At 34.1% G+C, this 67813-nt stretch overlaps 12 protein-coding genes and 2 long non-coding RNA genes across 21 annotated transcripts; 8 read left to right on the forward strand and 6 right to left on the reverse strand.

Moving 5' to 3' along the window:
- Positions 1-77: 77 nt before the first annotated feature.
- Positions 78-2692, reverse strand: LOC122535003 (protein transport protein Sec61 subunit alpha). Its single transcript, XM_043666146.1, has 8 exons — positions 2497-2692; positions 2227-2294; positions 1976-2041; positions 1685-1895; positions 1342-1599; positions 1100-1266; positions 631-1020; positions 78-545 (listed from the first exon to the last, which is right to left on the reverse strand). Exons 1-8 carry the CDS (start codon positions 2501-2503, stop codon positions 282-284), a joined length of 1431 nt encoding a protein of 476 aa, XP_043522081.1. The 5' UTR covers positions 2504-2692; the 3' UTR covers positions 78-281.
- Positions 2693-4173: 1481 nt separating this feature from the next.
- On the forward strand, positions 4174-6060 carry LOC122535005 (regucalcin-like). The gene is made up of 6 exons (XM_043666149.1): positions 4174-4327; positions 4656-4834; positions 4948-5157; positions 5254-5466; positions 5547-5659; positions 5740-6060. Exons 1-6 carry the CDS (start codon positions 4263-4265, stop codon positions 5968-5970), a joined length of 1011 nt encoding a protein of 336 aa, XP_043522084.1. The 5' UTR covers positions 4174-4262; the 3' UTR covers positions 5971-6060.
- LOC122535010 lies at positions 5833-6206 on the reverse strand. The gene is made up of 2 exons (XR_006308044.1): positions 6103-6206; positions 5833-5964 (listed from the first exon to the last, which is right to left on the reverse strand). It is a non-coding gene; the product is annotated as an uncharacterized LOC122535010 (long non-coding RNA).
- Positions 6207-6303: 97 nt separating this feature from the next.
- LOC122535006 (regucalcin-like) lies at positions 6304-8360 on the forward strand. 2 transcript variants are annotated; one of them, XM_043666150.1, is made up of 6 exons: positions 6304-6394; positions 6690-6851; positions 6957-7166; positions 7282-7494; positions 7579-7691; positions 7791-8360. In XM_043666150.1, the coding sequence occupies exons 2-6, from the start codon at positions 6692-6694 to the stop codon at positions 8031-8033; spliced, it is 939 nt and encodes a 312-aa protein (XP_043522085.1). In that variant the 5' UTR covers positions 6304-6394; positions 6690-6691; the 3' UTR covers positions 8034-8360. The 2 variants fall into 2 exon arrangements, with proteins under 2 accessions (XP_043522085.1, XP_043522086.1); XM_043666151.1 differs by having other exon boundaries at positions 6335-6383; positions 6680-6851.
- A 442-nt stretch (positions 8361-8802) lies between these two features.
- On the reverse strand, positions 8803-20560 carry LOC122535001 (calcineurin-binding protein cabin-1-like). Its single transcript, XM_043666142.1, has 13 exons — positions 20371-20560; positions 18462-19981; positions 18224-18388; positions 17973-18161; positions 17757-17900; positions 17475-17655; positions 16021-17405; positions 15569-15944; positions 14069-15493; positions 11990-12153; positions 11587-11854; positions 11360-11509; positions 8803-11280 (listed from the first exon to the last, which is right to left on the reverse strand). The coding sequence occupies exons 1-13, from the start codon at positions 20452-20454 to the stop codon at positions 9601-9603; spliced, it is 7731 nt and encodes a 2576-aa protein (XP_043522077.1). The 5' UTR covers positions 20455-20560; the 3' UTR covers positions 8803-9600.
- LOC122535004 (probable uridine nucleosidase 2) lies at positions 12339-14276 on the forward strand. Of its 2 annotated transcripts, XM_043666147.1 has the most exons (6): positions 12339-12432; positions 12701-12739; positions 12860-13049; positions 13115-13295; positions 13370-13620; positions 13695-14276. In XM_043666147.1, exons 1-6 carry the CDS (start codon positions 12362-12364, stop codon positions 14004-14006), a joined length of 1044 nt encoding a protein of 347 aa, XP_043522082.1. In that variant the 5' UTR covers positions 12339-12361; the 3' UTR covers positions 14007-14276. The 2 variants fall into 2 exon arrangements, with proteins under 2 accessions (XP_043522082.1, XP_043522083.1); XM_043666148.1 differs by lacking the exon at positions 12701-12739 and having other exon boundaries at positions 12351-12432.
- Positions 20561-20796: 236 nt separating the features above from the next.
- Positions 20797-23969, forward strand: LOC122535009. Of its 3 annotated transcripts, XM_043666154.1 has the most exons (5): positions 20797-21087; positions 21918-22052; positions 22154-22242; positions 22336-22673; positions 23771-23969. In XM_043666154.1, exons 1-4 carry the CDS (start codon positions 21072-21074, stop codon positions 22447-22449), a joined length of 354 nt encoding a protein of 117 aa, XP_043522089.1. In that variant the 5' UTR covers positions 20797-21071; the 3' UTR covers positions 22450-22673; positions 23771-23969. The 3 variants fall into 3 exon arrangements, with proteins under 3 accessions (XP_043522089.1, XP_043522090.1, XP_043522088.1); XM_043666155.1 differs by lacking the exon at positions 20797-21087 and having other exon boundaries at positions 21565-22052; positions 22336-22390; XM_043666153.1 differs by lacking the exon at positions 20797-21087 and having other exon boundaries at positions 21572-22052.
- On the reverse strand, positions 22271-27840 carry LOC122535002 (nuclear pore complex protein Nup160 homolog). 2 transcript variants are annotated; one of them, XM_043666144.1, is made up of 10 exons: positions 27628-27840; positions 27085-27398; positions 26882-27011; positions 26276-26802; positions 24743-26199; positions 23961-24643; positions 23190-23887; positions 22875-23105; positions 22690-22793; positions 22271-22510 (listed from the first exon to the last, which is right to left on the reverse strand). In XM_043666144.1, exons 1-9 carry the CDS (start codon positions 27710-27712, stop codon positions 22692-22694), a joined length of 4227 nt encoding a protein of 1408 aa, XP_043522079.1. In that variant the 5' UTR covers positions 27713-27840; the 3' UTR covers positions 22271-22510; positions 22690-22691. The 2 variants fall into 2 exon arrangements, with proteins under 2 accessions (XP_043522079.1, XP_043522080.1); XM_043666145.1 differs by lacking the exon at positions 27628-27840 and having other exon boundaries at positions 27085-27130; positions 27226-27312.
- Positions 27841-27867: 27 nt separating this feature from the next.
- LOC122535008 (solute carrier family 35 member E3-like) lies at positions 27868-29506 on the forward strand. The gene is made up of 5 exons (XM_043666152.1): positions 27868-28632; positions 28740-28892; positions 28976-29058; positions 29140-29278; positions 29343-29506. Exons 1-5 carry the CDS (start codon positions 28141-28143, stop codon positions 29409-29411), a joined length of 936 nt encoding a protein of 311 aa, XP_043522087.1. The 5' UTR covers positions 27868-28140; the 3' UTR covers positions 29412-29506.
- Positions 29507-30042: 536 nt separating this feature from the next.
- LOC122534988 (ruvB-like 1) lies at positions 30043-31934 on the forward strand. The gene is made up of 3 exons (XM_043666116.1): positions 30043-30342; positions 30565-31240; positions 31317-31934. The coding sequence occupies exons 1-3, from the start codon at positions 30202-30204 to the stop codon at positions 31868-31870; spliced, it is 1371 nt and encodes a 456-aa protein (XP_043522051.1). The 5' UTR covers positions 30043-30201; the 3' UTR covers positions 31871-31934.
- A 208-nt stretch (positions 31935-32142) lies between these two features.
- Positions 32143-36597, forward strand: LOC122534987 (glycine dehydrogenase (decarboxylating), mitochondrial). Its single transcript, XM_043666115.1, has 10 exons — positions 32143-32422; positions 32487-32565; positions 33033-33168; positions 33230-33620; positions 33700-34220; positions 34287-34566; positions 34871-35520; positions 35583-36046; positions 36130-36275; positions 36344-36597. Exons 1-10 carry the CDS (start codon positions 32219-32221, stop codon positions 36449-36451), a joined length of 2979 nt encoding a protein of 992 aa, XP_043522050.1. The 5' UTR covers positions 32143-32218; the 3' UTR covers positions 36452-36597.
- LOC122534989 (HMG box-containing protein 4) lies at positions 36415-39344 on the reverse strand. 3 transcript variants are annotated; one of them, XM_043666118.1, is made up of 5 exons: positions 39081-39344; positions 37837-38366; positions 37701-37776; positions 37425-37610; positions 36415-37150 (listed from the first exon to the last, which is right to left on the reverse strand). In XM_043666118.1, the coding sequence occupies exons 1-5, from the start codon at positions 39199-39201 to the stop codon at positions 36738-36740; spliced, it is 1326 nt and encodes a 441-aa protein (XP_043522053.1). In that variant the 5' UTR covers positions 39202-39344; the 3' UTR covers positions 36415-36737. The 3 variants fall into 3 exon arrangements, with proteins under 3 accessions (XP_043522053.1, XP_043522054.1, XP_043522052.1); XM_043666119.1 differs by having other exon boundaries at positions 36415-37081; positions 37837-38372; XM_043666117.1 differs by having other exon boundaries at positions 37837-38372.
- Positions 39329-41143, forward strand: LOC122534992. Its single transcript, XR_006308038.1, has 2 exons — positions 39329-39362; positions 40976-41143. It is a non-coding gene; the product is annotated as an uncharacterized LOC122534992 (long non-coding RNA).
- Positions 39536-40716, reverse strand: LOC122534991 (U3 small nucleolar ribonucleoprotein protein IMP4). Its single transcript, XM_043666120.1, has one exon. The coding sequence runs from the start codon at positions 40536-40538 to the stop codon at positions 39603-39605; it is 936 nt and encodes a 311-aa protein (XP_043522055.1). The 5' UTR covers positions 40539-40716; the 3' UTR covers positions 39536-39602.
- Positions 41144-67813: the final 26670 nt, after the last annotated feature.

A 67813-nucleotide genomic window follows, 5' to 3' on the forward strand; every position in this document is an offset into this window, starting at 1 on the left:
AAAAAAAAAAAATTAAATTTTTAAAAAAAAAAAAAAAAAAAAAAAAGAAAAAAGAATTTTCAAAGGAAAAAAGGCTATCATGTAATATATATGTATTTATACATGTGATCCTCTTAACGGCAAACAGGGAATAAAAATGTGCGATTTGATTCGTATTGAAGACCTTCCATTACTCCATCGAGTAATCAACACTATTCAACGTCGAGTGGACTTATTTCACAATAAATTATTATTCAGTCAGAATTAAAAAAGTTCACTTTTAAAGTCTATGTAAATTGAGTTTAGAAAAGTAGCGTACTCATTCCACCCATTTCACTTTGTTCTTTAACGAAGATCTCAAAGTACTGGTATATGATCGTGACAGCGAGTAAAATACCAGTACCTGAACCGATTGCACCAAGGAAATCGGCCAGTACAGACAGAGCACCGATACACAATCCACCAAATGCTGCCGCGGTCGGAATATATCTATTTAATTCGTGAATCATAGAATTGTCCCTGTGGCCTCTCATTACCATTTGTTGCTCCTTCAACTGTTTTGCGACCTGCAGAACAATTTTAGATTTAATCACGATATGAAATCTATTAAAAATAAAAACAAAAAAAGAAAGAAATAACACAAGTTCTTACGGCTTTTGCTGAGCTACCAGAAACCTCGATCCACGTTTTCGAAAAGAAAGCACAAGAACCAAGCATGAAAAGAATGTAAAGAATAGCGTGGATGGGATCTTGAAGTATATGGCCTACAGATTCTGGCGGTGACAAATAGTAACACAATCCACCAACAGGATAAGATCGTGCTGGACCACCACCGCCAATATCGGACCACACTCCCAACAAATTCACAATAATGTTTCCTTGAAACTTGACAGCCAGCATTTGTGAAATAACATATAAATTCGACACCAACGCAGACTGAAGAATGATGGGAATGTTGCTCGTGTAGAATAGTTTAATAGGATAGCTGCTATACTGCCCTCTGTACCTGGCAGATTTGATTGGCAAGTCAACACGGAAACCCTACAAATAAAAACATCATTATAATTTTAATCAACACTTTTTGTGTATATCCCAAATTAAAATAGTTCCACTGTAGTACTTGGAAGTAAATCACAATGGCAAACACTAGGATAGTTGCAAGTAAATTCATAAGATTGGGAAGGTTTTGTCTGTAGAACGCTTCACGAAGAGCTCGAACTTTGTCCTGTCTCGTAGCGAGCAAATGAAACAATGCGATTACTGCACCCTCGAATTCTGTGCCGCGCCCTGATGACGTTGAAACAAAGATGTCGTTATAATTATAAAGTTCAGAAATGTGGAGGAGTATAAACAAAATCGTACCAGTGTTAACTGTAGCTGGAGAAAACGCTTTCCATACGATTGTCTCACAAATGTTTGTAGCAATGAAGAGAGAGATTCCGCTTCCTAATCCGTATCCTTTTTGGAGCAATTCATCCAACAATAATACTATTAATCCAGCAACGAACAACTGAATAATAATTAATAAACAAACGCCAGCTCCAATCTCTGTCGGATCGCCGTACATTCCAGTCATTACATATACAATTGCTTGACCAACAGTGATAACCATTCCAAATACTGCAAAAGAAAACCAAGAACAAGTTACACGTTATGACTTAAAAACATACAAAATTACTTTCAAAACAGTTTGTAATTTCTTTACATTTTTGAGCGCCATTGAAAAGAGCTCTATCCTTTGGAGTATCGCCAACTTCAATTATTTTCGTACCACTCAATAGTTGCATGATCAAACCAGACGTGACAATGGGAGAAATTCCCAGTTCCATAAGAGTTCCTCTATTTGATGCAAGAATTACTCGAATCCAATAGAAAGGATCGGCACTGTCTGAAGACATAATTCCAAACAGAGGAATCTGCAGGTGCAATATGCAATTTATTAGATTTGCAAAAGTTTGACGAAACGTGACTCGGCGCTTGTAAACAAAACCCTTACCTGACAACATACTAAAAAGATAAATAGAGTAATCGCAGTCCATAGTACCTTCTCTCGAAACTGAATCTACAAAAATATTTGAACGTTTAAATCGCTGTTTAAAGTGTAAAGAAATCTTCAAGTAGAATTGAATTCGACAGATACATCAACAGAGAGATCTTTTGTAGATCACAAACAATAGTAATTACGTTAACGAGTGTGCAATATTGTAAATACAAAACAAAAGAATGATCAACTGAATACAGACTTACCTTACGTTCCGGCTTCTCTATTTCCGGAAGTATACTGCAAAACGGCTTTATCACCTCTAGGAATTTGACTGAAAAACACACAGTGGAAAGTTAATTCTCGCGTCGGCGAAATCGCTCGATCAAAAATATGGAACGTTAAAGATTCAGCCGGACGAGCAATATGTTGCGAAGGAAAGGAAATCGAGAGGTTACGGTCCTCGTCGATTCACATTGACTATAATCCTAAATAAAAGACTTTCGAGACTTTTTGTCTGGAAGCGGCGTACTTACATCCCATCTCGAATCCGAGGTGTAACTATTCTAAAGGGTCACGGTGCTACGACGTCTTTTCACTTACTCTCGAGTCAACAATGCCGCAAAGACACTAGATTAAAACGAGAACCCGAGGAAAACTCGGCTGCGTATGCCCGATTGGCAAGTCGTAGCGAGTCGTGCGTGGCTCTCCTCGTCGACACGTATCAATATACTACTGTCACGTGACCTGATGATGTTGGCCGGCACGAGGGAGAAATTCCTGAAAGCAATGCCAGCTGGCGCTACAATCGAATTAAATATGGCGCCACAGTTCTACCTTACCGACTGGACGGTGACGGTGCGGTGACGCTGACAAAAAGAAAATGAAGGAAAATCAAATGGCAGGAAAAATCAAAGGAAATAAGAAAATGAAATAAATCTACGGAGAGATCTAGTAGAAAATGCATGCATGAGAGTTAGATAAAATTATATTCTGCTTGTGGTTATTATTACCTAAAACAAGTACAAACAAACGCGCACATGTGCTTCTTAAAATGCTTTTTAAAATTCTTCAATGTATGTACATATGTCTGTTGAATCCCGACATGCGTATGATACTAATTCACGTAGCAAATTAAAAGTAGCATTAAGAATAGCAAATTAACAGTTGTAAAATTTTGTAAAAAAATTTGCAAATAAATAAATATTACGACACAAAAATGGATTTTATACAAAAATTATTGTTTTACAAAACAGAAATTCAATTGGAGATTCAAACATATGGGAGAACGTGTTAGAACTGAATGAAAAATTGAAATTGAAACTAAAAAGAAAAATGAGAAATTAATATAAATGACCAAAAAATGTATATTTAAAAAAATTTGAAACTATTTATCATACAAATAATTTGCATTCAAGATAACTTATATCGACTAATGTTCCTTTAAATAATATATCATTTCGAACTATAATTTATTTTCGAACTGTAATTTATTTTCTCTTCTATCGATAATACGTGATTTGCATAAATTTGCACTGGTGAATTGTGCAACAATATGCGGTTTTAAAATCAAGCAAGATCAGATTTAAAAAAATTTAAATTATTAATTGTATTTCTATATAACGAGCGCACTTGCTGTAGAAATACTTTTATATCTTTATAATCTGAAACAATCTTAAACATCTTTATATAATACATATATATATATATATATATATATATATATATAATTTATTATTTATATATATTATAAATAAATTTATTTATTTATTTATGAAAATATAAAAATTATTATTTTAAAACCATAACAGTTCAAAAAAAGTACATATTTCATAGGACGTACATATAAAAAAAATTTTATAAAACATACAAATAAAAATAGAAGTACTTACACAAAAATACATAATTCAAATTTATATTTTCTGCCTAACTGAGCATCGTATACATTTGTAACAGAACATTAATTTTTAAGTGAAATTACATTGTAATTTATAATTATTTTGTTATGAAGAAAATAAATAATATTAGTAATAAATATTCAAGCAAATCCATGCATACACATGTAAATTGTCACATGCCCATGTAACAGCAATATCAATCTTGTTTTTTAGTATTTTATCTTAATATATTTTTAGTATATTATCTTTTAGCACCGACGAGACTAGTATACATATTCTAAATGATCTATTGCATATTTTACAGATACCAGCGGGTTCAGTGAAGTACTATATAAACAGCAGGTGAGGTACCACTTGGTATTACTTGTTATTTTTCCTTGGTTGTTAACATTGTCTCATATACAATGAAAAATATTGTTTGTAACGTTTTACTTCTCGCATTGTACCTTGGTTTCTTCGTTCACGACGGGTAAGTGAAAGGATCTCCGAATTCATAATCCATATGTTCTTTACACATAAGCTCTCATAGCATAAACAAATGGCTTCTCTCAATCATAATCAATCAATCGATCAATCGATCAATCGATCATTTGCTTTTAAACAAAAATATACCAACACTATCAACTATATGTTATATATGCAAATATATAAAATAGTAAAATTGTAAAAATTACGCGAATAAAAATATTCTCTGATACTGTGAAATGTATCATAATTACAGAATCGATCAATCAAAGAAGCTTCTTAATGAAAATTACTGTTTCGTATCATTTGAAATATTCATTTTCTTTTTATAGAGAAACTTTTGTATTGCCGGGATTTGAACCAACTGTTAAGCCAGTAATTGGCAAATTTATACATAGTGAAAGTCCTCATTGGGATGTTTTTTCGCAAACACTCTCTTTTGTTGATGTAACAGCACAAAAAGTATGTACATATCATACTGTAATGAAAGAACTTATCTGCGCAGTTGTAGGTAATTAACAAAATACAATATACATATTTAGGACAAAATACATATTTAAATCAATTAGTAAAAAATAATCTTTCCTGTCATAAATTAATATTCATTTGCTAATGAATGATTAGAAAATGGACCAGTCGGATTTGCTGTTCCTGTTAGAAACCAACCTGGCAAGTTTATAGCTGGTAGTGCTAATGATATCGTTCTAGTTCATATGCCTAATGAAGCAGGTACCACAAAAATAAATACTAGAACACTTATTGCTGTTGATGTAAAAGCCAATGGTACTAGGTGGAATGACGCAAAAGCAGATTTTTCAGGAAGATTGTGGGGTGGTTAGTTAAAAATGATCAATCAACTAGAATAAAATGCTAATTTATTATGTGTCATACTATATAATTGTATTACATGTTTCATATGTATTTTTACAGGAATGATAGGACCAGAAGTAAATGGGACTGTCGCTCGTAACGAAGCAGCTTTCTATCGTATTGATTCTGATTTGTTTATACAGAAAGAATTATCAAATGTTACTAATAGCAATGGACTAGTTTGGAATCTCCAACAAGATACATTATATTATATCGATTCTGGTACAGGCTATGTAGCAGCATTTGATTTTGACTCCACCAGTGGAACTATATGTATGAAATATTTTGCAATATATTAGACATAAAGTTTAAAACTCATGTTGAACATAATTCATGAACGTAATTCATTTCAGCTAACAAAAGAATCGTATTTGATCTCGCACAAACTGACTACTCTGGAATACTTGATGGTATGACTATAGATACAAATGAAAATCTATGGATAGCTTTATACAATGGAGGTGGTGTAAGTATCTTTGTAAGATTTTTAAATGTCATTAAATGTTATTCAATGTTATTTTAAATAATATCAATATGTTATAATAGGTACTCAATGTTGATTCTCAAACTGGTGAAGTTATACAATTTGTGACACTTCCTGTATCAAAAGTAACTAGTTGCACGTTTGGAGGACTTTTCTTAGATACGTTGTACGTAACAACAAGCAGCCGTGATTTAAGTGAAGAGGAACTTGAAGATCAACCACTTGCTGGTTTTGTTCTTTCTGTAGAAAACTTAGGAGTACATGGTGTTCTTCCAAATTCATTCAATCTATAAATAATTTTTTCATACTGAATGTCCTTATGCATAATCATTGTGCACAAATAATATAAAAAAAAAGAAAGCAATAAAGAAAATTAAATAAAACTTCTTTTTTTCATTTTTTTATTTTTCAAACTTTTAAAATACCTTTTCACTATTATTGATAAACAACTCAGTTACATCATATTGCGTCACAATATTTAATTTTTGTATTGTTCATCCCACTTTTCATCAAATATTATTTTTCATTGTATTATTATTTTTAATAAATCTTATTTATTGTTTCACGATAACCTTATCATCTTCTCTATCATATGTACGCATTGAAATTAATAAACTACTGCGCCATCTAATCGATTATTGTGATATATAAAGAGGAATTCGTTCAAAATCATTGAACGTAGTAAGCTGTAAAGCTCAACGTTTACCGGAAGTTTAGGTGAGTTTTACCATATATAGTGATAGTGGCTTCATATATACATAAACATATATATATAATATATACATATATATATATATATATATATATATGAGATATTGCTTACATCGGTACTTATTATACGTAAGTAATAGCGTATTATTGAATTAAATACTATCTATATATTATATAAGTGAACGCCTGAGCAAGTATCTCATAAATATTTGTATTTTTTTCGTATTTTGTATTTTTAATACACTATATGCATGTAATTATATAATACATAAACTATATGCAATTATTTATTAAATTAAAGAAATGTCGGAAGTAACCATCGAACCACTCATTGGACCATATGGTCTCGGTGAAGGGCCTCATTGGGACTGTACTTCTCAAAAATTATACTTCGTCGATATATTTGCCCAGAAAATATTCAAATTTGATCCTGCAACAGGTGGTCTTACTTTCACTTTTATAGGTAGGTTAATTTCTGTAGATAAGTGATTAAATATTTTTCTAATTAATATCTTTTTTCTAATTAATTTTTCTAATAATATTCCTTGTAAATATATCTCTTTATTAGAAAATGGACCAGTTGGATTTGTTATTCCTGTAGAAGGCAGCACTAACAAATTTGTTGCTGGATGTGGTATAGATTTAGTGGTTCTTTCTTGGGACAGTGAAAAAACTCTTGCAAACTGTACAGCTCAAATATTGGCTTCTGCAGACTGTAATAGAACAGAGATTAGATTTAATGATGGGAAAGCAGATTCTTCTGGAAGATTATGGGCTGGTTGGTTAATATATAAATATAATCGGGATATAAATATAAATTATTTTATATGAAAGTATATTACTTACATGATGTATAAATTCTTATAATGTAATTTTGTTTTTGTTTTTTTTAGGAACAATGGGTTTTGAGAAGAATGGAGTTTTCCCACCTAATCTGGGATCCCTTTATTCTATGAGTAATGATCATGTATTGAATAAACAAGTATCTCCTGTATCCATAAGTAATGGATTAGCCTGGAATCCTGATAATAATACACTTTATTATATTGATTCACTCACCTATCAAGTTTGGGCATATAATTACAATTCTGAGACAGGAACCATATGTAAGAAATTTACAATGTATTTCATATGATACAATATGCATCATGTTAAATAAAATTTTACAATTTTAAATTTTTATTTGATAGCAAATAAGAAGATTGTGTTTGATCTTCAAAAAAATGATATTTCTGGAATACCAGATGGCATGACAATAGATACAAATGGAAATCTTTGGGTTGCAGTGTATAGTGGAGGCAGTGTAAGTATTATTACATTACTATAGTGAGTCATAATTATTATGAAATACATTATAGAGGAAATAATTGACATTTATTTTCTAAAAACATTTAATATTTAGGTTCTCAACATAAATCCGAAAACGGGAGAATTGTTGCGCTCAATTAAATTTAATGATGCCAAGAACATAACTAGTGTTGCCTTTGGTGGTCCTAATTTGGATATTTTATATGTAACATCAGCAAGCATGGGATTGGATGAAAATCAGTTGAAGAAGCAACCACATGCTGGTTACTTATTTGCCGTCAAAGGTTTAGGTGTCCGTGGTTTTCCTTCAAATAATGTTAAACTATCAAAATATTAAACTATTACATAAATTAACATAGATATACATAAGATATAAATATTTAAAGTATTGTACAAATATATAAAACATGTTTTTAATATTAAATTACTAGCATGATAAATGGCAAAATTTGTAAATTATATATATAAAAGTTGCAAAAAGTTGCAAGAAAAAAATAGTTTGAATTTTTTATTTTGTAGAAATAATCAATACCATATGTATGTATATGTACATGCAGAGTGTATTTCTCAAAGAAGTTTGAGAAAAACTTCAGAAACATATAGTCATATACTCATCAAAATAAGATCTCTTTTAAAAAGATCTCAATAAATATGAATTCGAAAATCATTACTTTCCGTTATAAGTTATGAGTTACGAAATTTTTTACTATTACGAATTTTAAATAAGCTTGTTACGAAATAGCAGTATCTATTCCGTATTTATCGAAAATCTATTTAAAGAAAAAAATAATAGTAGTATTATGTAAATAAACATATAATGTCATTCATATTTATTAGAACTTTTTTACTTATTTCGATGAATATTACATGTTCTTAAAGATTTCTCACTTTTTTTGTACACTCTATATATATATGTATATGTTATATACAGGATCCATATATAATAATTTTCTTGAAAATAAAACTTTAAATAAAAAAATTTTATTCTACATTTTTTTTTATTTTTGTAAAAATAATTAACTTCTTGTTAATTATTTTCTTCTGTCACATCTCGAATTATCTAAATGCATGTAAATATACATAATAAATTTTTAAACTCTATCTTCTCGAAAAACGAAGCCTCGAACTAAAAAATTTTATTCTATATTTTTTCTTATTTTATCATAAAGAATCGTAAATCGCACCCGCTTTTACATGTTATTTGGCCGGATTCTGCATATACATACATATATACTTTTTTTTTAAATGAAAAAACATGTTTTGCTAACATTTAATTACACTTGCCTACTCTTTTTTTTTTACATACAAAGAAAATTGTATTGATTAATGAATGTACATAGTAGAAAAATAATATATCGTTTTATTAATATGCAAAAACGTTTCCCTGGAATTGTTGTGAAATTATATTCGTCATTGTGTTACTATTTCAATTGTTACCAGAACTTCGTGAAAAGTAGTGATATTCAAGCATTGTCATCCTGAGGCTTGTGTCATCCTAACTTGTGAAAAGTTAAATTTTCACTACTTCGTTCTTGGGATACAACTTCTTGGATATATGTATACTTTATGGAAAAATTCCATCTCAAATATTTTCATACTTTAGAATACGTCTATTATTATCTATTTTCACGTGTGATAATTAAACCGTTCATTAGGCACGGAAGTGAGAAGGCTAGCGAACTATTTCAGTCGTTCTTTGTGGAAATAAAATTGTACGCTGCAAAAGCGTTAGAAAATATTATTCGCATGATTGTGTATCTTATTATTTACACACCACGACCATCGTAAATTGCGGATGACAAATTGCATTCAGTATGAACAATACATCAATGAACGAAACTCCATAACAGAACGTAAAATTTATGAAAAAGATGAAATATCAACAATGTTTTCGTGGTGGGGTTTCAATCGTCCAGTGTTATAATCTCAACACTATCGTTCATGGACTTTTCCCCTTTCTTGTTAGAAATACTACCCGACTTTCCTCTCGGTAGATCGTACATATTTTTGCAATCTGACGATCTCAGAGATTCCGACACTTTTTGAGGAAGTACACTCACACCCGAGGACAAATTTTTCGTGTATTCCATGGTGGATTTCATTTGTTGACATTTCTGTTGAGGTATAATTTCTAAATGCGAATGCTGCTTCAATTGGGAAAGCATTGAGAATGCTTCTACTGAATTCCCTTGAGAATATGAACTTTGCAAGGAGTTTGAGATATCCATCGATGCTGGTTTAGTTTTCGATGATTTCTTGTAGTGCGAGTACTTTGTACTTGGACCTTTCAAGTTAGGTTGAGAATTCACCGGGCTTACAGAGATACCACTCAATTCTGGTGGTATATAAGGTGATTGCGCCATCGTCGAATTTCCAGGTATCGCGTTCAATATATTCGACAAGTTGCCGGGCAACGCGGACATTGTTTTAGTTGGTTTTGTTTTTCTAATTACGTTTTGCACACTTGTCTGCGAATATGATCTTTGCGAATTCTTCTTCGACAACAGTTTATGTTGCAACGAAGTCCCTGAATGAGAAGTTGGTACATTCATGGATAACGTTTGCTTCATGATTGACGAACTTATCGCTGCGTGTGCAGCTTGCGGAACGACTGATGGGTTTGTAGTCGTAGTATTACTTTTTAAAGGAGAATGCGACAAGGAAGGATTGTGCGCTGGTTGAGGCTCAGTCAATGACTTTGACACTCGAATTTGAGGAGCGCTTATTTGTTTTGGGGGACTAGTTTTAACGTGTGTTTGAATAATTGATGGCTTCAAGAGAGACACTTGCGTAGTTGGTGGTTGTAAGATAGGCTTTGGTGGCTGTGATATCTGCAGAGATTTTGGAAGTTGAACTGGCAAAGACTCACTCTGTGGACTTTGTTTCGATGGCTTACTTTTAGACGATGCTGTATTCACTGGGGTTATTGATATACTAGGTCTGTCTTTAGTTATTGATGTAGTAGTGGTAGTCTTCGTCATGGCTGCTTGTTGATACATAGGCGTAGAACGTGCAGTCGTTGCTGTAGAATTACTTAGACTTAGTAGCTGTTGCACCGTCAAATTGTTCAAATTGCCTAAATTGCTCATAGTGGGAACAACATTCATACTAGAGCTAGAAGTGCTCATTGTCGGTACACTGTTAATATTAGTTGCTGTAGCAATAGTGTTAGCCAATCCACTGGTCAAATTTGACAAAGAAGAGAGATTGTTTTGGTATTGCCTCAAAATATCTTGATAATTACCCATCTGATTCAAGTAATTCATTGCTGTTAAAGGATCCATTATACTATTTCCTAAACTGCTTGTTAATAAAGCGGATAATATATTTGGATCGACCAACGGATGCATAAAATAGGGATTCATCAAGGAACGATTTCCTGATGCACCCATGTAATTTGCGAAAGTAGCTTTCGCGTTGAATTGATTCATTGCGTTACTGCTTTGCTGCATGGCTTGTAGATATTTATTCACATTGGGTGGACGTCCTCTTGGTCGGCCAGTGGATGTTAGATTTCTGTATGTTTTCCGGCTTTGAGAAGATTGCGGCGATGTGGAAGTAACTTGAGGTTGGGATGTGATCACCTGTACAAAAATAAAATTTACATTTATGTTGACATGTTCTTATTTAATATAAATCTATAAACAGAACTGTAGATTTTACTGGAGTTGGAGACGTAGCTTGAGGCTGAGATGTCTGACCCTCAGTGGGGGGCTTGTCAAAACTGGAGAAGAACTTGCTTAATACTTTTCGATTGTAATTATAATCATTGCAATACTTTGTGGCAATTTCCAAAACGTTTCCTTCCAAATTCTATCAAGGAAACAATGTTAGATATTAAACAAAGTAACTGCATAAAGGATATGTTCTATACGGAAACGTTAACTTACTTTATTACCGATATACGTTTTATATGTATCGACTAGCAAGGAAGCAAGTGTTTGTATAGTTTGTTCTTTAGTCTGAAAGCTTTTCAAAGCTCTTTGATAAACCCAATATGTGTCAAGAAGTACTTGAGTTCTTTCATCTGCATTTGCGCTGGATGCAACATCAGAAGTACTCGTTCCCATTAATTGCACTTTAGTTCTAAGAGATTGTAAACAAAGAGTCAATGCTTGGCGAAACAACTGCTCCCTTTCTGAATCCCGTAAATATTTCCTAGAAAAGTAACATAATTTTATGAATTTAAAGTATTTTGCTGACAAGCAAATAAGCTAAAGCACGATTGAGTAAGTTCGATGGTTGGAAAGTGCATCAAAAGTAAAATATATCTTTCTTTTATTTAAAGTGTACTTGTCTGATTCTGGTATTTTTCCAAGTTGCACGCTCAATTGCATCAACATTCGGCCATCGTTTGTTTCTTTAAGTACTTGCATTAATAATGTTACGCAACGGGACATGTGAAATGCGAAACTTCCTGGTCTATCAACTTCTCTATTTGGTATGTGCCATACGCCCTGAAAAGATAAGTAACAATTATCTCATATACATTAAGATAAATATAGTTGAGCAAGTCAGGCGAGATAACAGTTAAGTATAAAAGCGACTTAATTCAGTGGTATTGATGCAAAAATTAAATAGATATGTCTTTTCATATTATTGCCTTCTACAGTTATTGTGTTCACTTCATACAGGTAAATTCTTCTTTGCTTAGAAAAAAAAAGGATGAAAAAACGCGTGTTCTGTTGCAATCTTTTTGTTGCAATCTCATTTTGTTTGATGTTGTATGGTATCAGGTAAAAAATTAACAAGTTACTTATATATAGAGAAGTCATAAAAGTTTGATCAGAAGCTAAAATTTACATCGAGATTGAAAAATATCAATTTGAGACATTCTGAGGAACATGAGAAACAAAATACCATCCAAGATTGATGTCAATTTGGAATTGTTTTCTTCTGCTTTTTCTATAGATATGTTATCCTTAATAATTTCAAATTAATTTAGAGTTTTAATGAAAGATTACAAGTCAATATCATATGGTAATTCATAAATGACTTTTGCAGTTTAATTATAAGGTACGAAGTAGATGCAAACAATGCTAGGTATGGCTACATTAATGATGTCATCACTTAAGGCTTTAATTTACGACTTCGCTATATTAGCTCTGTTAACTATATGTAAAGTTTAAATACAAAGCAATTGTCTATTAAAATTGTTTTAAGGCCTGCTAATGCTTTGAAAAAAAAAATTATAATAGACACGGATGCTGGAGCAGATGATGCAGTAGCTATATTTTTAATTCTTAAATCTGAAAACGATATTTTAGCAATTACTTGTTCTTATGGAAACACATATGTGAAAAATGCAGTCACTAATGTACTTAAAATTTTAACTGTTGCTAACAGAAGTGATGTAAGTACATTACAACTCTTATTTGAACTCTTATTTGAAACATTATATATTAGAATATTTTCCAGATATCTGTCTACAAAGGAGCAGAGAAAGCATTAATAAATGAATATAATGAATACACGGAGGATAATTATTTTGGTTGCGATGGTCTAGGAGACTTCAATTTTACAGAAGAGATTATTGCTGAAGTAGACAAAACTAAACATGCAGCTGTAGCTCTTGTAGATTTAGTGAAACAATATCCACGTGAATAATTAATTGAATTATTTAATGTGATAAATTGAAGACTTTATAATTATTATGTTTATTGCGTTCTATAGATCAAATAACTTTATTAAGCATTGGCCCATCAACAAACGTTGCTACAGCAATTGCATTGGAACCTTCATTTTTGAAATATTTAAAGAATCACATTATACTAGGTTCTAGCGTTTCTGGAATTGGTAATATTTCACCTAATGTTGAATTCAATTTCTACCAAGATCCAGAAGCTAATTATATGATACTGCATAAGAATACTACAAACATTTTATTCCCATGGGAAACGGCAATCAACAGCCACATATCCCTGGTAATTATTTAAGAAAATATAATGGAAACGATATTTATATGAAATGGCATAAAATAACAATAATTTTTGAACAGGATTGGCGTAAAAATATACTGGGGAGGATAAATTCTTCTATCGTGAATTTTTTAAACAAAGCCGAGCGAAAGAGTTTAACAAAGTCTGATTCATGGAGTGTCTCAGATGCAATGGCTGCTGCAGTGATGCTACAGCCACAACTTGTAACAAAATCGATAATAACAAATGTGAGTCCTGTAATGGATGGATTTGCAAGAGGTTCGGTACTTGTGGACTATGCTAATTTAACCAACAGGTCAAAAAACACAGAAATTATACAATCAATTGATACGGTTGCTTTTCAACAACTAGTATTGGAAAAATTATCTTGAGCGAACATACATATTTTACATATAAATGTAAAAAAAGAAGGAAACGTATGAGAAATACTTACATTGAAAAAATTAGTACTTTTCCTATCAGCAAATAGACCTTGAAAATTTTCACCTCGATAAAATTGACAATTATAGCTATCCAACAAAATATTCCTGCATTTTATTATGTCCTTAGCAGTCTTATTGTTGAAGAAGAAATGCGACAATCTGTAAAATGATTTGTAATGTTCTGGAAATCTTAAAATACATTGTTCTAGACCAGCTAAACAGTATGCTATTAAAGTTGCAACTTGTTCCTCAGTCATGTTTTCTTCTTTCTGCACGAAATCCGAGTCTTCTTTCTTTTTCTCGCTTTCACTTTCACCAGAATCGCTATCAGTGTCACTTGAACTATCACTATCAGAACTATCATCACTGCTGCTTGACTCGTCGCTACTACTGGAGCTAGAATTATTCGTTTCGGTCGTTGTCGTGGTTGTTTGCGTGGTTGTTGTACTTTCTTGTGAACCTCTCCTACTTAGAGTCACCTCTTCCTTAGAGGAACTTGCAAGTTTCTTTTTATCCGGATGTTTATCTTTCATTTCTTTATTATTCAATTGCAAATCTTCGTTTTGTAGCCACTTTCCTTCAAATTTTCTTGTATCTTCATCTTCAGGTGAAGATTGTCGCGTTTCCTGGCTAATCTCCATCGCTTGTTTCATCAAAGCATCCATTAAATCTTGAACGTTTTCTGATTTCTCTTCATTTTCGAACGCAGTGCCAATTTTTAAAGACGTTAACGAACCTTTTTTACTGTCTTCCAACTTTTCATGCACTTTCGTTTTTTCAATAGTTTTTTTTATTTTTTTCCTTTGTGACTTTGATTCGTTACTTTCATCGCTCGATAATACCATAATGTCATCATTCTTCTCTTTTTGCGAAACCATATCACAAACTTTCGTGATTACATCATCTATTAAAGCTACAACATCTTGCATTAATTGCAAATGAGATACATTACCTAATTTTATCTTCTTCACATTATCTTGTGGTAATTCTACGAGAGATCTTTTGCGTGTTTCGGTCTTTCCTTGTTCCGTGCGTTGGTTCGTTTCAAATCCTTTATTTGTTCTGTCTACGATTTCAATTTCTTCAATGCTGTTTGAACGCCGACCAATCATAACAACATTTCTGTCCACTTCGGTTGTAAATTCCATCTCGCCTCCATTTTTATTACTTGCGGAATGACTTTCTTCTTTAATCTTTTCGCTTAATTTCGAAGTGTACTTTACAAAAGGTCCCTTGGCACATTTCTCAAGGTGATATTGAAGCAGCTGTCCCAAAGATTTCTTCACAGGTTTTCCTTCATGCTGTTCAAGATATTTTAATATACTTGCATGAATTCGATAATGTACTTCTAACGCCTCAACTGAAAGAGGTTGCGGACATTTATGACTTATTCTACGTGGATATTGTGCATTATTGTTATACAGTAATTCACTAGCCTGTAATTAAATATAAACAAAATTAGAATATATATCGCCTGTATCTAACTGCATACAGATTTGAATAACGAATACCTTCGAATAATGTTCTAAATATACAGGAGGATCTTGATTTTTCTTCTCGGCTACTTTGCCGAGCATATATTGATACAGCCATCTTTCATCATGCGGTATTGTTCCATCTTTGGTGCCAATAAATAAACGAGCGCATGACTGAAAACACTGATACGCGATTTCTAACATTTCTTCTTTTCTAGTTTCCAAGACTTCAAATCGTTCCATGCTTAACGTGTCTGTCTCTTGTTTCAGCAATCGTGAACAAAATGAATGTACAACATACGCGAAAGTTCCGTATTCAGTCCAAATAATATGATTACAGGAATCCAACTCGACAGCGTGTCGATAACTGGACTGAGTTAATTTCGCTTTTGCTAGAAGCCTGTCTTCGTTACTAAATATAAAATAAATAACCAACATTAGTAACTTGTCTTATATTATATTAATAAATAACTTGAGTTAGTACTTACATTGGTTTATACTTATTTAACCATGTATCTATTACAGTGCCTGACGACATTGCTAATCCAGTCCAAGAACTCAATCTTGTTGGATGGAAACACAAATCCAATAAATAATATCGAATAGCTGTGTTCCATTTACAATTTTTGAAATAAAAATCTGCCAACAAATAATAAATAGTGGACATGGAATGCGGCAGAGGCTTCTTGACGGTCGGCATCGTCTCTCGTTCACTCATTATATAAGCCATCATTTCATCGATCACTTGATTCGGATCACTTTCTGGAGGGATCAACTTTATTATACGTTTAAACAGATCTTCTGTGTCCGCACTAATTGTTAAAGATTTAGGTGACTGAAATTCTGGTACTTGCTTGGGTTTATAGAAATTGAACAATAATTGTGCTCCTTCCCAAGTCACTTTCATTTGTGGCACTCCGTGTTCTTCTATATGCTTCGGCCGACATTTGTTTACTTTATTATAATGACCATATAGACAATAAAATATTTGCTCCAAATACTTTGAAACTTTACACTTTATGCTGGAAAACTGAGGTGTTTCCAGCTTTGGGATAACTAAATTTAAAGTAAAAAACAAGAGCTTTGCTTCGTTGTAGCAACACCACGAGTGTCTTCCCATAAAATCATGAGCAATAAATAAAATCATGATTGATGCTGGAACACCTTCGTCCTCATCGTCTGATTCAGAATAATTAGAGCTATGCTTATTTTTGTACGACGATTCAGCCTTTGCTCTCTCTTTATCCTCTTTATATTGTAAAACGTAATGCAATATGATCCAAGGTAAGACAGTCTCAAGTGGCATCTCTACCGTAGTTTCCGATACATCTAGTTGATTGCAAACAATATGAACCAAATTTTGTACTAATCTTGAAAGACGTGTTTCCGGTAAATATTTTACAACAAAAGTGCTCACTTCAATCGTACAGGTTTCTAGTTTTTCAAGTGCCATTAAAATAGAGCTCGTCCATTTCTTTTGTTCTACATCATCAGTAGCGTTTAAATAATTTTGCCACGCTTCGTTAAGGCAAGCTTCCGCCCATACGTAACATTCTTCGTATTGTTGTAGCTGCCATAAACTATCTAATAACATGGATAATTGTTGTACTCTATCAACGATATTATCATTTACGGATAAAAATTTATTTCCTTGTTTTGCGAATTTAAACGTATCTTGTAATATGTAGGCTAACTCAGCGTATTTTTTCTCGTCATACAGATTTTGTATTTCTCCTAATTTTTGTCCTCTTTGAATAGATTTAAGTTTCTTCTCTACTATTTTAATACTGATTTTAGAATTATATTTACAGTTAGGCAGTTTCAAACAAACGACTTTGTTTTGTTTCTCCAATTCTTGCATGTGGTTTAGTAACTAAAAAATAACTTCCGATAAGAGATAAATTAGAAAACATCTCTCTATGCTGAAATTAAAATAACTTACCAATTCTAAAGTCTCAATAACGATATCTGTGTCTCCTTGGCACAAAAAGATATTAGCTTTGAGCCACAAAACCCTTAATAATATATAAACATTTTCTTCATTTAAAATATCCCTTCTGACGCTTGTAAAAATTATATGTCCTAGTTCCTCAGATGGCAATCCTGTCCCAAGTTTATCTAATCTAAAATAGACAATGGAATTTCTTAATTGTTTTTTTTAATTGAAGCATAATAGAAGCATTATAAAGCATAGTAAAGCATAATAGAACAGAATAAATCGTACGTTGAAAAAGGTATTATATCTGGTTTATTGCTCAGCCATTTATCTGTATGAAGTTCACCAAATAATAGAGTCATTTCAGTATCTAATTTTAATATATCATCACTTGTATCTTCTTCAAATGGCGATGGATGTGGAATATGCTCCCTGTAAAATAGCAGAAATGTATTTTATTGCCTGAAATATATTTATAGAAATATTCATATTTATTTATTGTACCTCATGAATGTATATGCTTGCAAATATATTTCTAATATTCCTTTAGACCATTCTTGGTTCCATTTTGTGCATAAAAATTCTGTATATTTTGCTATAATTATCATTAAATTACTTTTACCACTGTATTCATTAATAAACATATTTACATCGACTACCTCAGATTCTGTACCGAAATAATTTTGTTTTTGACTGTAGAAAAAAAATTAATTACTGCAAAAACTTGTATATTTGTAAAATTGTTAAATACCTACCTTGTTTCAGGACTTGGTGATTTTGAACTTTCAGAACTTTTAACTGTTTCCATAGTATTGCTATTGTTTTCTTGATTAGCAAACAATTGATACAAGTCCATTGTATCCATAGAATCATCCATATTTTTAGAAGGGTCATCTTTGGTTAATTTTACTGTATCTGGTCTGAAATATTACATACAAATTATACAATATCAATTATAAGTTACATAAGTATCAAAGTAATTTAAATGCATACAATAATGTACTAGGAAATATTCTTCTAAGAGTCTCTTCTAATTGCACATCATCTCTTTCAGCTTCTCTTCTATTTGAACTTCTTACTCTTGCCGAACGTCTCATGCTGTTACAACTCCAAGCCCATTGTTGCAGAAAGCACAGAGCACTTCTTCTCCTTTTCTTCACCTTTTGTACTTCTTCCTTTCCTTCACTCTTTTCATTTAATTTTTCTTCAGCTTTACATTGTGTTTTGTCTTCTTTCTTTAAACTTTTATCATCATTGGATTTGTTACTCTCTTTATCACTAATATTATCATTTTGTGCTTCATTTACACCATCATCTATTATTTTTTCCAATTGTAATTTATCTCCATTTTCATCTACTTCAAAGTTTGGTTCATCTGAATCATTTTTTGCCTGACTTTGTTCTTCAAACTGTGCATCTATATCTGATATTCTTAAAGGATCTTCATCTTCTATTATTTGTACATCACTGAAACATGACTTTTTATCATCTTCCATTTCGATTTCCATTGCAGATTCACCACATGGATTGTCATCGGATGTTTCAAATGGAGAATTCACATCATCTATTTCCATTGATTTTCCAATTTCATTTTCATTCTTTGTCATGACACTTTGCAATACTTCTTGATCGGTATTAACATCATTATTTTCCTCAGTATCTCCCTCAATATGTGTTTTAAGTGTTTCCTCAGACTGATGAACAATTAAATTAATCCTACTAACAAAACTTAAATTATTTTCTGTGATGTATCTGTGCATATCCAATAAACATTCTCCTAAATCTAACCAAGTGTAATTCTTTATAGCCTTCCTCAGCGTTAGATCTGACAATGGTTTTGGACAGAATTCTATCCTGCACGTTTCTGCCCATCTTGTAGCAATATCTTTTGCTTCTGCTATTAATTTATCTCCTACTAAATGATCATACTGAGTGCATAAGGGAGGATCTAGCTGCCAGTTGCTATTGTATAATTTATAGCATTCTTCAAGGCATGGAATGTCCTTAAATATCTTATCACGGAAAGCTAAACCTTTTGTATAATTGGGATCACGCTCTAACGCCATAGAAATGTACAAAAGACAATTCATATGGTCCGGAACTGCGTATAAGGCAGTTATTATATTATCTAAACATGGCCAGTGATTTGCATTGCATTTTAAACCTTGCTTAAACGATGAGCATGCTAATTCTAAATTTGAAATTTTCATAGCTAAAGTGCCTATTCTGTACCACAGCGTCACATCTGTATCATCTAAATTAGCTGCTTCCCAGTAATTTTCTATGGCCTCGTCGTAGTTTCCCAATGTAGCTTGTATGGCGCCAATATTTTTAAAACAAGAATATTTCAATGACAACATTGGCCTAGATCTACCATCTGGTATCTCAGGTTTTTCAACCTCATCCAGCAACTCAGTTTCTAAAAGATCTTTAAAAATACCCAGTGCATCTTCTTGTTTATTTTCTTTTAACAACACTAAAGCCCTGTTATACTCTGTAAGAGCTATTTGTTCCTGAAACAGACGTAATTTTTCTCATTTCAATGAAGCATATGTCATTAATAATGAACAGTCAGTTCGATTCCTTTTGAAAAGCAAAAATTCCAGAAATGCAAACCCAAAAGTTTACACGAATTTCACGTAACCATATGAAGTAAATAACGCGTTTTTCGATTATTGAATGATCCGTACAACAAAATGATTCTGAATAAAAAAAAAAATCAATTATGATTGATCAGAACAGATCACTGTAGAGGTACACAGCGGAAATAGTGTCTGTGATTTCACAATAGGCAACTTTACACAAAATTCGTATATTCAGGCATCAGGCAAATTTTAATAACTGACAAGTTTGTAGGTTAGATATTCGGAGGAAATTAAAAGTTAACACCACCGACACATACTTGAGCTTCTTTCGTGATACTCGGCACATCTTCCTCTTCACTCTCTTCACTAGATTCCTCGTTCAATGCCGATATTTTTATCATTTTCAGCACTTTCCAGAAAAATTGGGACTTACGTATAAAATATCAACAAATCAACCGGTTTTTTTCAATCCCGCCATGCTACTAGCGCACAATTTATAGTTGTGTATAGTGTATATGCGTGTGTACATACATATATTTATATAGGGTGTCAAAAAAATACACGTTTGTTTCCTACATTCGCAAAAAATGTAATCTAGTGTAAACACGTGTGCATTGTCACACGTTTAAGTAAAATTATTCATTATACACTCTATACGTACATTATCTTGAGACGCGAGAGATAATTTGATGCACGCACAGTGGTGTCTATCCTCATTTTATACTAATAATGTAGCTGTTTCATTTCACTGATTTATTTAACATTTAACATTTTGCTATCGTATTAGTTTCTTTTTCTATTTTTCTATTCACTCACGCAATCATTTTTTGTTCTTCTTAATTATTGTTAGAATTAGAATTGTTCGTCCTTTCCTTACGATTAGAAAGTGTAATTAAAATGTACACGGTTTTCTTGCGCAAAACGGGAGATTGATTTTGAAAAAACTAAACTCGGCAATTCTTACAAAGGGGACTGAATGATCATAAGTTCGTTGAACTGTTATATTTAACATGTGATAATGTTTATGATTTGGGGTAAGTATTGTTAATACATTTTATTGTACGCATCCGTTTATAAGTTAATAAATTTAATTATTACAGACTTATGCGTGGCGTATAAAACAATACTAAAAAGAAAAACTAAACTTAAGATATCTTAACTTATGCACGAATATATACACGCTGTTAATACATATATATAAAAATATTGGACATCTGTAAACTAGTGTTTTTCATGTGTTTGATAACAAAACTTATCGAAAAATTTAACGTAAAAAAATATTCTACAAAAAAAAAAAGAAAAGAAAACACCAGTTTATATAAATTTAGCTACATTATTTTAAACATGTTATTGTTATAACATTGTTATATTTTATAACATGTTGAATGAATTTTCATTATAAATTATATAAAAACATTTTATTTTATGATGAACAGCTATCATAACAGTTAGTATAAATTCGTATTTACTTTACTATGTACTTTAATAAAATCGCAGAATATGGCAACAAATTAAATCCAAAAAGAAAACTATGAGACAGATATTATTAGAATAACAAATGGGATAAAATACAATCAATCATTCTTACAAATATTAATTTTATAGAAATAGGTTTGAAGATATCATTAGTGATTCTTTTGTCCCCCCCCCCCCCTTCCCCCCAGATGTATCCTAACAAAATCTAAAATGTACAATAATTATTATCGTTGGCACTCGTATGTTATAGTATAAATAATGATAATTTTTACTGACGCGAAATAGTTGTATAAAACCAAAGCTGCTTTCTTAATTAAATTTACATTAACCATTTGAGCACGTGAAAATAGTGATTACAAATCTGTTATGACAAGTATGTACATTGTAGGAAATTGGTTCGCAAGTGGAGTACAATCTGTAAACACACAAAGCCTCCTTGATTCAGTGATTGTAACAAATACGAGCATCATAAGGAGAATTCGTAAACCACCTTACGAAGTACGCAAAACTCATTGGCGTAATGGTGAGATATCCCGATAGAAACGACTTCCGATACTACTGTAACTTGACAGTCTTGAGAGATTCAATTTTGCTTCATAACAAGTCATTATTAATTCTCTTTAGATCCCGAAATACAGAGACATTATTGGGCAGCATCTCTTCTTCTACCTGTCGGAACAATTTTTGTTCTTGCACTAATAATTTTTTTAATGGTAATATCTTACAGGTCTTTTTTTTATATGTTTGCAAATAAAACAATTAATCGCCATAAATTTACAATGACGATTAATCTCCGATAATTTCAGGTATTGTTCAAAAGATGTCCACAGATGATCGCCGCGATTGTCGCATCAATTCTTGGTATTATTATTATATTTATGGCGCTGATGTCAGTTATCCATGCCCCAATTTACGTTTAACATTCTCTGCCATTGTTATTATAAAACATGTGACGTAACGTTTTATCTTTTATACATTTTCCTAAAATATTACAAATAAAGACTGATGTGAAAATTGCTGTATTATCAGTGCAATTACACGCACGCACGCACATATTGGATATTTTTATAATATGTATATTTTTTACAACAGAGAAACAAAGTATAACTTTATCGACCAACTCTTCTATATGATTTCCACTAATGTAATGCTTTACTTACTATTAGCGAATCTTGCTACTCGATTTCATTTGAATCATATCCTTCGACACCCTTATCACTTTCTGTTCATAGTTATTTAATGCTTCTTGCAATCTCTGATAGCTCTAAAAATCAGCATTAATGAATTTCCATTAATACTTCTATAGAAAGATTATATTTACATAAGAACATCATAAATTACATACCTCAGAAAAGATAGGATTTTCACTAACTTCTTTCAATTCGTATAATAACACTTCTAAAGTATTGAGCGGTAGCCAAACTGCTGGAGTTACGGACGTTAAGTGCGTTTTAAGACCAAAATTTTCTTTACCTTTACCCAGAACAGCATTGATGTATTCAATTCCTAACTCGCTAGCTTCTAATATTCTACCAGTATTTAACATAAGACGAAGAAGTTCTGCAGCGTTTCGTTTCTATAATATATAACAAGTTATCATTCATTAATAATATAATTTTATATTAATCAATTGATATTAACAATGAGTTTTTGAATTTACCTTGTATGACATTAATAACCATTGAGGTATGAAAGCTCCTTCTTGAAGTAATTTCCGAGCCACTGCTTTATGCAACTCACTGCATCTATCATTTTCGTGTTTTAACGTTAAATATTCTAACAATCTCCAAGCAGTGTTCGTGACATTTGTATTAGATAAACCAATATCAAATATATCATTTTGAATGAGCCAGTCCCATGCATTTGGATCTTCTCCTCGGCTCAACCGTATACACTGTGAAGTAAGGCTTTCGAGCACGGAACTTTTATTAACTTTAAATTCATCACATAAATGCAACGCTGTCGTGTACAATCCAATAGTCGGTAGAATGATAATAAGCTCCGAAGGTCCGGCATGCGAAACAACATGTAATTCCGAATTTATCTTTGATATCTTCAATCTCGCATCCACAATATAATATTCTCTTTTTATGTCATTTAACTCGAGAACTTCAATTTGCTTCTTTATTATATAATGCAAAGCATCTTCATTACCGGTACTTCTTGTTTGTACTTCATAATCCATTTCTTCTAAATAGTTCTGATCGATTACAGGCCTGACGATCCATCTATATTTTTCAGAGACAAGATGCAACGCGTTGATACACGCTAACAAGCACTGAGCTTGCCTTGATACAATTGCAACGGATTGCGATTCTTGGCTCAAACGCATAGCTTGCTCGTACATGACTGATGCAGCTACAAAAAGAAAAATAAATTACCTTCTAAAATATCTTTAATCGTTGATTACGTAATAAGTTAAAGTTAGTACCTTTTCGCATATTCCCTTTATTTATATGAAAGCTATATAAAAAATTGTAGTAATTATTTTCCATGAGATCTACACTTCTGGCTCTACCTTCTACTATCCTTTCCAAATCTTCGTACATATCAACGTATGGAAATGAAATTAAATCTATTAATTTCTTTCGTTCAAAAAGAGTTACTACTAATTGTCTTAAACAATCTACTCTACGTGCAACATCTGGATTCGAATTCAAGCAATTGTAAGCTTTGATATGGTGACCCAGGTTCAGGTGTTGCATAAATACTATTGAGTGAAGTGTTGGCAAATTAGGATCGTCCTTATCAGCCATTAATATAGCTGTTTCGGCGAGTTCTATGATACAGTCGGAAGCATTATGTTCCTCGAATAATTTGATAACTTTTAGATAATACTGAACTAACGAACTATTCTCGGATAGTATGCTGGATTCGAGTAGGGCATCAGTTAAAAATTCGTCCGTTAAAATTCCTCTGGAAGCTCGAAGAAAATGGTCGCAAGCTTTCTGTGCTTCTCCCATTTCAAGTAATGCGACCGCCAATATAAATTTCCTCGATGCACTGTTCCATTCGCACCATGTATTCAGAAGTCTTACGTATTCTTGGACCAACAAAAACTGACAACTGGACAATAGCCATTCAGGGAAAATGAAATTTCCTGATCTCGGCCAACTGATATTTTTCAATTAAGAAAATATATTGCAAAAATTTAAAAATTTAAAAAAGAAACATATACATGATAAATAAATCGATAGTTTCATAAAAGGATACATGAGTTGCGCAATGAAAGTAATATGTGTTAACATGCCATAATGCCAAGGAATTAATGTAGTTGCATTTAAGTTTGTATGAGCCATCAAATTGTGAGCATGTTTCGCACCACTGCTTTGTATGAATAATTCTAATAACGATAAAGATCGATGTTGCTTGAATCCTATGTTTGCTCTCGAATCAACGAGCTTCAATAATGTTAGACGCTGAACACTGGAGTCTAATAGAGATTGTACAGGCATTGGTAATGCTGTGGATTCACATATCCACGTTACAACGTAATAAGCCTGCATTAACACTACTGTCTTGGGTGCTAGCGATGACTTTATGGAATGCAAAGATCGTGAATCAAATAACTCAGGTCGTAGCAGTATCATCTGTTGCAAGATCGATAAATTCCTGCAGATTGCAAACCTCAATTGCGTTATTTGCGCTACACTTTTGGAAATTCCCGAGATACCCAAGTGGCTACCGAAGAAGTGATTTATATTGACTAACAGTTTCGAGGCATCATGATCATCATTTAGATCTAATTTGTTTGGTTGACCAAGATCGTATGTTAATGTTTCCAACAACATTGCCATAGCGCTCGATATATCTCTGACGTTTGATAATCTATGACAACTAGGATGATGCATGATGAAATTACTAATCGGTTCTTCCGATTCTAACATTAGCTTTGATAACAAATCGTCAATAATGATATCTGGACTTTTCAAATGATACAATTCCCTTTTTATTGTTGTTTTAGTTTCTTCGGATAATTGTTCCTCTAATAAAACCAATGCTGACATTAAAGTAATAAGATCTTGACATATATCCTCATCTTGCGATAAAACTGGCGTTGTCTTGAATCGTGATGTGTATGATTTTTCATTACAAAACATTAAATATTCCAAAGCTTCCATTGGTCTCAAAAGTGAGAAGCATGACTTTTTAAGTAGAACTACCCCATAAACGCTTGGCAATAGCAATAATCCCACTGGCCTGGTGCTGTTGGCATGATATTGTATGACGCAAGAATAAAATTTTGACCAACAACGATTTGCAATTTCTAAATAATCTTCGTCCATCAGTTCGTAATCCATAATTTCAGCCTGTATCTCAACTTCCACCGCAATACATACACGTTCTTTTAATTCAGCAGCGGAAAGAATTTGATCTTCCATATAATTGGATCTTCGGTATATGTTCAACGCTTTTGTTATATCTGTCAAAGAAAATTGTCCAGGTTGAAAAATGTAATTGATGTATGCTTGTCTCGGATCAGTATCAGCATCGCTAAGAATATAGTCTCTATCCGGTGTTTGCTCTAGAACTGCAGCTTCCCATTCAGAGTTAACACGCGCACCGGTCAATGATAATTGAGCATGTGTTACTTCAACTGTATCCATATCAGTAGTTCTCCAGACAGCCCATAATCGAGTAGTAGTAAAGAAAAAATCAACTAAATGTTGCTGCAAAGATTAATACATGTAAGTCATTTCAAGTGATAATTAGTAATTAATACGGATAAATGCAAATAATACATACATCTTGTGCAAACTTGGTACATACTCTAACAAATTTAAACATGCCATTCTCCTGAATCGGTTTTAAAATGCTAAATTCACATCTGGTATTGAATTTTAAAAAAATTCCTAAATATAACTCATTATTAGGGCCTAATGTTTTTCGTAAAATATGGCCTTGTGCACCTTGAGATGCAACGCGATTATCTATCGCTGTATCAGTTACAGCCACGCATTGAGTTTTATTGCAAGACCACATCCGAATATTACCTTCACGGCACAAAGCAAACAGATATGTATCATTTTCACAACTATGTATAGTTAATGACATAGCCACATGAGCTTCAGAACTACGTCCTCTGAAAGCGGTTGCGATACCACTAAGAAATCTTGGCACTATTGAATCTTGTTTTAATTCACTGGTGTGCACAAGACCAGTTTTAGTGTCTAGTCTTAAGAGAAGTATAGTTCCAGAATTATAAGCAAGAGCAAATAGTGCTTCTTGTAATGGAATGAACCATGATGCAGCTGCGTGAGGAACTGGAGAATCTATATATAAAAAGACAAAAATTAAAATACAATACATAAATATCGCATTTAAAAATAAATTTTGTAAAAAATTACTAACTTGTAGTTCCTGCATTCGTAATTACATGAAACATGTGAGGATCTTCTTTAGTTTTTTTTACAGTTTGTGCAGAAACTTCACTAAATATTGATTGTATACCTAAATCTTTGTATGTACTTAAAGAGTGTTCCTATAAAATAATAATTCATTCATTTAATATTTACAATCATACGACATATATTTAGCTTCTAAAAATTACTTACATTTTTATGTATTCTTTCAGGATGAGGAAATGATAATTTATGAACACTAGAAACAGTTGCTATTAATATAATGACTGAATTAACTGTTTCATGTATAGAAATACCGTCCAAAATGGGTGTATCTGTAAATTTATATCTTACTCTGCAGTTGGCTAAGTTGATATCTAAACTGTGTTCAACCAACTCAAGTACATCATGACAAATACGCCAATAAATAAATCTATTCCGTGTAAAATATTTTGAGCCATCATTATATGAATAGCCTCCAGCTCTCTCTGGAACCTTTATGTCCTGCAAAGTACTCTGACTTCCACCTGCAAAATAACATAATTAAAATTCAGATAGCGTGTAACTATTTTTTATTTGAAAAGTAAGGTTAGAAATCTCAGATAGTGAGATTTAAAGTGTAATGTTGTCGAATCGACAGACATTTTTGTAAATGAGAAATAATTCTTTGGCATGCAGCAAAAAACAGTTAATTTTAAATTGTTTCTGAAAGAATAATTTCATTTATCCGGTGAAAGTAAGGTTATGATCACTTACCCGTGTTCAACGTGATTTCGTGCCATTTTTCTGGTACTGTTTGATCAGGCACAACTTCCCTGTATCCTAATGGGAATTCTTCCATTTTTTAATTCGTTTACGAAACAACTATTATGTCAGTTTAACTTTTAAATCATATTACACTGTTGCTTAAAATTTTAGCGGGCATCGAGCATCGATGTCACGCTTCACGCTTCGCGCTTTACTTTGCCGCCGTCGACTTTACCTTCTGTTGTTAATTTGCATAATTCAGTGTCCCCCTCGCCACATAACACGATGATATTGTATTCTACGAAAACCGCGAATAAAACGATACTCGTAAAGAATAAGTATAAATGAAAACGAAAAAAGGAAAAAAAAGAAAAATTAACGAAATGAATACGAATGTGATGGCTTTGATCAAATTTAACGTTACGAAAATTAAAATATACAAGTCATTGTTGCAGACAATATAACCTGCAACAGCTAGGTCAATCATTGTACATTAATAGCACAAACAGTGAAGAAAGAGGGATGAATAAAAAACTTATCACGGCATTCTATTTGATATTGAATGTATTCTTTTCCATTGTAATTGTATTACTGAATAAATGGCTCTACGTTCACATTGGCTTTCCAAACATTACATTGTCTATGATACACTTTGTTATTACTTTCATTGGATTGATAATTTGTGAAAAATTCGATGTTTTCTGCATAAAAGATATCGCGATCAAAGAGATGTTTTTTATCGCCATGGCGTTCTGCGGATTCGTTGTACTGACAAATTTAAGTTTAGCTCATAACACTGTCGGGACTTATCAAGTAGCTAAAATGTTGACTACACCCTGTGTGATAATAATGCAAATGATAGTTTATAATAAACACTTTAGCATACTTGTTAAATTGACGTTGATTCCTATTATACTAGGAGTAGTAATTAACTTTTATTACGATATACAATTCAATATTATTGGAACGGTATATGCAACTATGGGAGTACTTGTAACATCTTTATACCAAGTGGTACGGCTTGTACTTCTTGTGGAGCACTCCAACTAAATTTTTTAAATTCAATTGAATTTGAGCTTAAGTGCTGTAATAAAATTTTAAAAGAATTTTGATGTTTTTAGATGGTAAATATAAAACAAAAAGAGTTTCAAATGGATCCAATGCAGTTGTTGTATTATCAAGCGCCTCTGTCTGCTGTTATGTTATTTTTTATAGTGCCATTTTTAGAGCCTATAGAACAAACATTTGCAAGAAGCTGGTCTCTAATAGACATAGTACGTTAAAGGACATTTATTGAATTGTAATTGCAAAGGAAAAGAATGAAAAAGAGATTACTGAATGTTCTTTCATTTTGTAGGCCATGGTTATACTGTCAGGTATAGTAGCATTCTTTGTTAACTTAACTTCCTATTGGATTATAGGAAAAACATCTCCATTAACGTATCCTTTCTTATCTGTTTTCATTAAAAAATATTTTTTAATATTATTCTATGTCTTCTTATTCCTTATCATTATAATCAGTTACAATATGGTAGGACATTCCAAGTTCTGCCTATTGCTTTTAGGCGGTTCATTAATTTTCCATGAAACACTGGCTATAAATCAAGTAATCGGTATAACTTTAACCCTGGTTGGAATTATTTTGTATGCTCATGTTAAGGTGAGTACAATAAATATGCATGATATTAAAAAACTTTCATTTATAAATGAAATTTTCATTTCAGATGAAGGATACTCAGGTGGTAGTACCAGATTGCGAAGATAAAGAGAGAAAACCATTGCATAAAGTATAGTTTTGTATGACTACTTATTACTACTATTATTACTATTTGTTTATTGATCATGTAATTTGATAGAAATTAAATTACTTTATTGTATTTGCTATTTATTTTCTTTGATACTTTTTATTTGAATTATTCTAAACAAATAAAATATATTTTTTTGAAAGAAAAGGAAGTTGAAAAAAAAAAGAGTACATTGAAGAAAATTCCAAAAAACAGGTCAAAGTCACACCTAGGGCCTTTGTTTCAGTGGAGGAACACAACTCAATGTTGTCACAAATTAATGGGAACTTTTAAATGATATGAGACCTTGTTCAAGTAATTCTGCCAGGTGTATCGGACCCGTTAGTATACGCTTTATAACGTCTTTATATAGAAACTATCCATTCATATAAGTACTTTGGAGAAAATAATTTCTGCATGAGACATCTATTGTTGGAAAAGCGAATTACTCATGAACTTCAGTATACGTACATACTAACATAGGCTAATATGTTACTATACCACTGACTTACTAATATGTTACTTATAACAGTATTTATTGTATATTTCATGATTTTTTTTATTCATTTCATGAATTTCTAACTCATTTAATTAGCAATTAGATTAAAATGAACTTGAAAATTTTAGAGGAAAGATTCGATTTTCGCGGTATTTTGAATTTTGATTTCTCCATGTGCCGGCTCCCGAAACTTCGTTCCCATGACGATTTGACATAGCGGGGATAGAAGTTGTATCAATCAAACATTTATGCACCGTGTTTATTACGGTAATAAGATATTTCTCTTGTATCTGAAGCACTATGAAGATCGAAGAGGTAAAAAGTACCGCAAAGACTCAAAGAATATCAGCTCATACACACATAAAAGGATTAGGTCTTGACGAGAATGGAGTAGCGATACAAGCTGCAGCAGGTCTTGTCGGCCAAGAAATGGCTCGTGAGGTTAGAATTACACATCAATGAGTAAGACACTAATAAAGATTATGATGATGATCCAACATTCTTCGATTGAAATAAACATTCATCTGCCAGTACTAACTGTTCGTCATAAATATCAGATGATTTCTTCCATTCAAAACTTTATTTTGAAGTAACACTAATTTTGAAGTAATATAATAATATTTAATATTTTGTAAAAAAGATTTATCACCCTGTATGTTTCAGGCAGCTGGGGTAGTGGTTGACATGATAAAATCGAAGAAAATGGCTGGTAGGGCAGTGCTATTAGCTGGTCCCCCAGGCACTGGAAAAACAGCGATTGCATTAGCTATCGCACAAGAGTTGGGTAATAAAGTGCCATTTTGTCCCATGGTAGGTTCGGAAGTCTATAGCTCTGAAATAAAAAAGACAGAAGTTTTGATGGAAAACTTCAGAAGAGCTATTGGTCTCAGAATCAAAGAGACTAAGGAAGTGTACGAGGGAGAAGTTACAGAACTAACGCCAGTTGAAACAGAAAATCCTATGGGTGGATATGGAAAGACAGTGTCGCACGTGGTAATTGGATTGAAAACCGCTAAAGGCACAAAGCAATTGAAATTGGATCCCTCTATATATGAGTCTTTGCAAAAAGAGAAGGTAGAGACAGGAGATGTGATTTACATTGAGGCAAATAATGGTGCTGTAAAGAGGCAGGGTAGGAGCGATAATTTTGCTACTGAATTTGATTTGGAAGCAGAAGAGTATGTTCCATTACCTAAAGGTGATGTGCATAAAAAGAAGGAAGTCATTCAGGATGTAACGTTACATGATCTAGACGTTGCTAACGCTAAACCACAAGGTGGTCAAGATATTATGTCTATGATGGGTCAGTTAATGAAACCTAAGAAAACAGAAATTACAGGTAAGATTTGAAATTATTTGAAATATCTCTCTATTTTTATTTGGAATTAAATGTGGATTAAAATTGTATGTTACAGATAAATTGCGCAAAGAAATAAATAAAGTTGTGAATAAGTATATTGATCAAGGTATTGCGGAATTAGTACCAGGAGTGTTATTTATAGATGAGGTACACATGTTAGACATAGAGACGTTTACGTATCTTCATCGTGCGCTAGAAAGCGCAATTGCGCCGATTGTTATCTTTGCAACGAATCGAGGTCGTTGCATAATCAGAGGAACAGAAGATATCGTGTCACCACATGGAATTCCTCTCGATCTTTTAGATAGGTTGTTAATTATACGAACGCTTCCTTATTCTAGATCGGAAATAGAGCAAATAGTTAAATTAAGAGCCACGACGGAAGGGTTGCAAATCGAAGATGAAGCTCTGTCAGCTCTTGGTGAATTAGGTACAAAAACAACGCTTAGATATGTGGTGCAACTTTTAACTCCTGCGTCGTTAACGGCTAAAGTAAACGAAAGGACAATAATTAAAAAAGAAGACGTCGAAGAAGTGGGATCATTGTTCTTAGATGCAAAGTCATCCGCTAAAATTCTTACACAAAATAAAGATAAATTTATGAAATGATTGTATTCGATTATAGACTATTACTTACTATTCTAAATAAAGTTTAATTTGTACGAGAAACAAACAGTAACTGTTTTAATGGAACCTTACTCGTTTGAATAAATTGTAAACACATGTAACACACACGCGTACAAAGGTAATTTCCCAATATTGTTTAAGATATTTTACAACTTAGGGTTACAAAAGATCAAGCTGTAATCAGGAGTTATGACATCACAAGATGATACGTCCTAGGGTATAAAGCCTCTGTTTACTTTAATAAACTCTTTAGTTTCCTGAAATCTATCAACTATAGCGTAATTCTAGTATTAGAAGAGTATTTGAGTATTTTGTACTTTATACTTCACAATGTTATATATTTCTGGGCTAACGAAGTATACAAGATTGTTGAATAGACATAATATATTCCAACACGCGCGTAAATTAACGTTGAGTAATTTACGAAAAGAAAAATTTGATAAACTTTTTCTGCAGAAAGATGAATTTCAAATAAGACATATCGGTCCTCGACAGTATGAGCAGTTGGAAATGTTAGAAACCATTGGGTTCAAGGTAGTATTTTAATTTGACAACAAGATTATTTTGAAGTAGTCAATTCGTTCAATTAATTCGACAGAATTTAGAGGAATTAACAAACGCTGCCGTCCCAGAAAAAATTCTTTACAAGGAAGAATTGAAGATCGAGCAACCAGTCAGTAAGTAAAATGTGTAGCTTATTTGAAAAGATACACACACTAAAGTAAAAAGAAAAACAACACTGCATGAGAAAGCGTGCAGTCACGCGATTGTAGATATGAAACACGTGCAAACTGATAACCCTGTGATACTGAAACAAACGTAGTGAAGTGTAATAAACATTCTTGAAATATATTCATACAAATTTCAGACAATAAACATTTTAAATGCATGGATTAATTATGTAAAAAAATGGAATAATTTCTCCTGTTAAAAATCCATCAATTTTATTATTTTTCTTAAATAAAATGATCTTTTATTGTGAGAAGAGCATATCTCGGGTCAGGGGTCAGTCTCGTGTAGTTAGATTAGCATTCACGTGATTTTCTAAAGCCGAAAACTAATAGCAACACTTTCGTTTAAGATTTCAAATCTATTTCAATATTTTGACTCACAGATTTCACGTAAAGTAATAATTACATTTTAGCTGAATACGAATTGCTAAAGAGAATTACACAAATCTCGGAAAAGAATGATGTGTGGCGTTCGTATATTGGTATGGGATATAATAATTGTTGCACTCCTCACACTATTATGAGGAACATGTTCGAGAATCCAGGATGGTACGTTCTTTGTACGGCGATTTAACGGTGATTTCAATATGGTTAAAGTAACTGCTTACAGGACAACACAGTACACTCCGTACCAACCAGAAATTTCTCAAGGCAGACTCGAAGGTTTGTTGAATTATCAAACAATGATATGCGACTTGACTGGAATGGAAGTAGCAAATGCGTCACTTTTGGATGAGAGTACTGCCGCAGCAGAAGCCTTGGCTCTTGCTTACAGAAGCAACAAGAAAAAGAAGTTGTTCGTTTCTGACAAAGTTCATCCTCAAACAATCGGCGTGATTGCAACGCGTGCCACTTCTTTAGGTCTCAATCTTGAAATCGGGGATGTTTTCCAAGCTGATACCAGCGGGAAGGACATAGCTGGTATTTTATTTCAATATCCCGACACAACAGGATCCATTTACGACTTCGAAGATGTTGTGAAGAAGGCACACGCGAATGATGTACGTATTTTGATATCTAAAATCCAAATTAAATAAATCTGAAAGTTTAATTATGTTCGATACGTTTCATCGTAATTAGACACTCGTCTGTGCTGCTGCTGACTTATTAGCGTTGGCTATACTCAAACCTCCGAGCGAATTTGGAGTTGATGTATGCGTTGGCACCAGTCAACGTTTTGGGGTTCCACTTGGATACGGAGGACCTCATGCTGGATTTTTCGCATGTCGGCAAAAATTAGTTCGTCTGATGCCGGGTAGAATGATTGGTGTAACCAAAGACTCGAACAGCCAGGATGCGTACCGCTTAGCTCTTCAAACACGTGAACAGCATATCAGGAGAGATAAGGCTACCAGCAACATTTGTACTGCACAAGCATTGCTGGCAAACATGTCTGCAATGTATGCCGTGTATCACGGGCCTGAGGGAATAAAAAACATTGCAAACAGAGTACACTTCTTAACCCTTATCCTAGCAAAAGGTTTAGAACAAGCAGGGAACAAAGTGGTCAATAAATATTTTTTTGATACTATAAAAATATTACCTGTAGTGCCTCAGAAAACTATAAAGAAGAATGCGATTGCGTTTAAAGTGAATTTTAGGTAAATAATCAGAAAATATAATGCGAATAAAATAGATACAGGTATGACAAGGCTAATGCATTTCAGATATTACGAGAATGGAGTTGGAATATCTCTGGACGAGACTACCACAGAGCAAGATGTAAATGATATCTTTAAGATATTCTCGGCACATACGAACGTTGAAGAAATATCTAAAGAGGACACTTGTCTAGTCAGAAACTTGAGTAAATCTTATTTTGCTCGCTCCATACCATATTTGCAACATCCTGTATTCAACAGTCATCAATCCGAAACAAGAATAGTTCGTTACATGAAGTCCTTAGAGAATAAGGATGTGTCTCTCGTACATAGTATGATACCATTGGTAAATTAAATCATTAAATCAGCGAAGAAAAATTCTACACTATCCTAAATTTTTAAGCAATATCATTGAGTTATAGATGACTACGATAATTTATGTTGAATCATAAAAATTTAGAATATTCGATTTTTTATTTTACAGTTTAATTAGTATCATTGAGTCATTTGTAATTGTAACAGGTTGTTTTGGAATTTTTGATCTTATTACTAACTTTTATAACAATCCTAAATTGTTACAATTGCAAATGGCTCAATGATATCAGTTAAGGGGTAATATACTTATTATATATTTTCGGCTATTTCAACAGGGATCCTGTACGATGAAACTAAATTCTACCACAGAAATGATGCCCTGTAGCTTGCGTGGATTTACTAATATCCATCCTTTTGTTCCCATTGAACAAACCAAAGGATATCAACAGTTATTTACTGAACTGGAACATGATCTATGCGCTATAACTGGTTATGATAATATAAGTTTTCAACCAAATAGTGGCGCTCAAGGGGAATATGCTGGTCTAAGAGCTATACAACGTTATCACGAGTCGAATGAAAACAACAATCGACAAGTCTGCTTGATTCCCATTTCTGCTCACGGTACTAATCCTGCTTCTGCTCAGATGGCTGGTATGCAAGTGAAGCCTATTCTCGTACAGAAAGACGGTTCTGTGGACATTGTACATCTAACAGAAATGATAGATAAATATCGAGAGACATTGTCCTGCTTGATGATAACGTACCCATCAACGAACGGCGTGTTCGAGGAGACCATCGCTGATATTTGTATTATGGTTCATGAAGCTGGTGGCCAGGTGTATTTAGACGGGGCTAATATGAATGCCCAAGTTGGTCTATGTCGTCCTGGTGATTATGGTAGCGACGTATCACATCTGAATTTACACAAAACGTTTTGCATACCTCATGGCGGTGGTGGACCTGGGATGGGGCCTATTGGAGTGTAAGTAACAATAGTTAGTTTGATATAAATACAGTAAAAATGATGATGTTTTTTGCCTATAGAAAACGGCATCTTGCACCTTTCCTTCCATCTCATCCTGTAATTAATCGTTCGGGCAATGGCCACAACAATGTAAAACAAACTGGTGCGGTATCAGCCGCTCCTTTCGGATCATCGGCTATTTTACCAATTTCATGGGCTTATATTAAAATGATGGGTCCGAATGGGTTAAAAAAAGCCACGCAAGTCGCTATTCTGAATGCTAATTACATGAGCAAAAAATTGGAGAAATATTACAAGACACTGTACAAAGGAAAGACAGGATTAGTAGCACATGAATTTATTTTGGACGTACGGGATTTTAAGAAAACGGCAAATATCGAAGCTGTAGATATCGCTAAAAGATTGATGGATTATGGTTTTCACGCTCCGACAATGAGTTGGCCTGTATCTGGTACATTAATGATCGAACCAACCGAATCTGAAGACAAAAAAGAACTGGACAGATTTTGTGATGCTCTGATTCGTAAGAATATCATGTTTATTAAAAATTTCTTTTTTTTCTGTTTTAACAGACGTCAATGGATATTCAGAACTTTTATCTTTTAGATATACGACAAGAAATTGATGACATAGAAAGTGGTAAGTTAGATATTGTTAAAAATCCATTGAAAATGGCACCACACACTCAAGAGGAAGTGATATCAAGTACATGGGATAGACCATACTCACAAGAATTGGCAGCGTTTCCAGCTGTAAGTTGATATTTGCAGAACTTGATATTTACAACAGAATAAATAATAAATCATGCATATATTTGTAGCCATTTGTAAAAAGAAGTAAGAAAATTTGGCCGAGTGTTGGAAGGATAGATGATACATATGGAGACAAAAATCTATTTTGTACGTGTCCTCCTGTCTCACCAGATTAATGAGTGATTTTACTTATTTATCGTGTACAGTTGGTTACAGAACTATTTAAATATTTATTGTAATTTTTTGTACAAACATATTATTTATACAAAATTTCATACTTTTATAAGCAGACAAAATATATGTAATAAAATCTGAATCTAAACTTCTTTTCTCTTTTTAACAGAAAAGCTATATTATATTATTTAATTATTATCCTTAATGTAATGTAATTATAGATATTCAGGTCATCGATATATTTACATTGTACATTAATCGATTACGTCCTCAAACTTTGTATATATATTACAAACCAGGCATAAGATATGCAATATTGTCCAGTATTTGCGAAAGTGTTTCATGTTTGGCTCCATTAATTTCTGGTACCTGTTGCGTTAGACAAATCAAGGGACCCAGTGCGCAAAGCAGGGAATCCAGTAGGACCGACAGACTGCCTGATACCGCTATTTGTCCATCGTGTTCCTTTAACCGTTCGCCAATGATCGTTAAACTTTCACCAAGAAGCTTGAGATGAGCAGCTACGTCGATTGGTTGAGTACCGACGACTTTATACATTCCTGTTCCTATCACCGGTTCGTTAACCAAATCTTTCCCAGTTCGATTTGACGGCGGCGACACCGGAACATTTCCTACAACCGAGGGTAGACCTAATTGAATTGTTTTTTTGGAAGTAGCAGGCTTTTGTTCTTTCCCATTACCTGTAATACAAAAAAACAGGGAACATAAAATGTTACAATATTATCGTGTTATTCGATTTGCCTATCTCTACACGAGACGCATGCATACAAAATAAGTGATAATAAGACATCTACCATATAATTCTTGGAGACATAAACATAAAAACAATATAATATCTGAGAAACTTTTGACTAATACGCGTGCACGAGAAGCAAATCAAGAAAAATAAACTACCACATAACTTTCAGAGATGTACTTGAAAAAATAATGTAACATGAGAACCAACAAACCCACCAATTTTATTAATGAATTTTTTTCGCGAAGCAGGCGGCGGCATTTTCCAAACAGGCTCATCTTTACTTGCAGGTAAAGAATGAGGTTTCGCTGCTAAGCGTTTTGCGCGTCTGCGCCAGTTATATTTTTCCAGATTTGGTACTGTAGCCCATAGTTCTCCTAATCGTTTAGAAATTGCTGCAAAATCTACAAAAAGCAACGTTTCACGAATAACATTAGCATTGGTTTTCTAATTCGATCGTACATAGTATGGAGAAACAAGTGAATCTTATATACCCATATAAGGACATTGCTCTAGTAATTCTTGTCTAATTTCTTTAGCCCACAACATATACGCGGTAAATCTTGTTTTCTGAAAATATCATCGAACTGTGAAATAATCATCCCCTTAGTAATTTTCATGTGTACATACCCCTTTATCTTTACGCTGTGCCTTCATTCTACCTATTATTTTGCCATCTTTAATAATTAGTTTTTTCTTACATTTCTCAAGCATGTACAAACTATTCGCTTGTGAAGGTGTTTCTTGGCCAGGTGGTTCAAGTTTTCTAAACCCTGCTTCTCTATCATCTATCATAAGAGGATCTACATCATCATCACTTCCAGAATCCATACTATATCTCTCATCCTCGTTCAACCCAGAGGGATCATCTGATTCTGATCCTGAAGACTGTCCCTCATCTGACAATGTCTCTTGTTTAACTCTTTGTTGTCCAGAGCTAGAATTCGAATTCTTCCTTTGCCTTCCACCACTTGTATGTTGAATTGACTGATTTGGTGATATACATTGGGATTCATATCTGTCCAACAATTGTTGATTTTGTAATTGTTGTGCTTTCTGACGTTTGTATTTGTTATCCGTAAAATCATCTGGTGACTCAAAGTCAACGAGTTTGGAAGATTTCTTTCTCACACGGCCACTGCGGGAGATACCCGTGACCTCTAGATCTGAAAGATAAAGCGGACTGCACCTTGCCAAGAAAGAGAAAGGGACCAAAATACTTTGTAAGATCTAACTACCACTCTCATAACATCTGATTCAAGATCATTACTTGTATGCAAACATATTTTACATCACAATATAAATGAATATCCAAACTTTGTTCACTGGTATTCATGATATCAAATATAATTTTCTTGATATTGAAATTTTTTTGAATGAATGTGTTTGACAACCAATTGTTAGATCTCGTGGACGCGTATTGTGTCATATAAATTTTGTTGCACATGTATAAAAAGAATTTTCTCTATACCTGATATGGATAAACATATTGCTGTTTGTAAACGAGCGTGACGAGTACTATCACCGTTTGAGGTTATGAGTACCACAAGGTAATTAAGACCGGTTCGAATAAAATTTTATCATTTTCGTGTAATCGTGTTTTCTCATTGGCGTCTGTCTGTTTCGTTAAATTTCTCAAATACGTGAAAGAAACCTGATCACGAATAGATTGTATACACATCATTAGTTCAATGATTCTCCGCTACAGACAAAAGCGCTAGTAACCAAAACGCAAATTGGAGTAAATATTGCCAGAAAAATTGATAAATTTGCTACGAACGCGCGCAAATCATGCGAAATACTGCAAGCGATACGAGCAAACAAGCAACTGATCTACCAAATATGTTTCCCTACGTAATAAAAGCTGATCTCACCGTCATTCTTCTGACGTTTCGGCGTCACGAACATATCCATAGCGTTGTTTCGTTGTTCTGCGAGCTTGTTGCGCCGCGGCGTTTTCTCAGATTTCGCGGGCTTACGAATATTGGCGCGCATCACGCGCTAATAAGCTATTACCTCCTTGATGCAAACACATCTGTCAAAAATTTCCGCACCGTTCCCAGCAACAAGCTCTCCTTCACGGACTAAAATTTGTTTATTTCGGAGACGATTTTAAAAACAACTGCTACGAAGAAAACCACAATGCACTGCGCAGCGTGAGTCATGCATTCAGTATGCAACGCGCGAAATTCAAAAACGAATATCTCATTTTCTTACTCGTGCAAAGCACAGAAAGCTTTAACAATCGTATAAATTTTCCAATTTTCCAAGGTATAAAAATTATATAAAAAGTAATTTATATTAATTAAAAAAATAAGAAAATTTAACGTATATTGTAAAAAAATGTATTATTTACATTAACTAGGATGCTTTTCACAATTAAATAATATAAAAATTTAAATATCATCCTCTTGCTGCCAGCCATCTTCGTCGGACAAAAATCTTCTTTTGTGACTGGTGTTCATATAAGGTCTCAATGCCCATTCTGTGTCAGCTGCAGTTTCCGCATCCAAGGTACCTAATTTAATTTCGTACAACTTCAGTTGAAACCTGGGACCAACTTCCGTCAATTCAATGTCCTTTCCACGAATTCTTTTGTACGTGTGATGACGGAAAGATACATAATCATCGTGATTAGCAAAAGTAATTATTCTTTTGCTATCTTCCTTCGGTACTGGGAATAAATACTTTAGAATACTCATGACGCGTTCACCCAACTTTGTTTTGAAATTGTGAAATATAAGATGAGGATATTGCTCCGACATAGTTCCAATATCAGGAATATCGTGTCTCATAATAACATCTGACATTGTGAAATATGCAGTTGGTCCATAGGGTAAGTGACATATGGTAAGAGAATTAGGTACACCTCTATGTTCATGCACTATTATGAAATCTGTAACGTTATTTGCTCTACAAGCATGTATCAATTGTTTCATCTCATACTTTCCTCGATTCATTCTTTGAGAATTGGGAAATATCAGGCGCAATTCTTTGACAAACATCTTCAATCTGGAACTTGGATCGCGGGATGTAGTGATCACAATTTTTGGATCTTCAACTCCTGCCCATCGATACTCATCATCTTCATGAGATCCCACGGTTCCTCCCATTTCTGTTCCGATAGCAACAGCCATCTCTGGCCCAGCATCTTCCCAAGCTAATTGTTTCTGTATGTTCAAAGCATCTTTCCTTAAATCTGGATGTATGGGTATATTTTGTTCCAGGCTACGTTTAAGTTTCTCTTTTTTCTCTTGAATGTTTTTCAACTTGTCTTGAACAGACTTTCTGTAGAGATACTCTCGGCGGAGTCTCGCTTGTCTTCGTAACATTTTAACCTTCTGTTTGATAAAGTAATTAGTAGTTTGATTAAGCAGAGAACAGTTCTTCAAAACAACAGATACTTGGACAAAGAATTATAGGTTATACGAATCTTACACGTGTTCACATAATGTCAAGAACAACTTTGACATCAGTGCTCCGGGTCTTACGCGTACTAATTTCTCTATCTCATTTCAATTCCAATGTCTCTTTCTACCGGTAAACATGATGGAGACTTAGGCTCCATCTGATGTTGCATTCCCGCAGTTTGTGGAGACACATATATATAAGTTTTATATTATAGATAATATATATAATTTATAAAATGTATTATATATATATAAGTTTATCTTCAATTTTCAATGGCTGCAATAACTTTAGCTAATCAAAAAAACGTTGACGATCTTACAATTAGGTTAAAAATAGCGCTGGTCATGATCTGTTCTAGAATGGGTAACCCCCAAGTATAGAATTCCCAAGCGTCTGAGGTTAAGAGCCAGGTTGCCATAAAAGACTCCACTGATTATTACAGCGTAAAATTTACAGTGTAAAATTATAGTAGGCTACTAGCGTAAGTCTGATTATTATAACATAGTTTAGATTATTATGATATAAAGTTTTTTTTATTTCAAATTTTCCCTCCCTCCACCTCACACCATCACCTGCGTCATATCCTTTGAACATTGTGCTTTTAACTGCAGATCTCAATTTAGGACGTGACAAAATTAAATAAATAATAAATTTTAAAATAATATAATATAATAAAAGTTTTTACTACCAAATTAATAAAATAATTATTAAATTTACGGTAACTATTGAATTTATTGTAAATTAATGAAATTCAACGTACTTTCTACCTAGTCGATAACGCGATTGGTTGAGCTGCGAGTGAGCCAATCACAGCATCTAGGATGACGAAATTAACGAATATTTTGAAATTAGTTTGTAACTTCACGCGTTCAAGTGAAGATTGTTTGCGCGTACTAAGTTGTAAAAACGTGTTGAATTACTTGAATTTGTGCTTCAATTTATGTTGATAGTGAAAGTAAGTTTCTTCTATTGATAATAAAATTTACTATAAATAGTTATATCTCATTAATCGGTTAAATATTATGACGTCAAACATTGTAGAAGCATACGTGTCTAAAAAGGAAAAAACTTTATTTATACAATTATAATGTTATAAAAGGAAAAAACTTTATTTATACAATTATAATGTCAAGACAATTTATATCAGAATAAATATATAAGACAAATAATTGAGTATTTTCGATACAGATAAAATTTCGAATGAAATTAAAAAATTATAATGCGATTTACGCGCGAAATTTGAATGTGATTGTGAATTTGATGAGTAGTTAGTGCTACCAACTTTCACAATATCCATTCAGAACATAGAATTGACGCATGTCATACGATATACGAATATATTCAAATCAATGTTAAACTGATATATACTAATTGTTGAAAATATTTTCGCAAGACGTTTCGTTTTTTTCATAAATGGAACGAATCCTATTCGTGCACGAATCTTCATTTCTAAATTAGTTCGCGACGTATTAATTTATTATCCGTCAGAATTAATTTATTGTCCGTTTATTATTTTGACTGATATTTATAACTGCGTAATATTTTCATTCTTATTTTTTCATCATTCATATCTTCATTATCATTAATTTCTTTTAATTAATGTACGTTTTTATTTATCTTTTTTTCTTTGATCATCTTTTTGATACATAGTTGCATTTACTTATGTTATAAACATTCAAGACGGCATTTGATCTTGATTATTTCATTTCTATACAATTTGTTTCTTTTATACATTTATTAATAAAATTTTGACTTTTTTTTTGTAGAGATTATTGGTTAGTTGCGTGGGAAACTTCAAACAATTGGGAAGAACGAAAAAGGACGCAACAATGATTAGTGATCCGACGGTTTTACGTAGAGGTATGGTAACATATTTCTACGAGTACAGACGTATTTGTTTATTTCCCTTCTTTATGGGACATTTAATAAAATTTATGCCATATTTGATTAAGCACATTGATCAACGGAATCTTTAAAATAAAATCAATTAATATTAAAATAATATTTTATATTTTTTTCCAGATTTCTGGAGCACAACAATGGTAAGTCGCACATATATATTTTTCTCTGGTCATTCAATGATGAGTAGGCCGTAGAATGAAGAATCTAAATCGGTTGTATTATGTAAAACTTTTAACAAGCATAGTAACCACGAGTATTTATTACTCAAAAAAAAAAAGAACATTTCCTTGTATGCGTTTTATTTACTAATTCAGGATAGATTTTCTTGCACATTTGATTATGCATTTAATTATTATCAGTATGAAATAATCTATCGTATAGAGTTATAATTATAATTTAAGATTTAATTGAATATTGACCTTCAAATTTAAATTTTTGTATCAATTTTTATTATAGTTCATTTTGTTATTTGTTTTACATAAGTGGATTGACAAGAATACAGACATTTTTTATGTAAAATTAGAAAATTTTTATGTAAAAGGAGGATTTACACCTCTATGTAGTGAGTTTATGGCAATTTTATTATTTGATATGAATTATATTATAGTACACGATACGAACTGGGATATTATAATTTATTATAATACATGATATACAAAAGCATATCTAGTTTATTGTCTATCTCGTCTACGATTTAACAAATGAATGTCTTCATGTGGTTGAATATTGAATATAATTCTAATAAAATCATAAAGAGCTCAAAAAACGCATTAATTTTCTTGAATATCGGTATTTCAGATAAAGACAAAATCTTATATAGTGTCACATCTATTTTATGCTTAGGCAGTGGTTGTGATTGAAACTATCATCACCTCGTTTGTGGTATCATTATATTGAACCAATAAAGGTTCATGAGATATCATATAAATCATAAGGTGCGCCCAAGAGATGGGACACGCGTTAAATGTGAAGTTTATTCTGCTCATCGTTTTTCTTAACAATCGAGATAAATTAGTCGATAAGATCGGTAATTTTACCGACGAATCCTTTATGTCTCCGAAGGTAACTTACTTCTGTTGGTAACAAGTTATCGACGTACCTAAACAGCAATTACTTTCGAATATCGATGTTAGATGCCATATCAACCACTTCTTTCAAATTTCTAGAAAAATTTATATATTATATCATTATTCAAACTTCTCAACGAATTAAAAAGTAAAATTAGAATATCCATAGAACAAGAGCTTGTTCATTGCCGATTTATAGGAGGAGACGTAGGCTTTTTTTTTCGCCTGTGAAACGTGGTTAATTGCAACCAGCTTGCAATTTCGCTGATGTCTCTTTGATCGAGCCGCCGGCTCGCTACTTCTCTCGTCGGAATATGATTTTTCAAGCTGCGCTTAATCAGCGACGAACTGTGAATCATAACAACAGAGTCATTCTTTGTAAGCGTGTAACGTTCGCCGCTCCGGTGTATGGGCGAGTGTTTCGAGTTTCCTTCCGACGAAACGAATCGAATCGAAGCGAAGCGAAGCGAAAAGAAATTCGACAGGAAAAAAGAAAAGAGATAAAAAGAAAATACAGAAACGAGACGATGCAGCGGTGGAGAAAAGAAAGAAAAAAAGGAAAGAAACCCGCAAACATCGGACACAGAAGAATCGCGGCAATTTCGAAAAAAAAGTGGAATGGCCTCCGGGGGGGGGGGGATAGGGCTCGTGCCGCGTGCACGGCGCCTCGTAATTCATTTAGACGGTAGCTCGACGAGACAGGCTCAATTACAGCCGCGGCAAAAAACCGCACCGGGAACGAGCAGCTTCTTCGTACGACGTGCGTGGTCCGTGTTCGTAGCTCGTTCGGCCCGACGTACACGCGCGCTCGTTTTCTCGTCTCTTTCAAGGAGGAAAAGAAGAAGGGCCGCGACCGGGCTCGTGTCCTACGTCACTCAGCCGAAGCGCGTCGCGGCGGACATCGTTAAAGCCTCTTTGTCATCCGTTTTACCCGGCCGCGCTGCCATTACGTCCCCCGGCTTGTCCCTACGTGCAAAACGTCCGGAATTCCTCGCACCGATCTGCTCCTAGGGAGGTCTCCCCCCTTGACTTTCCTCCTCCTATTTCTTCTTAGGATATATTTCGTACAATACAAATACTCTTCCTATAATACGGTAGATACGTGTTACGTGAAACTAGGAATCAGTTAACCTCTTGAGAACTTTCTTGGCAAACAGATTGCAATATTTTCTCAGTTTTAAGTATATTGAAATATAACCCAGGCAAAATAAATAATAAATTTATTACTTCTTAGTAGATTTCTGTCCAATGATATACCAACGAATTCGAAAAGAAGGCGAGTTACTGTGTGACGGTTTGGTCACTCGTTACGGTCCGCGAGCCGGAGTTGCTCACTAATTTTGTGATATGTAAAGCTAGCGTCGTATGAAACAGGCTTGCAGGCTGATTGCGAATGACAGTGGACTTTTGAAAACGATTCTCTGAGAGACAGATAAAAGATTGAGATCCTAGGTGGCGAACTTGGTCGTTGCAATAGTTAGTCGGGCAATTGAAAATTGGGAGGGAACAATCAAGAAAAGAATAAAGTGTGTACAGTCGCAGTTGCTAAATGAATTGCCCTCTAAACGAGGTGGCCCTTCAAATACTTATTACGCGACACTCGATTGTACAATGATTCTTGATTGAAGAATGAAAAATTATTGAACACGGAGTATTCAGTGGTCTGCAACTAACCCGACCTCAATGGAAAACGCAGAATGCGGTTTTGTGCGACTTTTTTTTGACGTAACAAAAATTCGGACATCAATTCCAATTGTTTTTATGTATGCACAAATAGAATAGGCCAACCGTACAAACAAGCTGGCTATCGATATGTACGATAACATATTAAATAAATATCGCTTTATCGTATTACAGTGGCGTTGTACAAGCGTATTTCAGTAATTCCTCTTATCGTGTGAAAGCGAAACCTAACCTAATTACTTCTTCGTAAGCCTCTATATTTCTACAACACATAAAATATCGAATTAGGTTACACATCAATATCCGACAACGGGATATTGATAGATACAGATTGGTTAGAGGAGCAGTAATGAAACATTAGCTGTGGAAGGTAGTTTTTGCGAGACAGAAAGAAAATGCAGCTACTGTTCCCGTCAGGAGGCATGTCGGCTAGAGTTAATCGGCCGGTTAAGCTCTAAGACAATGGGGCCCGGTGTTGATGGCAATATTTTAATGAAGTTAGCAAGTTCCCGGTAGCGGGTCGCCGTCGCGATTCCAGGAGCGTGAACGAGAGAAGCCCTTAAGGGCAGAGGGCGGAGGCGCCACCCGGCCACTGATTTCCACTTAGCGATATCGTCCTTACAAAGCAGCCTTCATCTGCCACGGCTTCCCTCTCTCTCTCTCTCTCTCTCTCTCTCTTTCTTCTCTCTACTCCCTCGTTTCTTTCTTGTGTGTTTGTTCCTTCTTCGCGTTATCGAATCTCGGATGGAAGAACTTGGGAGGAGGGAGGGAAATGAATTCGGAAGGTTTGGCTTCAGATTAGGTTGGATTGTCGATGTCGGGCCTCGAATGGAAAAACTTGGGGGAAAATGAATTCGGGAGGTCTGGTTGCAGATTAGGTTAGACGTTTTGTCCCTTCCTCGCGCTGACATGGCTCGAATGGGAAAACTCGATGGAAATGAATTCAGATTTAGGTCAGGTATTTATTCGTCCTTCGGGCGAAAGAACTTACGAAAAACGAATTTAAGTTCGATTAGGTCCCCTTAGCGTTGTTGAATCTCGAATGGAAGATATCGAAGAAATTCGGACAGTTTGGTTTCAAATTAGGTTGTTGATCCATCTTTGCGCTGTCAAATCTAAGATAAAAAGATGAATGCAGGTTTAGGTTACGTACCTCGTACCTTCTTCGCATTATCAAATCTCGAGAAACTCGAAAAATGATTTCGAGATATTTGGTTCTAAGTTAAATGTTCGCGTTGTCGAATCTCGGGGGAAATAAATTTGAGATGTTCAATTTCAAATTAGGTTAGGTTGTTGATTCGTCTTTACGAATCTCAGATGAAAAAGCTCGAAAAAGAAGAACTCAAATTTAGGTTAGGTACTTCTTCATATTATTTGTTTAAGTTAAAATAAATGTTCGCGTTGTCGAGTCTCGGAGAAAATAAATTTGAAATGTTCAATTTCAAATTAGGTTAGGTTGTTGATTCGTCTTTACGAATCTCAGATGAAAAAGCTCGAAAAAGAAGAACTCAAATTTAGGTTAGGTACTTCTTCATATTATTTGTTTAAGTTAAAATAAATGTTCACGTTGTCGAGTCTCGGAAAAAATAAATTTGAAATGTTCAATTTTAAATTAGGTTAGGTAGTTGATTCGTCTTTACGAATCTCAGATGAAAAAGCTCGAAAAAGAAGAACTCAAATTTAGGTTAGGTACTCGTACCTTCTTCATATTATTTGTTTAAGTTAAAATAAATGTTCGCGTTGTCGAGTCTCGGAGAAAATAAATTTGAAATGTTCAATTTTAAATTAGGTTAGGTTGTTGATTTCATCTTTACGAATCTCAGATGAAAAAGCTCGAAAAAGAAGAATTCAAATTTAGGTTAGGTACTTCTTCATATTATTTGTTTAAGTTAAAATAAATGTTCACGTTGTCGAGTCTCGGAAAAAATAAATTTGAAATGTTCAATTTCAAATTAGGTTAGGTAGTTGATTCGTCTTTACGAATCTCAGATGAAAAAGCTCGAAAAAGAAGAACTCAAGTTTAGGTTAGGTACTTGTACCTTCTTCATATTGTTTGTTTAAGTTAAAATAAATGTTCGCGTTGTCGAGTCTCGGAAAAAATAAATTTGAAATGTTCAATTTCAAATTAGGTTAGGTTGTTGATTTCATCTTTACGAATCTCAGATGAAAAAGCTCGAAAAAGAAGAATTCAAATTTAGGCTAGGTACTCGTACCTTCTTCATATTATTTGTTTAAGTTAAAATAAATGTTCGCGTTGTCGAGTCTCGGAGAAAATAAATTTGAAATGTTCAATTTCAAATTAGGTTAGGTTGTTGATTTCATCTTTACGAATCTCAGATGAAAAAGCTCGAAAAAGAAGAACTCAAGTTTAGATTAGGTACTTGTATTTTCTTCATATTGTCAAATCTCGAATCGGGGAAACTCGAAAAATGATTTCGAGAAATTTGGTTAGGCTATTATTTGGCTTTCGCTATGCCTTCGCGTTGTCGAATCACGGGGAAGATGAATTTGGGAGGTTTGGCTGCAGGTTAGGTTAGGTTGTGACGGTGGCGTTTGCGTCGACGTGACGGACAGGTTTTCGATTCGACAAAGATGTTTGATCGGATTAGGGCTCTCGATCATTCTCGAACGATTTGCATATACGGTCGAATGGAGCGCGGTGGCAGGAGGATCGCGATGATCGGCGCGCGTCAGTTAGAAACAACGCTGGCAAACAACGAGTCGCTTTGCATGCAGCTGGATTAATTTGATCGATGCCCGGTCGTCGGTACATACGAGGAAACGCTCGATTATGCACTCGACGACGGGATATTTTCTGCCAGATTTTCGAATATAGCCGCACTTTCTATCGCTTTACCCTCTTAACCGACGAGTTCCTTAACATTAACGCGCAAAATTGAATCAATAAATTTTTAAGAAAAATATTTTTTAAATAGTATAAATAGTTAAATAATATAAAAACATGAAAATAAACCTTACTGTCTGATTCTTTATAGGTTTAGGAAACTGAAGCGATTTTTTTAACTTTTAAGATAAGATTTCTTCCTGGCTGGAAAAATTGAAACACACAGAATCAGTTTTGCGCCCGGAATTTTTTCATAGTCAGATTTACAAGCCTTGTCATACCTTAATATTTTGTCCATATATATAAGCCATTTGCACGCGTTATTTCATATCATATACAGTAAGGTGAAAAATTGAATCAATAACAAAAAATCTTTGAGAAAAATATTTTTTATTGTTAAATAAAGTATAAAAACATGAAAATAAACTTTACTATCTGACTCTTTATAGTTTTAGGAAATTGAAGCTATTTTTTAAGGTAAGCTAACTTTTAAGATAAGGTTATTGATTCATAATCCCTTCAATTTTGTGCAAAGGGCCAACACTATCCCAGTCATACACCCCCACAAAATATGTATGTATATGCGTATATACGTATACACGCATTTGTCTTTTCTTTATTTACGTATTTTTCTACGTTTTTCACTACGACACTACACTTTTGCATTCTTTTGATACATTGGGACGATAGCCGACATTTTACGATGGAAATTTTCACTGAAAAATTTTTATAACGCATACGACATCATCCGCTGTATCAAAAAACAAATCAAATTTGTTTACGTAGCGTAAAATAGAAATTGTAACTGCAAGTAACAGAGGTGGCGATATTTATTTATTTATTTATTTTTCACGGGTAAAGAAATACCCATTGGTACAAAAAGTGATGCAATTTATAAAAATTTTAAATGTAACGAGGTATGAGACTGACAATGAGTGAAAAATTGTCAGGAGATACTAAGCAACGAGCGTTTGAAAGATGGAAATGAATGGTTAAAAAACATCGATCGAACGGCGTGCATTATTAGCGTTAATAAATATTATACGGGTTATAGAAGCTATAATATGTTCGATGATGTTCAATTCTTCATTGTGAAGCAATTCAGAATGACGTAGTGATCTGAAAGGAACATTAAGTTTAAATATTTCAATGATATTCGTGCACGAGATCAGACCATTGAATATCCTATTGACAAAAGACCAAGTCAGCTACTTTCCTGCGATGTTCAAGTGTGGTCAAATTTAATTTGGTTTGGAACATACTCGTAATTATGAGAATACCTTGGCATAGGATCACCACTATGATAAGCTGCCAAACGTAGAAATTTATGTTGCAGTCTTTCAAGTATCGTAGTAGGATGGCCAGATTAGCGAGCCGTATTTCAAGGTTGGTCTAACCAATCTGCCAAGTAAAGTAACTTTAGCGTAGTTCGTATCATTGAAAAGTCTAGCGGTTCTTTGAACAAGACCTAGAGATCTAAAGCCACGCGATATGATATTTTTGAAATGTTCAGCGAAGGATAGAAAACAAGTTGTTAAGTTTAATAATGCTTACTCTAAAACAATATCTGTATAACTGTATACTCAGAGGTTCCCCAAGGTTCACACGTTACTCTTTTCAAATCATGTGAGAAAAGAATTCCTAAATCACGAATCGAGTCAGGATTATCAAGGATGGCTCTCTCCAAGAGGATAATTAAAAATCTTCAAATTAGTTTTAAGACTAAACCTGATAACTTTGCATTTGTTAAGATTAAGTAATAATTTATTGGATTATATTCTGAATTAAGTTCATAACTTAATAATAATAAACCTAAACTTAGCCTGAACACAAATATTATTTTCGACACATTTAGATTTGAAATTATTTCCAAATTATATCATAAATCCCATCAAAATCATAAATGTTCAAAAGAGTAAGGTGTGAACCTCTGAGTATATAGTTATACAGATATTGTTTTAGAGTAAGCATTATTAAACTTAACAACGTTTTCTGTTCGTGATGAAACTCAATAGTCAGGCAAGTAGTATTGGAGTGTATACCCAGGGCTCGTAGTTTGGAAATAAGTATAAGAACGATTGACTGTATCAAATGCCTTGCAAAAAAGGTGTAGGTGACATCAACTTGCAATCCTTTTTCGATTGAGTTTGTCAAATGTGGTATTCGAGGAGATTGATTGTGGTTGAGTGTCCTTGTACAAAGCGATGCTGCTCGTTGATATTCTTGCAGAGAAATGATAATTTACAGGAAATTATATTTTCAACGATCTTTGGCGTGATATCGTAAAAATCTGACAACATGTCAAATATTACATGAAATTGTTACATTGTACAAAACAGAGTTGGGCATTATTCGAATAAAATTTTATTCGGATGACATTTCGAATAAATTCTTCCAATAAAATTTTGAATAACATTTCGAATGCATTTTTTGAATAAAATTTTATTCGAATAGAATTTCGAATAAATTCTTCGAATAGAATTTTATTCGTATAATATTTCGAATAAATTTCTCGAATAAAATTTAAAATAAATTCCTCAAATTTTTCTTCGAAAATTTTATTCGAACGAATTTATTCGAAATGTTATTCGAATAAAATTTTATTCAAATAATGCCCAACTGTGTGTTCGAATAAAATCGTTATTCGTAAATAACGAATAATGTTTCCTCGAATAAAATCGTTATCCGTAAATGACGAATAATTCGTTCTCGTTATTATACGAATAAATTTGACAGTATTTCATTCGTTATTCGTTCGAATAGAATACGGCCAACTCTGGTATAAAATACTCTTTCTCGCCAATAAACGAGATCATCTTGCCTGATGAAAAAGTTCAACTGTACAAAGTTCATTACGAGTTACGCTTCAAAGAGAGATGTGATTGAGCATCGTTATAATACGATGCTCATCGACGGTCGCTGACCGTTGAAGGAAAAAAAAAAAAAAAAAAAAAAAAAAAAATCGCACGACGCCGCAGCAGTTTGCTGTAAGCGTTAATCGATTCGCGAATGCAGCCTCGTTTTAGAACGTTATTATTCCTTTTCATACGCGAACTAACTCACTTTCCGTCGGAGCCCGGTTCACCGGCTCGCTAACGAGACCGGCGAACTCGCCGGTTTCTTAATTAGCCGGGCAATTAATGCGAATCAGAAACTGTGAAGATAATTTAGCGGCCGCGGGATTTCGCGGCCACGCTACGGCGAAATCCAACCATCGCCCGGCCGCGATTACAACTCGCGAAACGCTTTACCGTTCGCGATGTGTGGTATCACTCGGCGCGCACACAGGCGAACGATCCGCGTACACGGATTCGGCCTGGTGCATTTAGGTGTGCGCACGGTGCAACGCCGGCTATCATTAGGGAGAAATCACATGCAAAACCTGAGACGTTAAGATCGGCCCCCGTTCGGCCGTAAACTTTCAGTAGATTCTAATCGAGCGCGCGTAATTAGAGCGGGAGCAATTGTCGGTAATTAATTGGAGGTAAATTAATTAGCTTAGATCGAATAGAAAGTGGAAAATTACAAGGTATTCGGGTGGAAGCTCGGACCGCCGTTTCTCGGGTTGTTGCCGGCCACGTCGCTTTCGTTTTCGTATTACATATACGTTCGTCTGATGGAAATCATCGATGCTCGAAGACCATCTTCGAAGAGAGGGCTATCCGTTCGGTTGAAGGAGATGCTTGGTGAGGAATTTTTCATTTCATTTCATTTTGTTTCGTTACTCACGAGCAAGACCACTTACGGCGGATGTAAAATGTACTCGTACACAATCACGACTGATCTGCTGAATAATGATATTTATTAAACAGTATTTTTTTGAACATCTGTTCTCCAAAGTCTGTAGAACAACAGAAATCAAACAAAAGAAATATTCATATTGTTTATGAATTGGTTGTTGTCACTAATGAAATCACATTTAATTTGGTTAATTCAAGATACCTAGAAGGCTGCAACAATAAAATCAAAGGGATAATAAATTTTAATTTTATTTTTAATTATAAATGTTAATTTAAATGTAAATATTAATTTTACAATTATTTGTGATTTCTGGTACAAATGTTTAAATTTGCTTTACACTTGATGATGACAATAGAACTGTACGAATAATTATTACGCGAATAATTATCTCTGTCTTTTGTTCATTTTTCTTGATATTTATATAAACAGTATGAATTTTTCTTCTGCTTTTATTTGATATTGCTGTTCTACAAACTTTGGAGAACAGATGTGCCACGTTTGTTTAAGAAATATTATTTAATAAATATTATTACTCAGCATTTTAGTCGTGATTAGTCACTTTACGAACACTTTTTACACCCACTGTATAAAATAGACAGTTGTCTGTGGGAAAATGTTAAATTGCAAAGCTGCACAGAATGCGCGTAATAACCCACATTTCCTATAACATTTAGTATATAAAACAATTTTCTATCAGAGTTTTGTTTTTTAATTTTATTCTTAATCTTTCGGGTCACATGCTAATATATCGACGTTTTACCAAATAATTTTAGTTTTTTCACAAGATGACGTATACGTCTTAATTATATAATGTCTCTGAGATAACCAATAACAATATTGATGACAATTGGCAACACCATCAACCTGAAATATCAAAGTAAACGCCTTGCAAGTTGTCTGCAGATATAGAAACCAACGGAACCAATTCTTGTGCAATTAACATTATTTGTGCTTCTGTCGGTGTTTACTAAACGAAAAAAGCGTACACAATAGTTCTGGTTCTAGTTTGCATATCAATAACAACTTATATGTTTGCATTTTAATAATCATTTTGTACTATTGTATACGTGACACAGTTTTGTGAAACTTTCAGGTTTCGGTGTATTTAGGATAATGCTTGTGCCTTTTTCTATTTTCAAATTTATATATCACATGTCCAAAATATGGATGCAAAGTCACATAAAAGTAAAAGAGGAATTAGAATCGGACGCATTAGCGAAGTAATAGATCCGAAGATTCTTTATTAGATTCAGAGTTCCGACGAAGATCATCCAGTGACGATGAATTTAGTACTGAATCATCATCAGATGAGGAAAATTCAAGACGACAAAAGCAATTCAGAGGTTATGGATTAGTTTACAAAAAATGAGATCTATTCTCGACAAAATTGGTCAACAACTTCAATCGCATTCCGATGGCTGAACACCTTTGTGTTGACGAGCAAATGATACCATTTTAAGGAAGACACAGGCTAAAACGATATATGTCTAAAAAATGGGGCTACGAAGTTGTTCTATGGAATTTCACGTTTAAACTTTTATGCACAGAAATGCAAACAGCTTGTTACTTCAAAGTAACAAAGTGAATTAATTATAATAAAATTGTTTAAACTGGTAAATTTTTTTTTTAATCTGCATACATAGGTTTGTGATTGTTGCATAAAATTGAGAAAAAAATTCGGGCGTCAGAAACACAAATTTACATAGAAATTCGCAGTCTAGTTATTAGCTAGGATCGTAAGTTTGGAAGACTGAAATTTGGGAGAAATGCAGACATGTAGATTTGATGCAATTAAAGCGTACGATGTGTGAAGAAAATTGTGCTACGTTCGAAATTCCCAGATGGAACGCACAATTTAGAAGTAGGTAATCAGGACAATCAACGAGATTGTTGAGAACTTTAATTCCATGAGTATTTAGTACTACTTCAGATAGTATTACTCTATTACATATTGCACATGATTATTGCACATAACTGTAGCATTGTATAATACTGGGAATGGTATAATCAATAATTCATTCGACAGAAGTTCAAAAAGTAAAACATAATATAACAAGTAAACGTATTATAACACAGTATGTTGAATAAATATATCATTTATATTTAAATATATTCAAATATATATCATATATATTTAATTTAATTTAATTATTAATTTATATTTAAATATTTAATAACTTGTTATTTCGATTTTTGGCAATTTTAAGCATCCAAAGTGTTAAAAATATGTTATAATTTAACACGAAGTGTCATAGACTTCAATGTACGTTTAATTGAAAACATTAGAAATACAAAAAGATAAAGAAGATAGATCCACATTAAAATTGTGCCCTCCAAACATAACTTTTAAGCCATTGTCATTTAATTAAATAAATACTAATATCTATTCATCCTATATAGCAGTGCTCTGGTAGATTAGTTTTCCATTACGATTCACTATTACGATTGATAAAATTACGAAAAGTAATTTTCATTTATTAATTAGAAACTGAATTTCTGAAATCACGCGACCAGTGTATCTAAATAGCTCGTGTATGCTGTATAGAAGAATGCCGAAAGAAAGTCGAGGAGCTGTTAAGAATCTTGTTTTGAACAGAGACACGATGAGCAAAATTATTCTTTCTCTCCTCCTTGCAAGAGATCAGGCTTCTTCTCTCAACTTAGTATCTCAGAGCTGGGTAATATTTATGGAGAAAATATTTTAAATGCTAGTTTAAACAATGGATTTATTCTTCGCAATTCAAATAAAATAGTACTTCAAATAGGACATAAAATTTCAATAAATAAAATATTTCATTTTAGATACTCTATAGTAGCTAAAGCATGAAAATGAATATTTTATTTTGATGATCTAAAAGATCGTAGAATAAAATATTTTTGTATTTTAAATAACGTGGAAAGCATAAAATGGAATACTTTCCATGGTTCTTAACCTGGAAATAAATTGTGAAAATGATTGACGGTAGCGTGAAACGAGATAACGTGAGAAATCACAGTATTTGCACGTAACAAAGTGCATCGCTCAAAATTTTCATCATTTAAACTTACTCCCTCGTGGACGAAGAATTAAGCCAGCGAAATTAAACAATCTTTCAACTGGAGCGGAAGACGAAATTATAAGGCGTATTATATTTTAAACATAATTGTTTCATGTATTTATATTTCGTAATACTTTGAATTTGCAAATCCTAAACATTCCAGTAGTTCTAACTCTGCAATGTTGCCACCATTGTCCTCAACATCATCACTGCGTGCTTCCATAAAGGAAAAGAAATGGCACAAATGTTTTCAGCGTTTTTTCAAATAAAATACTATTCGAGATGTTGTCTTAGAAATTTTCCACAACAAACGAAATATTTTATTTTCAAAAATACGTATCTCACGATATAAAAGAAAATATCTGTTTACTGTTTGCCATTTAAAGCAGTAGTTTACCCAGCTCTGGAGCAGTTTACACAGATTCGAACGAACGATCTCGCGGAGAAATTTCGACAGACAGTGAACGAGTCCGAGGAGAGAATAATATTTCATGCTTCTCTCGTCAAACTCGGGGATAAGTCTATCAGTAGCAGGATAAGGTTTCCGGATAAGGTACAGTTTACGAGGGATTACGTAACGCGGTTTATTCGCGCTTTTCAACCCTTGGTTTTTCTCGATTCTCATCGAGGCCTTCTTCAGGTTGGACCTTCTTCGAGAGCGCGGCGTATCCCTCGTCCAAATTTACGAGCGCCTCTCCCTCTCTCGTCTTCCTTCGTTCGCCAGATCTCCATTGTTTTCTATTTCTGGCGTCTCTCGGGGAGAAGCGAAGGTTAAGGTCCCCGGCCGATCGTAAATCCGTATCTTCGAAAATTCGACGGTGGAATGTCTTGCGTCTTACGCGGTGTTCCTTCATTTCGCAACGAAGGCAGATATTTTCAATCGAGATCAACCCTTTCCCCCATCAATCGCTCAGAAGTTATCCAAAATCTGATCTGAATAGTCTGAAGAATAAGTATGTGACAAATTAGTATCCAACGCGTTTTTTATCACGTACACTACAGGGTGTAGAAAGTATTCGTACGCCGATCAACTTCGTGAAATGAAGAAGTTTATTAACAATTTTTTTTTACAAACAGTATTTTTTTGTACATATTTTCGGAAATCTCTAGAACGATGCGAGAGAAAATTTTCAATTTGCATAATTTGCGAAATCAGACAAGAGAAAACAAGAAAATCGACAGAAATGTATACTACATAATATAAATATAAATATAAATGTTTTACAGTTAAAATGAACCACGAAAGCTCATGCCAATCAAACATTTTAACCTTCTTTTTTTTTTTACTAGCCCTCCAAAGTATTCGTGATTTTTAGAACTGTTCGTCAAACTGTTCTGCCCCCTTAAAGGAAAATACATACAGGGTGATTCACTTAAATTGAACATCTAAGTTATTACGAAAGGTAGGAGAAAATGATTTCGAAGCGTATATAAACAATTGTTCTGTCAAGGTTATTTTAATGATTTTTTCAAGGTCATCGACATTTTTTGCACACTAACGTTTAATTTTTTTTTACAGTGCGACGTCGCTCGTTTCCGTCAAGACGAGTTTAACGACCTGTAACATCATGACCTTGAGATGACCTTGACAATAGAAAATGAGTTGAAATTTAAAAAAATACAGAAACTAAGGTCTAACTTACCTTATTTTATTGCTATTAAGTGCTCAAAGCGCCGAACTGCGTTTCTCTCATCTCTTCTATTTCAATGATTTAATTGTCAAGGTCATAGGTCATTGAACTCGCCTTGATGCAAACAAGAACGTTGCACTATAAAAAAAAAAAGAACGTCAGTGTGCAAAAAAAAATGTCGACGAATCTTGAAAGGAATCATTAAAATGATCTTGGCAGAACGATGCACGCTTCGAAACCACATGATAACTGAAACAACGTAGATGTTCGATTTAAGTGAATCACCCTGTATAACTCGACGAGGCCAATGTGTTGAATTAATTAGAAATAACGACGAACCTACGATCTAGCATTCGACGATGCTGGCATACGTTCTGCTCGCCGATATAAGTGTATAAATGGACTTTGAAGCGTTAATCAAAACGAATCACGTCCCTATCCACCTTCTCTCACCGAGAGGCATAAAAATTTAATTCCTCCGCCCCCGCCGGGCTTCCGCTTTCTTTCAAATTCTTTCGTCTCCACCTTCCGTTACCGACGGTAGATAACAACGATGGCCCCGAGACACACCTCCGGTATCAATTCCGGATCAAGTTTTCCAACTGTTTCGCCTCACCTTTTCCATGTCCATCTATTCTGCCGAGGTGTTTCTCGCGGCGGGAAGAGAAAAAAGGAAAACTTTCGCCATTCTCTCGGCCGTTAGCGGGCTCGTTGCCGGTGTCGAGAACACTTTCGTGAAGATGGTATCGTAAATATCGAGGCGCGAGAGGGACGTTATCAAATTAATTTCCAACATCCAGTTGCCAGCGTGGTTGTTCCTTTAACGAAGGTCGCTTCGCCTTCTTCTTCTTCTTTCCTTTCTTCCCCTCCTCGCTGTAATTTCGGCGAGTTTCACGCCAGGTGTGAATTTGTTGGAAACCCTGTACGTAACAATTATCGCAATACATAATGTACAACATAATCAATTGTCCAAATGTAAATATGTATGTACTTCAATATCACCATCGAGTTTGATTCGAAAGAACCCGCCATTTTCAAACAATTGAAATTTGATGACGAGAGCTCTCAATATTGAATCGAAAACGAAATATTTAATCAAAAAATGAAATGGTTTTTATTATTATTATTAATGAATGAAAGATATAGTGCAAGTATATTTATAGTGTAAAAGCGTATATAAGCGTAAACTGCAATATTATATAATCACGTAAAATGAGAAAAACTGAAGGCATAAATTTATATTCATTAGATTACTAAAATATTCAATATAAATATCCTATTATTCGTTCTATAATCAATGTAAATAATATTACATTACAAATATAAATAGTAGAACTATATTAATTATATAATAAAAATTTACACGCTTTGAATAAAAATATTATAGGAATATAGTAACTTCAATACCAAACGTAGGAAATAACAAACTAGTTGAAAAATTACCATTGTCAAGTACTTTTTTAAAAAACTGAAAAGCTGGTTTCCCTTAATAATGAGTTAATAAGTTATGGATCAATTTATTGTAGTTTCACAGAGAATAGAAAGAAAGAAGAACGTATACAAAATGATAATAAAAAAATGATTGTTTCTCATGAAATACGAAATCGCGCACGTATGTGTCATACTAACTGACATTGCACGACATAGTTATGTCTATCATCCTTATGTCTAAGTGAAGTGAGCATTCACTGCAGTATAAAAACAGAAGCAAGTTAGGATTCTGGATGCATGTCGCGATAGAACCGCGTAGAAGTCCCGGATCGTTTCAGGGAGTGGAGAGGAGGGGGGATGGCTGGAGTTTTTGCGAATAACGTTAATAATAACGGGCGAGAGGGTAGATAATTTCGGACGGGCGTTACGCTGACACTAGCAAATTAAATTGCCCGGAAGAAACGAAGTCGATAGCGGGGAATGAATCGTCCGGAAGCTCGCTGTCGAACCGATCCCGATAACTCTCTCGATCCTCTCTCTTTCGCCGGACGTGCCCCGTTTTGTTCTCCTCTCTCCTCTCCGCGGTTCCCGAAGGGGATCGATACGCCGAAAAATCACGATTTGAAAAGTCGCGCGTTTCCTTTCGCGCGGCGAATTTGTATTCTCGACTCCCCCGTTTCGAGGAACGTGTATACTCCTCGCTTACGTATGAAGAATATTGTTCATATAGCAGTGTTGCCAGGCAAATCTTAAAGGTTATGTAAAAGTTAATGTTAATTAACTTATTAATATAAATAGAACATTATATGTTAATATAATGTAATATAATATAATATAATATAAATATAATATTATGTTAATATAGTATAAATATAATATTATGTATTAATATTAGTATTATGTATTAATATAATATTATATATATGTTAATATTGGTATAAATACAATATTATATGTTAATATTAGTATAAATATAATATTATATATTAATAATATTATATATTAATATTAGTATAAGTATAATATTATATATTAATATTAATGTAATATTATTTTATATATTATAGAATGTTTTGACATTCACGAGTGATCATTATAAATGACGATCAAAATTTTTTCGATTGTCGACAATAATTATCGATGATTTGAATTTTTATTTTTTTACTCACTGTCATTTTTTTGTTTGTTTGCATTATATTGATTTTGATCGACTTTCGTCAATCTTATTAGAAATTATACGATTTATGAATAATATGATTTGTATAATAATATAATGATTTATATGAGTTGTATGAAATTATAATATTAGTGTTCATTTCGAAATTTTACGAAAACTGACGTTTGTGAATGCATGATTCACGTATCAAATATTAACGTGATGCTATTAATATGATATTATTATATGATACGATAATATTAATATGACACTTTTATTCTACACTTTGTTTCATATATAGGGTATATTTTCATCCTTATTAAAATATTTTAATAAAATATTAATAAAATGTTTATTATAAGTTTCTAAGTTAATTTACAAGTCAGTGAATACCAATTATCGATAATTTTAATAGCAATTGACAGTTAGTTAGTCAAATGCAATTCTTTTGATGATTGATAACCAAAATTAAATTTCTGTCATTGATAATGACTACTGGTGGAAATCAAATTTTATCGTTCATAATGGTTATTTAGAATCAGAATAAATAAAAATTCATATTTCTTAATCATTTCATTCTTTGATAACTCCCTTCCACTTAAGTTGAAATTAATTCCTCTTCAATGATTGCCTTCATTTTCAAAAAATGTTCAAGATAATCGTTATTTTGGATCTCTGATATATGAACATATTGTATTATATAGTATCTATATAGTATCTATATTATATAGTATCTATATAGTATCTACATTATATAGTATCTATATTATATAGTATCTATATAGTATCTACATTATATAGTATCTATATAGTATCTACATTATATAGTATCTATATAGTATCTATATTATATAGTATTTATAAAGTATAATTTAGGTATATATGAACATACTAGGCATATCATATTATATATAGGTATATAGTATAAATAATGAATTATTATATATATTTGTTAATAAATATATACCTATATTGGTATATATTTATATAATAAATATATACCTATCTGTCGACATATATCATGTTGTGTACATATGAATGTATATCTAAAATATATATCTATCTATATACATTTGACATATGTATATGCACGCACACACACACACACACACACACACACACGCACACATACATATACATATGATATGTTATAATACGAATATTATATATATATATATATAATATTTATTATTAATTAAATATATATGTACATACATTATATCACGTTATACATAGATACATAATGAATATATGTTCATATTAAGAATTTATAATTATAAAGCAATTAATAATAATTCCACCTCCGACAACCGTAATAAATTTCGTTGCGAACGTCAGAGAATACCGAACACAGTCGTCTATCTAGTACAGGCAACTGTGCACTAGTGCACAGCAACATCTTACAGCTCGTCAGCGTCAACTGAAAACGAAGTGATCAGAGAATCGCACAGATCGCGCGGATCGATCGATTTGCAGCAACGATTTTCCTGCGGGCTCGTGGCTTTTCCGCGTCTCGGCTCCAAGCGTCGAAAGGTAGCTAGCTCTCGAACGCGTTGCCTCCCCCCCCCCTCCCCCCTGTTAGCAGGGTTTTGTAAGGAACAGGGGCAATCTCTGTCTGCGTTAGATAACGCCGACAACGCCGCCGCAGCGCGGTGGAGAGGGGGGCCAGCTTTTCATCTTACTAAATCACACTCCCTACGCTTGCACGCGCTTCGCCGTTTGACGCGCTGCGCCGCGCCGTCCTGTTCACGGAGCATCTAAACAACGCAGGTTGCCCCATGAAACGACGTTCACTAACCTAACGGATAGCGAGAGGAGTCGTAGCCTGAAATATTCAAACATCCACTCGCGAGAGATTCTGTTGACAGAGATTCTTCGACGCGCAGTCTCTTCACCACTTGAAGCTGGCAATGACCGATTGCGGACCGTAACGAGTGACCGAACCGTGTTACAATAACTTGTCGCTTTCTTTTTCTTTTGAACTTGTCGATATGATATTACCGGATAAACATTATTTACCGGAAAGTAATAAATTTATAATTTATTTTGCCTGGGTTATACTTAGATATACTTGAAACTGAGAGAATGTCGCAATTTTGGGACAAAGAATTCTCGAAGGTGCGTGGCGCGTCATTCCATCTCAAGAGGTTAAATAGTAAACAAGTTTCTATTAAACTAAGTTAAATAGTAAACTACAGATTATAATAACCGATTAACTACATAATTGACATTAACTGTTGTACAGACAATATTACGATCGATGATGAAGTAACTGGCTTACTCGCGGAACTATCGAATGCGAGTATTAATTACAACATATGTTGAAGAAACAATTCCGAGCTCTGTTTCTTCTTCGATCATTGTATGTTCGTGAAAATTTGAAAATGACTAAGAATTCACAGTCCACTCGTAACAATCATTAGGGAGGGAAACTCTATTTTAGTTTAGCTTATCATGGTTATCGATGAGGGAAATTTACTTCAATTGTTCATAACAGTATTATCAGTCATAATTGTTCTTTATAATTGAAACATTTAACTTTTTAATCGTGTAGTTTTTTTTTTGAAGAATTTTCTTCACATTTTGAGATTAATGTCCTCCATTTTACCTGGCTTGCGCTAACAACTGGATTGCGGACCATAACGAGTGACCAAACCGTGTACAATAATTCGTCGCTTTCTTTTTGAACTCGTCGGTATGGTATCACTGGATAGAAATTATTTATTATTTGTTTTGCCTCGGTTATGCTTAAATATACTTAAAACTGAGAAAATATTGCAATTTTGCGCACGTAATTTGGCAAGTCCAAATCCAAGTATTATATGATAATAAAATAAGTGAAATCTAACCTAATTTGGTCTCTGATCTTATCTTGAGTAACTATACAGGCTGATTCTTAAATCAGCACGTCCATATTTTAAGTAGTGAATCTATGCATTAAAATACGTAAAAAATGTCATATGAATCTATGTTTTACATAGTTTTTGAGTTCTCGAGTTATAGATAGTTGAAGGAGTGTGGCCTCAATACAATGCTACTGCATGCTTTAACGTAATTGTAATACTCAAACATGCTATTGCACGTTTTAGCATAATTGTGATATAATGTATCAAAAGTTGTAATATATTGAAATACTCAAAACACGAGGTATTTTCCTGAATGGTCTCAAGTCCATTTTCTCAAGTTTTGTTTCTTGTAGATTGTGCACATTATTCATCTAAATCGAGTACGCGATTTTAAATCGCGCCGAAAATAAAATTTTAATCGAGTTTTGTTTAATTGAAGTCGATGTATATTTTTTGCAAACACCAGATAAAGTTTTGTCACTAGAGTAACGTGTGTCAAGGTACAAAATGGACACAAAGTCACATTTTCTCCAATCATCTATAAATGGAGAACTGAAGTATAGATTTTTACTTATTTTATTGTGTAAATTTATCATCCAAAATATGCACGTGCATTTAAGAATCACTCTCTATACAGATACCAACCATAATTTTAAGTCGTAAGAATATCTACCAAGATAATATTGATTAATACGAGTGAAGAAGAAATAGTTGAAACCGGGTGAAAATTTATCTTGCAGAGAGATCTAAGCGACTTTACGTATATATATATATATATATATATACTATACTAGAATTTTAAAAAGACTGAAGCCACATTCTAAAGCTTTCTACTAATTTCATAGTGTCAAATACATATTAAAAATACATGGAGAACTTGAACGATGCAGATATACCACGATTTCTTGTTTCTCAGCAATTTGAAGGTCATTTGGATCCATTGGATATTACTATGTATCAAAGTTCAATTTTCTGTTCAAGTGTATGGATCTTACGTAATCTTGTTAATTTCATTGAATTAAATTTTGTAGCTGTATTCAAACGTTAATTTTATGGTTGTAAAATATTTCTAATGGTTAGAAACGTTTTTCCTCGATGTCGACGCGATGTTTCATTCGACAACATTCGAGTACTTACGAAAAGATATTTCGTAACTTTTCTAACAACATTTCCCCATTAAAGGTAGATTAATCATTGGGATTGCACGTGTGTCGATACTTTCTTGACCCACTGTAAATATTTTATATATGTATATATTCGATGAACTTATGAAACTAAAATGAATATATATATATATACATACACACACACACATAATACTGATATTATATAATACTGATTTACTGAAGAATACAATAATACAAAGAAATAGAAAGATTATAAAAGGTTACCTAATATTGCTTGACTTTGAAAATGACTGATAATATTCTTGACTTTGAAAATAACTGACTACAAGAACCTGCTGTTACCTCTTGCGCTGGAACGCACGTCAAGAATATTTTCTCAGTTTTAAGTACATTTAAGTATAACCCAGGCAAAACAAATAATAAATTTATTAGTAATTTCTATCCAGTCGTACTCATACCGATGAGTTCCGAAAGAAAGCGACGAATTATACGGTTTGGTCACTCGTTACGGTCCGCGGTTAATGAAGAAATTCGATGTCGCTTGAAGTTCGATGTCATTGAAAATCCCAACGGATTGAAGAAGTTGCGCAAAGCGAAAGATCTCCGACAAACACGAGATTACGAACGTACGAAAGAACGTACGTTCCTCGACGACGACAAATGAATCCGATGAAAACGGGCGACGCGTCGAACACTGCAGCAGCGAATTATTCACACCGGCGTGGATCCGCGCGTCTCGCCGGTTTTGTTTTCAGGACGGAGTGAAACCAAAGCACGCGACGAGAGTGGCGAGGGTCCAGGGTGGCGCGCGTGGAATTACCGTGGAGACTGGCGGGCCACGACGTGGCCCTGTCTATTTCCACGAGTGGAAGAAGGTCCGAGTTCCGGCGTGACGCGGCCATAAATCGAACCAGGCCTGGGGCACCCGCGGGCCTGGGTCACACTACGCCAAAGTCATTTCCTAGAGCTTTGGGAGAGCAAGTTACTGCAGCAACATCGGCAACTCCTCGGCGGAGGGTAATAAAGCCATCTTGCCAACGGGGTGGTTTCGCCTCTTCCACCCTCGCAGCCCGCCCCTGAGGAGGTGGCTGGATAGCGATCTATACTGCCGGGCACCCCTCTCGTCGTTGCCAGGCAACCGTCCCTCTCTCACTCTCTCTCTCTCTCTGTCTATCTCCGTCTCTGCTCCAACCCCTTCTGCGTCGAGGGTTCTTCCACCCTCCGTAGACAGAGGGAAGGGAGCAGAGACAGTGGCGAGGTGGCCACTCGATTTTTCCCTCTGTTTCGAGTTTTTTTTTTTTTTTTTTTTTTTCTTTTCTTTTCTTCGATCCCGCAAGAAAAGCAAGGGGGAATTAGTTGCGTGACAGAGCGGCTAAAGTCTGTGGACGAAAGCGAAGCGGAATATGGCGTCGCACAGCCGTCTGTCAGGCCTCCCTCTTGGAATCTTAATGTCACGATAGCCCGCTCGCGCACAAAGACCATCAGTGTCCCCGCGAAACAGAAAATCATTGTAAACTCGGAACTCAATCGTTCGTTATTCGTCTCGGATGAATATCGCCACTGCTAAATGATTCTCTTCAATAGTAGTATTTATACAAAGTAGCAGAAGTCCATAGAACCAACGTCGCTTGTAATTTTTGAAAGATTCTCTTAATCGTTCTTTCTTCTGTCGTTCCAGAATGCAGAGTCTGGTTCACGTAGACACTGTTCCTCGAGGATATCGAAAAGGATCATGCGCGTCCCGGTGAGGTGAGTTCACGTTCAATTAATAGAATACATTTAATTTCGTTGCTATTTCTGAACCGTTTGCGAAACGACAGAAAGTCAATGTAATTGCGGTATAATTGCCAAGTGGTTGAAATTTTAGCGTAGAATTCAAGTTAAATATGTACTGAATCGTGAAACTTGAAACTAAACGTGCTAAGTGCTATTTCGTGTAATTGTTACACTATTACAAAAAATAGAAGTCGCTGACTGAGAACGTTTACCAAAGACACGTCCATGTGTATGTGTTCTTGCGTTCGGCACGTCCATGTGTATGTATTCTTGCGTATAATGTTCGATATTGAGCGAGCGAAATGACATAACTATGGCCATTAGAATTTCGGTGAAAAGTGGCGTTTAAAGCGTAGCGGACACCAATATTTACAAAGGTATCGGGCACGTTCTCTTACAACGTTCGCATAAGTAACGATCTTCGAGCAATAGCTTACCCGCACCCTACCATTAGGTCTAAGTATTTATGGGCTCATTCATTTCGTTTTATGTTTCAATTTGGACGCATTGATACTTGTTTGTTTACGTGTAAGCTGCCAGTCATTCATTCAGCTTGGTCGGCTACTTCTAACCAACCGTTATTATACCCTTTTGTCGTCGCAGACACACTTTCTTCATTACCCACGGGCAATTCTGTATCCTATCATTACGTATTACGTACTTACTGCTCATTGCTATCTTGATAATACGTTAATGAATCGTATCTTTCCTTGTTTATAGTTGCGCTTGCATAACTTCGAAACGCTCTATGATGAAGTATGCACTTGGGGTGAACGACAGTTCATACTTCTCCGTCGCGCGTCTTCTACGTCCACTTTACATTTCCAATCTTATTGACTCTGATCGATCGAAGGATACCAAACGATACCCAGAATATATATTCGATCCGTGTTTCGCGACAGATTATCCACGATGAAACTACTGATAATCGCCGCTATCTTTCCGCGTAAAACGAAATGGAAATTAATAATTCATAACATAATTTTAATTACGTTTGAAATTATGTAAATCGTCGTGCGTTTCATCGTGCTATAATAGAACCTGTTAAGTCGACAATAGCACCTTGACGCTTGAGTTTATGATTTAACACTGCATTTCGTTGAATATATATATATATATATATATATATATGCGTATATATATTGTTAATATTTAAAGCGTGGACCGTGTTTAAGCGGAGCAGCTGGCTTCGCCAATTACCTTCGCATCGATTTATCTCCTTCACGGTTAAAAAGCAGCGATTCGGATCGGAACGAAACGTTTTCGAACGATGGCGTTAAATATAGGCTTCGAGCCGGTAATTTCGAAATATTGTCCAACTTTACCGTGTGGCTCTACGACTGGTTGCGGAGAGTCTCGCGCGCGAAACGTGTGAACGCTCCTTAATGTTACATGCTCGCTGCTGGACAGGTTTCTCAACCGGTAAGGTAGGCCGCCATCAAGTTTAACGAGTGTTCAGCTTGTGTTTAAATAAATTGGCGAGCAATTATGCCGACGTAGGTGCTGTCTTCGCTACATTCTTTTTCCTTTCCTCTTCTTCGCCCATTTCCCCGCTGTTCTCTCTCACCCTTTTCGTTTTCCAGCTCTCGTGCTTTGCCTCGCGTTTTCATAGTTTCGAACAAGATTACCCGCGTGTAAAATTATCGTTAAGATTAGCTAACCAAAGAAACTGCCCCCGTGTATATTAATCCGTTCAGCTATTTGAACATTCGCGTTCCACCTCGCGATTTACGAGTGCAGCTGCGCAAAGGAGGATTGGCAACCGTAAACGTTTCATTTTCCCCTTAACACTTCTCGGCAGCAAGAATCTCGCGAGAAACCGGCATTCAGAATTTCTATTTAGACGGGGAACGCGGCCGGAAAATATTTGTGTACCGTGTAAGTGTCAGGTCGCCGACTGCATTTTTCCAACCGGACGAAATATCGGCAGCCGAGAACTGCAGAGAGCTGCAGAAAAGATATTTTGCAGCCAGGTGATACTGCAGGAAACCGCCAGATGGCAAAGGGGACTTCTTCCGTGTCCTTGGCTAGCCTGATCCTGCCTTCCTTTCTGATAATACTGCAGATCAATATGTATACCGATTCTTTCTTTTTCTCCAATTTCTCTACTCATCAATCGTCAATTACGTTCGATCAAATGGAATTTTCCGTTTCAACGATCCGGCGAAATATCATCTTCTCTCTCGTTGCAGAAATTTTTATCAGTTTTCTTTAGGAAATTTTCTATTGTAATTTGTACGAATACGGGTTATTTATTGTGAATGGATATAAATTTTTGAAAAAAAAAAAAAAAATATATATATATATATATATATATACACACACACACACCTATTGTTTCTTCTTCCATGTTAGAATTTTAAACATGCATCAACGTTACTCCGAAATACATACGTAGTGATTTCTTCTTTGTTCCACAGTCCTCGCTTTTTATAAATAACATTTTCAATTCTTCTTTTTATAAATAACATTTTCAATTTTTTCAGTTCAAATGAATTGTTCTCTATCCCCAAACACATACGATTGACTTGTCGATCGACTTTTTCATCGGTATTACGTTTCGCGAATGCTCCCTTTTTCGAATCAATTTCTTAAAGTAATTCTTTCTTTTATAAAACGCGGTCCGTTTCAATGCACCGCGCAGAACGCCATTATCATCTACCGGTGCAAGTGGCCTTATATCACGGGTTGATCCCCAAGAGTTTCGATCCGTGCGAATAACGACGACGAAAATCGCGCTTATCTGAAATTCTGACGCTCGTTCATGATCGAATATTCATCCTTGGTCTCCCTGGGGAGGCGGAGGGTGGAGGCGGTATAAGAAAGCAAAAGAGGAGAAAACGAAATTGTGGGAGAGTGCACGGCGGAGGAGAGTCCGGAGAAGGAAAGAAGGAAGACCAACCAAAATGAGAGTCCGAGAAGTGCGTTGAACCATGCTGGAGGAGACCAGAGG

This window comes from Frieseomelitta varia, unplaced genomic scaffold (genome assembly GCF_011392965.1).
Source record: "Frieseomelitta varia isolate USP_RPSP 00005682 unplaced genomic scaffold, Fvar_1.2 scaffold_659, whole genome shotgun sequence".
In the NCBI taxonomy this organism is placed as follows: domain Eukaryota; kingdom Metazoa; phylum Arthropoda; class Insecta; order Hymenoptera; family Apidae; genus Frieseomelitta; species Frieseomelitta varia.

Excerpts from the sequence above, each read along its gene's own strand:
- LOC122534988 (XM_043666116.1), top strand. The coding sequence starts at position 30,202 with ATGAAGATCGAAGAGGTAAAAAGTACCGCAAAGACTCAAAGAATATCA. Across the intron at positions 30,343-30,564 it reads GCCAAGAAATGGCTCGTGAG|GCAGCTGGGGTAGTGGTTGA; the intron begins GTTAGAATTACA and ends TGTATGTTTCAG. Across the intron at positions 31,241-31,316 it reads TAAGAAAACAGAAATTACAG|ATAAATTGCGCAAAGAAATA; the intron begins GTAAGATTTGAA and ends TGTATGTTACAG.
- LOC122535004 (XM_043666147.1), top strand. The coding sequence starts at position 12,362 with ATGAAAAAACGCGTGTTCTGTTGCAATCTTTTTGTTGCAATCTCATTT. Across the intron at positions 12,433-12,700 it reads TTGATGTTGTATGGTATCAG|TTTAATTATAAGGTACGAAG; the intron begins GTAAAAAATTAA and ends TGACTTTTGCAG. Across the intron at positions 13,296-13,369 it reads TTTAGTGAAACAATATCCAC|ATCAAATAACTTTATTAAGC; the intron begins GTGAATAATTAA and ends TGCGTTCTATAG.
- LOC122535003 (XM_043666146.1), bottom strand. Across the intron at positions 1,021-1,099 it reads CCATTGTGATTTACTTCCAA|GGTTTCCGTGTTGACTTGCC; the intron begins GTACTACAGTGG and ends TTTTATTTGTAG. Across the intron at positions 546-630 it reads CTGGTAGCTCAGCAAAAGCC|GTCGCAAAACAGTTGAAGGA; the intron begins GTAAGAACTTGT and ends ATTGTTCTGCAG.
- LOC122535009 (XM_043666153.1), top strand. The coding sequence starts at position 21,896 with ATGACAAGTATGTACATTGTAGGAAATTGGTTCGCAAGTGGAGTACAA. Across the intron at positions 22,053-22,153 it reads CAAAACTCATTGGCGTAATG|ATCCCGAAATACAGAGACAT; the intron begins GTGAGATATCCC and ends AATTCTCTTTAG. Across the intron at positions 22,243-22,335 it reads CACTAATAATTTTTTTAATG|GTATTGTTCAAAAGATGTCC; the intron begins GTAATATCTTAC and ends CGATAATTTCAG.
- LOC122534991 (XM_043666120.1), bottom strand. The coding sequence starts at position 40,538 with ATGTTACGAAGACAAGCGAGACTCCGCCGAGAGTATCTCTACAGAAAG.
- LOC122535001 (XM_043666142.1), bottom strand. The coding sequence starts at position 20,454 with ATGATAAAAATATCGGCATTGAACGAGGAATCTAGTGAAGAGAGTGAA. Across the intron at positions 18,389-18,461 it reads ATATTTCCTAGTACATTATT|ACCAGATACAGTAAAATTAA; the intron begins GTATGCATTTAA and ends GTAATATTTCAG. Across the intron at positions 17,901-17,972 it reads CAAGCATATACATTCATGAG|GGAGCATATTCCACATCCAT; the intron begins GTACAATAAATA and ends GCTATTTTACAG.
- LOC122534989 (XM_043666117.1), bottom strand. The coding sequence starts at position 39,201 with ATGCGCGCCAATATTCGTAAGCCCGCGAAATCTGAGAAAACGCCGCGG. Across the intron at positions 38,373-39,080 it reads GAAACGTCAGAAGAATGACG|ATCTAGAGGTCACGGGTATC; the intron begins GTGAGATCAGCT and ends TTTATCTTTCAG. Across the intron at positions 37,151-37,424 it reads AAAATTCATTAATAAAATTG|GTAATGGGAAAGAACAAAAG; the intron begins GTGGGTTTGTTG and ends TTTGTATTACAG.
- LOC122534987 (XM_043666115.1), top strand. The coding sequence starts at position 32,219 with ATGTTATATATTTCTGGGCTAACGAAGTATACAAGATTGTTGAATAGA. Across the intron at positions 33,621-33,699 it reads AGAAGGCACACGCGAATGAT|ACACTCGTCTGTGCTGCTGC; the intron begins GTACGTATTTTG and ends CATCGTAATTAG. Across the intron at positions 36,276-36,343 it reads AATTGGCAGCGTTTCCAGCT|CCATTTGTAAAAAGAAGTAA; the intron begins GTAAGTTGATAT and ends ATATATTTGTAG.
- LOC122535002 (XM_043666144.1), bottom strand. The coding sequence starts at position 27,712 with ATGGAAGAATTCCCATTAGGATACAGGGAAGTTGTGCCTGATCAAACA. Across the intron at positions 23,106-23,189 it reads GGTTATTAATGTCATACAAG|AAACGAAACGCTGCAGAACT; the intron begins GTAAATTCAAAA and ends TATATATTATAG. Across the intron at positions 22,794-22,874 it reads AAAATCCTATCTTTTCTGAG|AGCTATCAGAGATTGCAAGA; the intron begins GTATGTAATTTA and ends GCTGATTTTTAG.
- LOC122535005 (XM_043666149.1), top strand. The coding sequence starts at position 4,263 with ATGAAAAATATTGTTTGTAACGTTTTACTTCTCGCATTGTACCTTGGT. Across the intron at positions 5,158-5,253 it reads TTCAGGAAGATTGTGGGGTG|GAATGATAGGACCAGAAGTA; the intron begins GTTAGTTAAAAA and ends GTATTTTTACAG. Across the intron at positions 5,467-5,546 it reads CTCCACCAGTGGAACTATAT|CTAACAAAAGAATCGTATTT; the intron begins GTATGAAATATT and ends AATTCATTTCAG.
- LOC122535008 (XM_043666152.1), top strand. The coding sequence starts at position 28,141 with ATGAATAAAAAACTTATCACGGCATTCTATTTGATATTGAATGTATTC. Across the intron at positions 28,633-28,739 it reads TAACATCTTTATACCAAGTG|ATGGTAAATATAAAACAAAA; the intron begins GTACGGCTTGTA and ends TGATGTTTTTAG. Across the intron at positions 28,893-28,975 it reads GCTGGTCTCTAATAGACATA|GCCATGGTTATACTGTCAGG; the intron begins GTACGTTAAAGG and ends TTCATTTTGTAG.
- LOC122535006 (XM_043666150.1), top strand. The coding sequence starts at position 6,692 with ATGTCGGAAGTAACCATCGAACCACTCATTGGACCATATGGTCTCGGT. Across the intron at positions 7,167-7,281 it reads TTCTGGAAGATTATGGGCTG|GAACAATGGGTTTTGAGAAG; the intron begins GTTGGTTAATAT and ends TGTTTTTTTTAG. Across the intron at positions 7,692-7,790 it reads CAGTGTATAGTGGAGGCAGT|GTTCTCAACATAAATCCGAA; the intron begins GTAAGTATTATT and ends TTTAATATTTAG.